This window comes from Urocitellus parryii, chromosome 5 (assembly GCF_045843805.1).
Source record: "Urocitellus parryii isolate mUroPar1 chromosome 5, mUroPar1.hap1, whole genome shotgun sequence".
NCBI classification, from domain to species: Eukaryota; Metazoa; Chordata; class Mammalia; order Rodentia; family Sciuridae; genus Urocitellus; species Urocitellus parryii.
Genome location: NC_135535.1, coordinates 33,994,288 through 34,066,376, shown reverse-complemented (window position 1 = coordinate 34,066,376; position 72,089 = coordinate 33,994,288). Strand labels below are relative to the sequence as shown.

The 72,089-nt window shown below is 33.8% G+C and overlaps 1 protein-coding gene and 1 pseudogene across 1 annotated transcript; one reads left to right on the top strand and one right to left on the bottom strand.

Moving 5' to 3' along the window:
- Window positions 1-19,619: 19,619 nt before the first annotated feature.
- On the bottom strand, window positions 19,620-48,306 carry Slc6a15 (solute carrier family 6 member 15). The gene is made up of 11 exons (XM_026391414.2): window positions 48,003-48,306; window positions 43,982-44,139; window positions 43,513-43,639; window positions 42,267-42,448; window positions 34,577-34,687; window positions 31,001-31,242; window positions 30,707-30,899; window positions 28,087-28,279; window positions 25,566-25,725; window positions 21,118-21,280; window positions 19,620-20,000 (listed from the first exon to the last, which is right to left on the bottom strand). The coding sequence occupies exons 1-11, from the start codon at window positions 48,289-48,291 to the stop codon at window positions 19,620-19,622; spliced, it is 2,199 nt and encodes a 732-aa protein (XP_026247199.1). The 5' UTR covers window positions 48,292-48,306.
- Window positions 48,307-60,074: 11,768 nt separating this feature from the next.
- Window positions 60,075-61,329, top strand: LOC113184633 (cytosolic 5'-nucleotidase 3A pseudogene; annotated as a pseudogene).
- The last annotated feature ends 10,760 nt before the right edge of the window (window positions 61,330-72,089 follow it).

Here is a 72,089-nt window from a genome sequence, read left to right as displayed (position 1 = left end):
GTTCACATTCTCCCATTTTGGGTCCATGAAAACCCCTTCAAAGTTGTTGCAATATCCTATTGGCATATCTGTATTGTTCTTTGAGCACTTTCTAATTCCCAACCCAACAAATCGTCCCAAGATCATCCTTGTATTTTCTCTGGCCAAGTCCTAGAATCAGTCCCTTCCTCAAGGAACCCTGGTGAAGAATGGTAACTATAAACCAAGATTTGATTGCTAGTGTGCACATTTCAAATGGAGTATCATTATTTATTCATTAGGCTATAGAGAAAGTTGGGGAAAACAAATTGTGTGTGTGTGTGTTTATACACAACACATACTTCTTTATATAGTTATCTGTAATTTACTTTATAAAATTATGATTTCACACTGAAAATTCCAATTTTAGTCTTCCCCCTTCCTTGTTTATAACTGCATTTTTTTTAATGATAAGAAATTCGGCTTCTTTCAACCTTCATTTATTTACTTATTTTCTCCGTTCCCCTGTATTGTATGTACCAGTCTTTTAGCAGTCTTGGCAAAAGCTCAAAGTTTATGGAGAGAAAAAAAATGATAAAGGAAAAGGAAAAAAAAAGTAGGAAATCTGACCATGTCTTTTAACTAATTCACTTTCATCCTAGAATGCTAACTCAAATGCAACCACCACATAAAATGGGCCCTTTTCACACACGAACACACAGATTCTAAGTAAAATATTAGAAAATCAATTACCTTGTTTTTAAAATGGACTTTTTGTTCCATGCCTGCATCAAAGTTTTGATGCTTTATTCCAGGAAACTTGTTAAGATCTCAGATTCTGTAAGACCTGATCTTGCCACCTACTAGCATTGTGAAGTTAGGCAATGGATTTTCATTCTCAAGTATAAAATAGAACTCATAGTACTGAACAGCAAACATAAGTCTTGGGGGAAAAAGATAAGATTGCAATTGTAAAGCTATAACCAAGAGCTTTACCTGACATGAGGTAAGCACTTAATCCAAAAATGTTAGTTGTTGCTGAAATATATTTTGAGTAACATTATTGCTACTGCTATCAATCTCAATTTTTGTAAATAATAGTACTGATACTCTACATATTTATTTTCTCCAAGAATTTATGTATTCTAAAAAATCATAATCATATATTATACTGGTGCCATTAAACTTGCTGACGGAGAAGATTTATAGCAAAGAGAAATGCTGCCACACTTTTGAGCATATTAGTCAAAATAGCATGAATAAGTTTATTTTGCTAGCTTATCTATTACAAGGAAGTTCTATTTATTTTCAAAGATGATTCATGACTTTTCACACATGCTAATACCCGCCTTCCCCCCACACACACACACACATACACACACCTGCATACACAGGTATACAATTACCTAAGCAATAATAGAAACATAGTTTGACTCATCTTTTAACTATTTTTATTTTAATAAGAGTATTTTCAAAGTTTTTTTACTAATGCCCAGAATTGCTTATTTTGGTTTTCTTATGCATGTTTCATTTAGAAAAACAACACTTTTGATGGTTGTTTATCTGTTTTTCTTTTAGAAATCAGCAGTGTTCATCTGTATCTATATTTATAAAAGTTTTATTTCTACATATATAATAAATTTTTTTAAATTACAGACTAGTAAAAGTGTAGAATACAAAGCTTTAAGTAAAAAAAATAAAGAAAGAAAGCATTTTACACACTCATACACCTTCCAAAGCTCTAATTATTATTGTCAATTTACTTAGACATAACAAATGAAGATACTTGAAAATCTTATTTTGATTTGAGAATGTGCTACTGCCATCTTGTGGAATATTCTTGAATGACAGTGATTTTATACTGGTTTTAAAGTGGTGGGGTAAAGGTTTGAAGGCTATGATTCAATATTCTTTATTCTATTTGTTTATTGTTTGCTTTTTAAATCATTTTTGTGAATATAAAATATTTTAACTTATTTGTAAATTTCTGTTTTCTGACTAATCTAAGTAGGTAGAATTTTAATAAATTTCCTTCTCACATAATGTCCTTTAAATATGTATCAAAAGTATAATTGTATATTTAATGGAAAACTGAAATATAATGTTTAAGTATTTAATCATGTATAAAAATATTCATTTTAATGTTTAAATTGTGGCTGATTAACACAGGTTGAAAAATTGGATAAAGAGTAAAATAAAATGTCAGAAGTCTATAAAATTAGTTTTATTTGACATGTATTATTTTAGGTACAAAGCATTCTACATTATTAACCCATTATGTTGTCATACCAACTTTATGAGTTAAATACTGTCTTGATCCCTGATTTGAGATTAGAATATGAGGGCATGGAGAAGCTATGTATATTACATGGTACCAGAGGTACTAAGGTACTATTTGGGCCCCTAGACAACCTAGTTTCAAAGCTACTGGTTCTCAATGATCAAGATGTTCATACAACAATCTTACATATTTATCCATGCTCCCTAGAAAAACCTAGAAATTGTCATATTATGCCCAGTAAGATTACTTTAGGGAGTTTTAACAAATTAAATAGGCAGACTAATTATAGCCTATAATGAGTATATTTGTCAGTTTTCTTTTGTTATAACAAAATACCTAAGGCTATGTACTTTATAAATTTTAAAAAAGATTTAATTTAACACACAGTTTTGGCATCTGAATATCCAATATCTCTTCAACCCCAGGTGAAAACCCTCTTGGCAATATCATATTACCTCTGATGGCCTCATGGTAGGAGCACAAATGAGGAAGAATGATCATATAGTGAGACAGGAAGCCAGAGATACAGGAAGGGTCCATATTTGCTTTGTAATAATAACTATTCTCACAGGAACTAATGGCTATTTCAAAAGAACAACATTAATCCCTTCTGAGAATAGCAGTCCCAATTATCTCCCCTCTAGATTGTACTTCGTAAAGCTGCCACCATCTCTCACATCACCACACCCTGGGACTAGACTTGCCATACATGAATCTTTAAGCAGCTAACCACATCTGTGTGAGTCAGCTTTCCGTTGGTATGACTGAATACCTGGTACAGACTACTTAAAGAGGAAAGGTTTATTTTGGATCAGTTTCAGAGGTTCCAATCCAGGGTCAGTTGGCTTCATTGTTTCTGGGCCTGTGGTGAGGTAATACAGCATGGCAGAATAGTCTGGGAGAGTAGATTTGCTCACCTTATGCCAGCCAGAAAGAAGAGAGAGCAAAGAAGGGGCTGGGGAGGACATACACCTTTCCAGGACACATCCTCAGTGACCTACTTCCTCCAAGGAGGCCCCATCTTTTACAGTTTTCACTATCTGCTAATCATCCATTAAACTATGAGCCCATTGATGGATTAATCCTTTTGTGAGATCAGAGCCCTCACGATCCAAGATCCAATGACTTCTCCAAAACTTCACCTCTGAACATTTTTGCCTTGGAGACCAAATTTGCAGAACATGAGCCTTTATAAGACACTTCATATCCAAACCATAACCACATCCAAAACACAGCAAAGAATGTGGGCATTTAGATAAAGCCATGTTTGTTCTCCTCTGATGTTTTCTTCCAACTTAATCACGTCTATTTTTTCTACTGCTTCCCCCCCCCTCTCTCTCTCTATATATATATATGTGTGTGTGTGTGTGTGTGTGTGTGTGTGTACATATATATATACACAAATATATGTTTCTTCCAAGACAAGTGCTGATTAAGTTCTGGAAATCCACTTCTGAACAAAACACACTTCTGAATTTTGGGAGCTTATAGGCTAATATACAAAAGAGAATATGAATATAATGTAATGAGTGCTGTTGCAAAGGTAGGCAGAGCACTAACCTGGACAACCAGCCCTACAGAAGGAAATACCACTTAAACTGAGAGTGGAAGGATGGTGTTTTGGTTTGGATGTGAGGGGTCCCCCAATAGTTCAGTCCCCAAATAATCTTTTTCTCCTTTACAATTGTTCTTGTTAGGTCTTTTGCCACATCAGTGAAAAAGTTGACTAAAACAGATGGGTTGATTCAAGCCAAAAAACAGGAAGAATGAGAAGTGGAGAAGAATGTGGAAACAGAAAATAGCATATGAAAGAAATTGATTAGAAGGATTTGAGAATAGTTAAAGGACTGTAACTACAGCAACTGCTATAGAATGTGCTAGAAGAGAGATTTGCTGAAGAGTAACATATCATGAAGAACAAAGGCTTTCATCTTTAGGAGTTTGAACTAAGGAAAAGCAGAACCTAGAAAATATGGTGGTGCTTCAGAAGGTGTAAGCTTACGTAAAATCTGGAGTTTTACTTTGCATGGCTTAAGGCTTTATTTAATACACCGTTACTACCAAGTTATTTTAAAATAAAATGTATTTTTTCTTGTATGGAGGAAAAAATATGAAAAATGTAAAAAAAGGTCAACATAATTGAATCTTAAAAGGAAAATATAAATAAATAATGATTTGAATGTTGTTTTCCTAAGTGAAAGTAAGCATCAAGAAAACTGATATAATGTACTGATATTACACTAACAATCTGGATATTAGAAAAATGTTTTGAGAAATTTCTTATTAAAATAAAAGTATTTAAAAGATGAGGGAGATCGAACATGGCGGCGGGCGCGGAGAGATCAAGTCTCTGACCTCTTCAGCTGTGCAGGCATAGGGAGTCGTAAACAGCCTAAATCTGTTTGCTCAGGATCACTAGGCAATGCTGAGCTGACGTGGATCTGGGGCGAACAGTCTGGGCCTCTCAGAACACACACCGAGCCCAGATCGGCTGAATTCAAGCTCCCGTTCTCCTGCTTCCAGCAGACAAACAGCTGCGACTCAGCACTGATCCATCCGGCTGAAACAACTGGTCGGCCCTTCTGATCCTATGGAGGTAAATGCCTACCGAGCCTTCATAGGTAGAGGCCACAGGTTTGAAACGGGGCTTGGGAGAGACAGTAAGGACCCACCCGTTGCATTGGTCACCCGGCAAAGGGAAACGAACTGTCGCCATTTGCAAGAGAAACCACCATGGCAGAGAACTGACATCATCAGACTGCGGCGGAGGAGATATCGTCATTGAATCCTGCGGCTACAGGTGTGTAATCCCCTAGCCTTCCCTCTCCACACATCGGGGAAACCTTAAGGGCCCCTCCCAGCTCTCCCGTGAAGCAGACCGAGGGAAATAGAGGTGGCGAGGGACCCGCGGCGCTGAACTATCGCTCCCACCAGTGCTGACAGCTGAGGTCTCTTGCACCAGCTACTGGGGGCGTGGCTACCGGAGGGGCAGTAAAATTCGCTGAGGATTCTCAGCCCCAAGCTCTACAAACTTAGGGTCTGAGGGAATGGCAAACAGGGAGAGTGTGCCCAGTCGTTCATGACAACAGGGCTCCCGGGAGCAGCAGACCTGGTGTGTACCCAATATTGTGGTGAGCGGCACCCGTGAGAGGGGCCTGGCTAGAGGAAAAGTGGGGAAGTGACTAGACACAAGAGGAGGCCCTAGGCACTCAGGATTGGAGACTCGCCCAGTCTGGGAGGAGGAGCTGCTGCACAGTGATTGGTTCCAGCGTATTGACAGTAGAAACTTGGCCTGGTGGGCACAGCGCCACCTACTGGAAGAGAAGTTAATCAAACTCTAAGACTGCATTTATTAGTTTTTTTTTCTTTTTTCTTTTCTCTTTTTTTTAATTTTTTAATTTTTTTATTTTGATTTGGGTTTTTCTTTCATTTTCATTTTTCTTTCTTGTTTTTTATTTTTTTTTAATTTTTTTTAATTTTTTTCTTCCAAGTTTAATTTTAATTTTTTTAAATTTTTTTTAAAATTTTTTTTCTTTTTTTATTTCCTATTTATTTTCTTCTTTTGTCTTTTCATTTCTTTTCAATTATCTTATCCCCCCTTCCTTGAATTCTACCTGCTTACTCTCATTCTCTTTAGTGACTTCTTCCCTTCCCTTCTAATACCTTTCCTCCCAAGCATTAAATAAATTTATAGGAGTAAACAGTAACTCAGCAGTCAAACAGAACAAGAAGTAACATGAGCAGCTTCAAAAAGCAAGGAAGAAAAGGAGTACAAACAATGCAGGACAACCTAAATATTCAGGAGGACCTAGAGTCATCAGAAAAATGGTCATATAAAGAACTCATGGAACACCTTAGACAGATGGAATGGAACCTTAAAGAGGATACGAGACAGCAAATTCAAGCAGCGAAAGAACACATTGAGAATGAGTTACATAAACAGATAAAAGAAGAAGTTAAGCATCTTTATCAGGAGATAGAGATTATAAAAAATAATCAAACAGTAATTCTAGAAATGAAGGAAACGATAAAACAAATTAAAAACTCAATTGAGAGTATCACTAACAGAGTGGATCAAGTAGAAGCCAGAACGTCAGATAATGAAGACAAAATATATCATCTTGAAAAGAGTCTAGCCAACTCAGAAAGGCTGGTAAAAAATCACGAGAAAAACATCCAAGAGTTATGGGATAACATAAAAAAACCAAACTTACGAGTCATCGGGATAGAAGAAGGTACAGAGATTCAAACCAAGGGAATGAGAAACCTGCTGAATGAAATAATTACTGAAAACTTTCCAGAAATAAAAAAGGAAACAGATATACAAATTGAAGATGCATACAGGACACTGAGCACACAAAATCACAGTAGACCAACGCCAAGACACATTGTTATGAAGATATACAATATACAGAACAAAGAGAAAATATTAAAAGCTACAAGAGAAAGGAGGCAGATTACATTCAGGGGTAAACCAATTAGGTTAACAACGGATTTTTCATCACAGACGCTGAAAGCAAGAAGGTCATGGAACAATGTTTTTCAAACACTGAAAGACAATGGATGCCAACCAAGAATTCTGTATCCAGCAAAATTAAGCTTCAGGTATGACAACGAAATAAAAATCTTTCATGATAAACAAAAGTTAAAAGAATTTGCAGCCAGAAAACCAGCATTGCAAAGCATTTTGAGCAAAACACTACACGAGGAAGAAATGAAAAACAATAACCAAAACCATCAGAGGGAAGTGCCTCGGTAAAGACAGAGGGCGAGGGGAAAGATAATCATGGAGAAACAAACTAAATTTTTTTTAAACAGGATAAATAATCAAACATGGTTGGAAGTACAAACCATATATCAATAGTAACTCTGAATGTTAATGGCTTAAACTCTCCAATAAAGCGACATAGGCTGGTATCATGGATTAAAAAAACAAATCCAACAATATGCTGCCTCCAGGAGACACATCTGATTGGAAAAGACATACACAGGCTGAAGGTGAAAGGATGGGAAAAAATATACCACGCACACGGTCCTCGTAAGCAAGCAGGGATGGCCATCCTCATATCGAATAAAATCGACTTCAAGACTAAGTTAATCAAAAGGGATAAAGAAGGACATTATATACTGTTAAAAGGAACCATTCACCAACAAGACATAACAATTATCAATATCTATGCACCAAATAATGGCACTGCAGCATTCATAAAACAAATACTCCTCAAGTTCAAGAATCAAATAGACCACAACACAACAATTATGGGTGACTTCAACACACCTCTCTCACCAATGGACAGATCCTCCAAACAAAAGTTGAATAAAGAAACTATAGAACTCAATACCACAATCAATAACCTAGACTTAACTGACATATATAGAATATATCAACCATCATCAAATGGATATACTTTTTTCTCGGCAGCACATGGATCCTTCTCAAAAATAGACCATATATTATGCCATGGGGCAACCCTCAGTAAATATAAAGGGGTGGAGATAATACCATGCATTTTATCTGATCATAATGTAATAAAACTGGAAATCAATGATAAAAGAAGGAAGGAAAAATCCTACGTCACATGGAAAATGAACAATATGTTACTGAATGATCAATGGGTTACAGAAGACATAAAGGAGGAAATCAAAAAATTCTTAGAGATAAATGAAACTACAGACACAACATATCGGAATCTATGGGACACAATGAAAGCAGTTTTAAGAGGAAAATTCATCGCCTGGTGGTCATTCCTCAAAAAAAGAAAAAACCAACAAATAAATGAGCTCACACTTCATCTAAAAGCCCTAGAAAAGGAAGAGCAAAACAACAGCAAATGTAACAGAAGGCAAGAAATAATTAAAATCAGAGCAGAAATCAATGAAATTGAAACAAAAGAAACTATTGAAAAAATTAACAAAACTAAAAGTTGGTTCTTCGAAAAAATAAATAAGATCGACAGACCTTTAGCCATGCTAACGAAGAGAAGAAGACAGAGAACTCAAATTACTAACATACGGGATGAAAAAGGCAATATCACAACAGATGCTACAGAAATACAGAAGACAATTAGAAATTATTTTGAAAACCTATATTCCAATAAAATAGAAGATAGTAAAGACATCGATAAATTTCTTAAGTCTTATGATTTGCCCAGACTGAGTCAGGAGGATACACACAATTTGAACAGACCAATATCAATGGATGAAATTGAAGAAGCCATCAAAAGACTACCAACCAAGAAAAGCCCAGGACCGGATGGGTATACAGCGGAATTTTACAAAACCTTTAAAGAAGAATTAATACCAATACTTTTCAAGTTATTTCAGGAAATAGAAAAAGAGGGAGCTCTTCCAAATTCATTCTATGAGGCCAACATCACCCTGATTCCGAAACCAGACAAAGACACCTCAAAGAAAGAAAACTACAGACCAATATCTCTAATGAACCTAGATGCAAAAATCCTCAATAAAATTCTGGCAAATCGAATACAAAAACACATCAAAAAAATTGTGCACCATGACCAAGTAGGATTCATCCCTGGGATGCAAGGATGGTTCAATATACGGAAATCAATAAATGTTATTCACCACATCAATAGACTTAAAGATAAGAACCATATGATCATCTCGATAGATGCAGAGAAAGCATTCGACAAAGTACAGCATCCCTTTATGTTCAAAACATTAGAAAAACTAGGGATAACAGGAACTTACCTTGACATTGTAAAAGCTATCTATGCTAAGCCTCAGGCTAGCATCATTCTGAATGGACAAAAGTTAAAGGCATTCCCTCTAAAATCTGGAACAAGACAGGGATGCCCTCTATCACCACTTCTATTCAATATAGTTCTCGAAATACTGGCCAGAGCAATTAGACAGACGAAAGAAATTAAAGGCATAAAAATAGGAAAAGAAGAACTTAAATTATCACTATTTGCAGATGACATGATTCTATACCTAGAAAACCCAAAAGGGTCTACAAACAAACTACTAGAACTAATAAATGAATTCAGCAAAGTGGCAGGATATAAAATCAACACGCATAAATCAAAGGCATTTCTCTATATCAGCGACAAAACTTCTGAAATGGAAATGAGGAAAAACACTCCATTCACAATATCCTCCAAAAAAATAAAATACTTGGGAATCAACCTAACAAAAGAGGTGAAAGATTTATACAATGAAAACTACAGAACCCTAAAGAGAGAAGTAGAAGAAGATCTTAGAAGATGGAAAAATATACCCTGTTCATGGATAGGCAGAACTAACATTATCAAAATGGCGATATTACCAAAAGTTCTCTATAGGTTTAATGCAATGCCAATCAAAATCCCAACGGCATTTTTCTTGTAGAAATAGATAAAGCAATCATGAAATTCATATGGAAAAATAAAAGATCCAGAATAGCAAAAGCAATTCTAAGCAGGAAGTGTGAATCAGGCGGTATAGCAATACCAGATTTCAAACTATATTACAGAGCAATAGTGACAAAAACAGCATGGTACTGGTACCAAAACAGGCGGGTGGACCAATGGTATAGAATAGAGGACACAGAGACTAATCCACAAAGTTACAACTATCTTATATTTGATAAAGGGGCTAAAAGCATGCAATGGAGGAACGATAGCATCTTCAACAAATGGTGTTGGGAAAACTGGAAATCCATATGCAACAAAATGAAACTGAATCCCTTTCTCTCGCCATGCACAAAAGTTAACTCAAAATGGATCAAGGAGCTTGATATCAAATCAGAGACTCTGCGTCTGATAGAAGAAAAAGTTGGCTCCGATCTACATATTGTGGGGTCAGGCTCCAAATTCCTTAATAGGACACCCATAGCACAAGAGTTAACAACAAGAATCAACAAATGGGACTTACTTAAACTAAAAAGTTTTTTCTCAGCAAGAGAAAAAATAAGAGAGGTAAATAGGGAGCCTACATCCTGTGAACAAATTTTTACTCCTCACACTTCAGATAGAGTCCTAATATCCAGAGTATACAAAGAACTCAAAAAATTAGACAATAAGATAACAAATAACCCAATCAACAAATGGGCCAAGGACCTGAACAGACACTTCTCAGAGGAGGATATACAATCAATCAACAAGTACATGAAAAAATGCTCACCATCTCTAGCAGTCAGGGAAATGCAAATCAAAACCACCCTAAGATACCATCTCACTCCAGTAAGATTGGCAGCCACTATGAAGTCAAACAACAACAAATGCTGGCGAGGATGTGGAGAAAAGGGTACTCTTGTACATTGCTGGTGGGACTGCAAATTGGTGCGGCCAATTTGGAAAGCAGTTTGGAGATTCCTGGGAAAGCTGGGAATGGAACCACCATTTGACCCTGCTATTGCCCTTCTCGGACTATTCCCTGAAGACCTTAAAAGAGCATGCTACAGGGATGCTGCTACATCGATGTTCATAGCAGCACAATTCACAATAGCTAGACTGTGGAACCAACCCAGATGCCCTTCAATAGATGAATGGATTAAAAAAAAATGTGGCATCTATACACAATGGAGTACTATGCAGCAATAAAAAATGACAAAATCATAGAATTTGCAGGGAAATGGATGGCACTAGAGCAGATTATGCTTAGTGAAGCTAGTCAATCCCTAAAAAACAAATACCAAATGTCTTCTTTGATATAATGAGAGCAACTATGAACAGAGAGGGAGGAAAAGCAGGAAGAAAAGATTAACATTAAACAGAGACATGAGATGGGAGGGAAAGGGAGAGAAAAGGGAAATTGCATGGAAATGAAAGGAGACCCTCATTGCTATACAAAATTACATATAAGAGGTTGAGAGGGGAATGGGAAAATAAACAAGGAGAGAAATGAATTACAGTAGATGGGGTAGAGAGAGAAGATGGGAGGGGAGGGGAGGGGGGATAGTAGGGGATAGGAAAGGTAGCAGAATACAACAATTACTAATTGGGCATTATGTAAAATTGTGGATGTGTAACCGACGTGATTCTGCAATCTGCATTTGGGGTAAAATGGGGAGTTCATAACCCACTTCAATCTAATGTATGAAATATGATATGTCAAGAGCTTTGTAATGTTGTGAACAACCAATAAAAATTAAAAAAAGAAAAAAAATAAAAGATGAGTGAGTTAATTTTTCCATTTTAGCTTAGACATTTATTGTGTGTATATTACCAATGTGTAGAATGTCATGAATCAACTTTGAAAATAAATAGAACCTCTCTGTAATAGAAATGCTCACAAAATAAATTTATTCATGTCATTTTGAATAATATGCTCAAAATTATGTAAAATATAAATTTATTACTGTTAAGAGCAATAACATAGTATAGATTTCATAATTTTACTTCACATTCCTAGAGGCAAATGCTGATAACAGGACTCCTGAAAAGGATTTGGTCTCAGCTCTTCAAAATCCAAGTCAACCTTGAGAATTCATGAAAAAAAGGCACACAAAGTAGCCATGTTTGACTAATCATTGAAGGACCTCACAACAAGGTAAAAGAAATCAAGAGCTCACAAGTCCATTTCTTTATCTGGTCTTATCTGTTAATGTTATTATACAGGCAACACTTCGTTTTCCCTATTAAAAACCAAAAACTCATCTACATATGAATTATTTCTTCCTCTCTGATGACTATGATGGTCAGACAGAAATGTAAAATTTTCTTTAGTCTATTGTCAAACCATTATCATTATCATTATTTTGTTCAGAAATATCATCATTTAATGCCAAAAATATTTTCCCCTCTAACCACAAATCTTTTATGGCCTTAACATTATCTGAAATTATATGATCATAATTATGCCTTAATTGTAGACAACTATTGAATTTCTATGAAACTATCTTCTTGTGAAATTTCAGGTGCTTTCAATTGAAAGAATCAAGGCAAATTTTCAAATTAGTGCTTATTGTCACTGAAGGCATTACAAAGTGTAATTTTCTGGTGAAAATACCAACAATGCTAAATGCTTCTATCTACAATACCCATCCTAGAGGTATTATCTCACTTTGCCTGAAAATGCACAACCAGTTCTAACAGTCTAATTTGAGCAAGCTGAAAAGTTGAAAAATTGAAAATTTTGAAAAATTGAAGTTTATCATGGAAACTACTCTGTTTTCTAAGAGAATCCAGAGTAAACAAACAAGTAAACAAGAAAGGTGGATCAAAATTTTGCTGTTTGTGCTATTGGGATGACTGCCACATTCACCCAGAAGATAGATGTTTCTGTTGGTTTGGTTTAAGATTTGTTTGAATATGTAAGTATTTTTTAAGATGTGGAGAAAGAGGTGAAATATTTTGGGATTGGAAAAAACTCTCCATGTTTTGTGGCATGAGTTATTATGACTCATAGTTGTAAGTAATACAAAATAGAAAATAAGTCCTATATCATGATATTAAGGTACATATTCCATAAATAAATCAGATTTTTTTCTATTGAAACTAAATTCTATAACTAGTTTGGTATTGCCTTTAGTTGGCAAAAGAAATGGAGAGTAGACATTAATATTTAGAATTACTGCTTGCTTGCTTGATTGGTTGTCTCTAGTAACTCAAAATTGATATGATTAAATCTGACAGGACTGATTTTAAAAGGTTGAATTCAAATTAGTCTACCCTCCAAAAGTGGATTAAGAAAGTATTCAGTGAATAATTAAACGTCTATTTGAGTTATTTAGCAGAGATTAGGCTACATAGGTCCCGACCTCTTATTTAGGGAGGCTATCTTCATTTTTTTCAATTTTGTCAGATATTGATTTAACTAACCTCAAATGTTCCCATAGGGATCCTTTTACTATTTCCTCAATTTAAAATGAATCTTTAAAATAAAGTGGAGAAAAGACATATTCCTGATAATAGCATGAGAGAGTTTCAAGGGGAATAGTCACAGGCCTGGCATCTGAATCTGTGAATTCTGTTGACCTTGTCAATGATTAGGGTAAATGCTAGTGATGAAAAGATCAAATGAATGTCACATTGTTACTGTACTTGAAACATGTAAAATTTACTCCATATTCTCAGACCAGGGTATAGCAAGGTAACATGTTTTACTTTTTTTTCTTTTTGCATGTTTTCTTTTAAAGGGTGCTGAAAAAAAATTATAACTAGTATAATGGCCTTTGCCTGAGAAAGTTCTATTCTCAGAAATATGTCAATCTCTTCTAAAGAACTTTTTATTTACTATCCCACACAGCTGAATGTACCAGGGTTTAAGAGTCATTGATAGAAGAATAGCAGCTGGGATATTACCATCAGTGTATGGAGCATGATTTCTCTTATTTACATAGTAGCGCTCTTACTTATGTATGATACTACCCAGGCATCACATGGCACATTTCTTGCTATTGATATAAATCTAGCATTTTTAGTTTTGGTGGTAATGATAAAAAGAACACTGGTGTTAAAACAATAGTGGAATCCCAAAGGAATTGAATTTAGAACAAGATAATGTCTCAGTCCCTTTTTTGCTTTTCTTATTACCTCCACATGACAAGCATTCTTTTTTTTTTATTTATTATTTATTGTTGGTCGTTCAAAACATTACATAGTTCTTAATACATCATATTTCACAGTTTGATTCAAGTGGGTTATGAACTCCCAATTTTACCCCGTATACAAATTGCTGTATCACATCAGTTACCCTTCCATTGATTGACATATTGCCTTTCTAGTGTCTGATGTATTCTGCTGTCTGTCCTATTCTCTACTATCCCCCCTCCCCTCCCCTCCCCTCCCCATTTCTCTCTCTACCCCTTCTACTGTAAATCATTTCTTCCATTTGTATTATCTTGTCTTACCCCTCCTTTCCTCTTATATGTCATTTTGTATAACCCTGAGGATCGCCTTCCATTTCCATGCAATTTCCCTTCTCACTCCCTTTCCCTCCCACCTCTCATCCCTGTTTAATGTAAATCTTCTTCTCAAGCTCTTCGTCCCTACCCTGTCCTTGTTTACTCCCCTTATATCAAAGGAGTCATTTGGTATTTGTTTTTTAAAGATTGACTAGCTTCACTTAGCATAATCTGCTCTAATGCCATCCGTTTCCCTCCAAATTATATGATTTTGTCATTTTTTAATGCAGAGTAATACTCCATTGTGTATAAATGCCACATTTTTTTTATCCACTCATCTATTGAAGGGCATCTAGGCTGATTCCACAATCTTGCTATTGTGAATTGTGCTGCTATGAACATCAATGTAGCAGTGTCCCTGTAGCATGCTCTTTTTAGGTCTTTTGGGAATAGACCTAGAAGGGGAATAGCTGGGTCAAGTGGTGGTTCCATTCCCAGCTTTCCAAGAAATCTCCATACTGCTTTCCAAATTGGCTGCACCAATTTGCAGTCCCACCAGCAATGAACAAGAGTGTCCTTTTCCCTGCATCCTCTCCAGCACTTATTGTTGTTTGACTTCCTAATGGCTGCCAATCTTACTGGAGTGAGATGGTATCTTAGGGTGGTTTTGATTTGCATTTCTCTGACTGCTAGCGATGGTGAGCATTTTTTCTATGGCCATACCACCCTGAACGTGCCCGATCTCGTCTGATCTCGGAAGCTAAGCAGGGTCGGGCCTGGTTAGTACTTGGATGGGAGACAAGCATTCTTAAGATGAAGTATTAGGTAGGAATGTAGGTCTTAATAACTAGATGAGCCAATTTCGGGGTCTGTCATTTGAGGGAAATAACATATAGAGTACATTAGTCCTTTCATGAAGTATATAGGTAAAAATATGCTGCACTCAGCTTATGGAATATTAAATATTTCTAACATATTTCTACAGTTTATGTCTTTTTCTTTTCATGAAACTTATGGCACAAGCATTTACAACTAAATTTATTGAAAAAAATCTATGTAATTGTTATCATTGATTCTGATTTAATTCAATAACTCTCAACCAACTCTCTCCTTTGAGGGTGTTCAGGAGATATAATAATTACAGAATAAACTCAAAAGGAAAAATATTTTGTTTTTCAAGTTTTATTATTACTATTAAATCCAACTTTTCTATACCAACATCATTATTCCCTAATTATCAGATTGTAGCATCTTTATTTTTATTCTGAGAAAAACAAATTAGGATTAATAATTCCTTTGTCATTTTTTTCTTTGTTCTCACAATTCCTAACCAAGAATGCACACAAAAATAACTCTAAATAAAAATTTTAAAAAAACACAACTCATGCCCTGCACCTAAATCCAAAAGGAATTGCATTCAGTAGTTTAAGACTATGAAAGGACACAGGTGACCTGAAAACATCATAGCTTAGAAGAATTATGTACTGATACATAAAACTTTTTGGAATCACATACATATTTGAAGATTTAATGAAAAAAAGTAATGCACCTAAAGTGTTCTCATTTACAGGTGGAAGCTAAAAAAGTTGATCTCATAGAAGACAACAATATAGTAATGGCTATAGACTAGGAAGGACAGGGGTAAGGGGGAAAGAGAAGGAAGTTTTGTATAAAAGCTACCAAATTGCAGTTGCATAGGAGAAATGGGTTCTAATATTATGTAGCCCAGTAGGTAATAATAGCTTCCGTCTTATTATAAATTTTACAAAGGACTTGAAGAGAGCAGTTCATAGGCTCCAAACACAAGAAATGACATCTTTTTGAGATCATACATTATATCAAGTTATTACAATATATTACATAAGTGTGTTTAATTGTTATGTACCAATTGAATATAACTTTTTAAAAACTGAAAAATTAAGTTTAAAAGTGCACATAAACACAAATACGTGGAAAAGCAAATATACTTTCATGAAATTATACCTATGACCCCGTTGCATCAAGCTATTGGTCTCCCCCATGACTCTCACATGTAAGGGTGGATGCATTTTCTTCCTCACCCTTTTAGTCCACTCTGAAAACTGCATTAGATTTCCTGCCACTCCAGAGCCTCCTTTCCTTTCGAAGGTCATAGACAATTTTGGGCTGCATACATTAAGGGTAAGACAGGGCCAGAGTGTATGGAAGGAGTGGAAAATAACACAAAGACAAAAGTCTCAAATTTTAGAGTACAGAGAAAGATACTTCAAACCACTATTTATTGATTAGACACTACAGTGCCTGAGAAAGGGCACAGAAGGGCTGCACTGGTAAGGCAAGTAAATGAAAAGATGGACAGCATTTCTATCATCATTAAAACCGTCCTCTTGGCTTGCTACTAAGAATAAAGTATATTTTTAGTTAATAGATTCTGAAAGAAAGGGTGAACAAACCGACTGAAAGAACACTTGAAGAGGTGATGCCAGAAAAAAAGCAAAAAGGAGAGGACTTTGTTCAAGTCTCTGAATTCTTTGTCCTCATTTCCTCCTCTGCCAAGTGAGAACAGTAGAAGGGAAGGGGTTTAGATTCTCTTCCATTTCAAAAATATTATTCCTAAATTCTTCACACTATTTTTCTGTAAACAGAAAGTTGGAGATCTATTTGCTAGTGCAAGGCAGGTACCCAGACTCTTGACCATACCACAAGGAAATGAAGTCCACACCTTGTAGAAATCTCTCTGTTCCCACATTCCCTGCAGCAGTGTACACTATAACCAACATATGGGAGCAACCTAACTGTCCATAAAGGGATAAATGGATAAAGAAACTGGAATGTATACACACAATGGAATATTGTTCAGCTAAGTGGAATAAAGCAGACACAGAAAGACAAATACCACAAGATCTCACTTATACGTGAATCAGAGAGTAGGACAAGGGGCTGCAATGGCGGGGAGGGGGGGATAGATGGGGAGAAGGAATGAAACCACTGATTATCAGTGATGAGCTCTGCTTTCTTTTAAATGTTCAAGTTTGAACATTAGAGAGGCAATGTTTATACACTACCAAACGTATAAAGCAGGTTTTATTTAAAAATAATAATAGTGGGCTGGGGATGTGGCTCAAGTGGTAGCGCTCTCGCCTAGCATGTGCAGGGCGCTGGGTTCGATCCTCAGCACCACATAAAAATAAAGTAAAGATGTTGTGTCCACCGAAAACTAAAAAATAAATATTAAAAAAATTCTCTCTCTCTTTAAAAAAATAATAATAATAACAGACTTTTGAGGGAGAAGAGGATTATAGCTGTTGTACTGATGAAAATGCCTAATACTAGTGTATTAGGCAGATAGGCAAGGGTTGAATCCAGAAAATGGAAGAATTGATATGGTAATTCCTTCAGAGCCCTTCCTCCACCCTTATCAAGATAACTTGCTCCTGTTCCAACCTGTTGCTAAGGTAACCTGTCCCAGGGATAGTCCCTCCAGACCAGGAGTGGTTAATCATAGCCCCTTCCTGCCCAGATCACTCCTACCCAACCCCTTCAGCCCACTTGTTTCCCACCTTTTGCCCATCCTACCAAGCAGGAGAACAAAGGAAGCCTAGGACATATAAAAAGGCAAAACACCCTCGCTTCTTGGGATACCAAGATACCCTCTCCCTCCTGGGAAAAGTCTGTTACCTCTTTTTTAAATAAACCCTGTTTTATATGGGTACCTCGCAGTGCTTCTCTAATGTTATACTTCAACATGTTTTTTTAGGAAGCAGAATTTGTCACGGGTAACCAGTGGTATCACTGATATCCTAAGAAGTGAGAGTATCCTGTCCCTTTTATACATTTTAGACTTTCTTTGTTCCCCAGCCGTCTTCCTCCTTATCTCTCTCCTTCCTGCTTACCTGACTAGGCCCAGGAGATGCTGGTCAAATGGCCAAAAATGAGAAGCAGGTGGGCAAGGGGAAGGGCCTAATAGAGTGATCCAGCCAGGTAGTAGCCCAGGAGGCATTAACAATTCCCTATCTGCAACCTTTTGGGAGGGGTCCTATAGGCTGGTAATCTTGGTAGTTAAAGGGCTCTGTAGACATTAACATTCCAGTCTCCCAGGGGTGGTCTCCAACTTCCCATTCTCAAACTGGCTTCTATTTTCTCAATCAGACCTGATTCCCTATCTTCATGGACTGCCTGTCTTTAATTCTTGCTTCAGTAGGACAAAAGAAATAAGCTTGCAGCTATGTAGGATGAATAAGTGCAGGCATGTAAAGGACCATAATTAATAATTTTGTATTATTTTCTGAAAATTTGCTACATGTTAGATTTATCTGCTTTAACTGTTATCAAAAAATGATAGCTTCATTTTTCAAAACTCACAACATTTTAACTTCAGAGACAGTTATTTAAGCAGGAAGCACTGACTCTGTGGTACACATGGCTTCCTGGGAGGCTATAAGTATTTTTCAAAACTCATGAGGTTATATTAAAACATCATCTTTCTATTTTTCCTGTGTCCCTAAGTGGTTGCAGCTCTATTAACTGATTTATTACTTCTGCTTGGAATGCAATGTCTAATTGTTATGAAATGCAAGATAATCCAGTTCAGGTGATTCAAGGAAAATCAATATGAAAAACAAACACCATTTTTAAACTTTGTTTATTTGTAGATTAAAGTGTAATGCCATACAATTTTAACAATCACTTAAAAAAGGATTTTTATTTGCATAAAACAGAAGCAAAACAGAAATATACGAAATAAAATGCCATCTTGCTTCAAGTTTTCAAATCAGTACTTAGAGTACCAATATACATCTATATACATCACAAGTATATTATATAAATATACTATGAGTAATCTTGAAACCACAATAAATATCAAGTAGGTTTTTAGGCACACGGCATAAGAAAAATGCAGAGTCTGCATGATTCTTGAGAGTGCTGAGTGACTCATTCTTGGATCAATTTCACACATATATTTTACACAAAATATACAGCCATCACTCACCTGACCCTCAGTCTCTCTAAATCTGACCTTTCATCCCAGCATTAGTGCCTTCTCACTCTTTGATACTATTGCTCTATACAGCTATTACATAAGAAAATATTTTGCAGTTTTCTTCAACTAAATGCCTAAGAAGGTATCAATGCTACCAAAATAAGTACAGCCTATCTACACAATATATTCATAGAAATGTGCAGAGAGGCATCAACTGATGTAAATGCTCATTGTGATATTGGGAGTTACCCTGAAGGCAAACCTACAAATTTGAAGGTATACCATTTTCAATTTGCCAATACTATTAAATCCAGAAATGATTTGAAACTGAGGTAACACCTGTTTTTTTTAGAGATAGAAATACTTGATATACACCAAAAGTATTTTAAAAAATCCTGACAAACATGGACCTCAGTCATTGTAAGCTTTGTCTGTAATCCTTTCTGCACAAATGTAAACCAAGGAATCCAAAGGAATGCTCTAGCTGAACTGACGCATACTGTTAGGATTAAAGATCACAGCCCTGGAACACCTGAGAGCGCCCTCTGATAAGTGAAGCCTAATGCTTCTCTTAGTAGAGCCAATTTGTTCATTGATAAATGAACCAAGGACAGCCTGCTGATTCCATCCAGCTACAAGTCAGATTCTGGCATATCTGGCATATCTGGCATATCTGCCATCAAATAACCTATTCCGTAACGTCCATTGGGAGCTGTATCCAGAGTTGGTGATCCACTCTGTTTTCGATAAATATTTTTACCAAAATTGGGAGATGACATTTCACTTGATATCTTTCCATGAATGAGGCTTGCATCATCTCCCTCTAAGTTTACAGGCTCTTTCAGGACCCTTCCTCTCTTATAGGTCACAGATGCTAAGTTACCAGAACTATCATCTATGAGGTTGCAGCGTCGAACAATGAAGACTACTGGGACGGGAAGTATTGCCAGGACCATTAGAGAGATACAGACAATCATACCCCAAGTTGGATAATTCAGAAATTCTTCAGATGCCTGTGAAAGTCAAAAGAAAAAAATTTCTTAATATTCTAATATGTGCATACATCAAAAAAATAAATTTGTCTCAAGTTTGTGAGCAAAGAAATCTAGGCTAGGTTTGTGACTTGCTTGTGTGCTAGAAAAGTGTGGGAGTGACATTCAAAAACTTCTAAGACTAGACCCTAAAAGGCTTGCAATTTTTGCTTCTATTTCTTAGAGTGCTATCCTGAGCTCATGATGCTTCGAGAAAGGCAAGAAAGAAAGACCACTAAGAGAGCTGGCTCTTCAACCTGAACACAACTGTGTGGGTTAGCCAAGGAAAGATAAAAAAAAAAAAAATTTCCAGCTCACCCACAGAAGTGTAAGCACCAATAAATTACCATAGTTTTCAGTCATTAAGTTTTAGATTAGTTAGTAATAGATAACCTGTTGCATGTACCAAGTTATCTTTCTAAAATCTGAAAATCTAAAATTTCAAGCACATCTGGTGCCAAAGGTCTTAGTAACAATAGCAGGCTTGATCATATCTCAGTTCTGACGTGGTTATTATTATATAATTATTGACCATACATAGTATAAGGATAGAGTTATCTTGGAAAAATAAGCACTCTGACTTTATAACAGTTAATATATATCTCATAATTATATCAATATGTAATTAATCACCTTGAAAACAAATACAGAGATAGTCAATACTGATAGAAATCAGTTACAACAATACTTCAAAATTTAGTTATTTAGATTATGTTTACCAAGCTAATGTGTATTTTCATTGTTGTATAATATCTGAGATACAATTTAATAAAACTATATAGAAAAAAATATTTCCAGATTAACATGTTTTCTGGAGTTAAAGCCTATCATTATTAGTTCATCAATGTTAAGATAAAAGCATTTGCTTCAACAAGGACAAGTCAGTGATTCCCATGTGCTAAAAAATAAATTCACAATGTCTTAAAAACAACCACAGATGTTCAGGGCACCTAACATAAATCTTGAGATCCCTGAACAAAAAAAAAGTAACACCATTAAACATCAAAAAATACAATGAAGAAAACAAAAGATGAAAATCTCTAAGGTGGCTTTTTATATACCTTTTCTTAAAACAAAACTTCTTTATTTTGTGTTTTACCTTATCTTCAATCCATGCATTATAGCCAGGAGGACTTAACCCCATGTTCACAATGCTAGCTATTAGTAATGACAATAACATTAGAGGAGAAATATATTTCCACATATAGTAGTAATATCTGCTGGGAGCAAAGCCCAGCATATCTTTTAGATCTTCTATAAACCTGAATAAAAAGAAAGTATTTAATTATTCCTCAAGTTAACATAGTTATACCAGAAAATGTGCACTATATCAATGTTTGACAGAGATTTAACTGTGAATGCCTTGTGACATTTACAATAAGTCAAAAATTCATATTAGAAGATGACTTGTAAATTAAGAATATTTATAAAGTAAAATGAAACCAGTTAAGTACTTCAATTCTCATTCAGTGAAAACCCTCTTAAGCAAGTTATTGAAAAGACTCCTCCTATAGATAACTTTCTATTTTATGAGCACAATATGTGCTCAATACATGAAAAAATCCTTATATTATTTTCACGAAGTAATAACTCCTTGCTATTATCAGATATCCCTCATTGGTGTTCACATTTTCCTTTTAAAAAAATAAAATAAAATCCTTTTCACAGTCTGCTTGAATTAAAAGAAGTTCTACATTGTATCTAGCTGATGTATCTCTCAAGTCCATGTTTAATTCTAAGTTTCTTCTCTCTTTTTGTTTCTTGCCATTTTCTGTTAAGTCAACTGTGTTCTTTGCAAAGTCTACCAGTCTCCCCACAGTGTGGTTCACAAGTATATCTGACTCTCCATTCCTTCTAAAATATAGTTAGACCTAGCGACATGATTAGACATGGTGTTTTTTTGTTGTTGTTGCTTGTTTGTTTGTTTGGAATTTTTTAAGTAAAGTTACTGAGGTATAGGTTACCTAAAATAAAATTTACCCACAGTGTGTGATGGCAAGCCTGTCATGGCACACAGCACAGAGCCACTATATAATACTCTGTTTCTCTTTATACAGCTAATAGTGAATTTTCTATAGACATTCTGGATGTCTAAAACTAGTTCTTGGTAAATTGTTTACAGGGATCATAATAACAATGAATGTTCATAATTATCTGTGGTCACTATACTAGAATATCAGTTTGGCTAATTAAAAATAGATTGCTCTTTCCTTTAATATCATAGATGATTCAAACAACATCATATTGTTCCAGAAAGTCAGATTTTTCCCTGAGAAATGATTTTGCTGTTTTATTTTTTTGTTTTGTTTTGTTTTGGCATGAATGGTCCTTTTTCTTTCTTTCTCTGGAATAATCTAGATTGGGGCCGCCTGGTCCTGGCCATTATGCCTATTTTTCTGTGTGCTGAAAAACACTCAACAACATTCAAATTGTCACTTACTTCAGATAATTTTCTTGAATTATAGTTTTATATTTGGTCTGGCAAATGATTTTTATGTGTATGTGTATATATTTTGAGTTAGCTTTCCTTTTAACTATGATTCTATTTGTTTTTTAAATTTTTCCTTCTTTTTTATGTTCCTTTCTTTCTCTCTCTTTTTTTTTTTTTTTTGTTTGTTTTTTGGTTTTTGGCAGTACTGGGGATTGAACCTAGAAAAGCTCAACCAGTGAACTACATTCTCATCCCTTTATCTTTTTATTTTAAGAAAGGATGTCTCTAAATAGCTCAGGCTGGTCTTAAACTTGGACTCCTCCTTCCTTAGCTTCCCAAGTAGCTGGGATTACAGCCATGTGCCACCACCTGACACTTCATTATTTCTTCTTTATTTAAAAATATATTCCTCTTGGATTGGGATTATAACTTGCCTGGCATGTGTGAGGCACTGGGTTTGATCCTCAGCACCATATAAAAATAAAATAAATAAAATAAAATCATTGTATCTTTCTACAACTAAAATATTAAAACATATATTCCTCTTTGCTATCACTTAATTCTCACAGAATTAACACTGTGCTTACAGTTTTATGTTACTTTTAATTTGGTGTACATTTCTAAAGTGTTTTTATTTTATTCATAATTATTTCCTAAGTTCCACCTCTCTGTTTCAAATCTTTCTTTTTGCTAGCATTTTTTAAAATTTTAAATAATTTTGATATTATGCTATCCTTTTTTAGTATCTAGCAACTTTGAAAAATTACTTTAGTTTGCTTTGAAATAGCACTAGTTTTTAATTAATTTTCCTGTGTGCCTTTTGTTATCTGCAGGGATAATCATATACTCCTTTCCCTTTTTTTTTTCCTTAAAATAATTGTTCTTAAGACTCAACCACTTTTGAATGAAATAAATTTTCTTGAATTTTTGGAAAGAGAGATGAGTATATTTCCTCCTTTTCTGCAAAGTCATCAAAGATTGCTTTACAATGCCTCAAATCTACTGCCTCTGCTCTCAACCTCATGTTTATCTTCTCTTTCTTTTTTACATCACTCTATTAAATGAGGATTTTTATTCCATCACATTCTCTGCAGTGCAGTGTTTGGTCTTGAAAGGGAACTTTAATTTGTTAGTTTCCAGAGGTTTTGCTCCAGCATTGATGATTTTATTGCATTTTATCCCTTTGCAATTCTTAAAATTAGAGCAAGGAGCCTATGACATTTCTCCCAGCTTATGCATGTCTTCAGTTTAGCAGGAAACACTCAGCAGAGAAGAGCTGCCAATGACTGGGGACTCTGTGTCTCTCCCACTGTGTAATACCTCCCAAGTCCTGTGGATGAATTTTTTAAATTAAAAAAAAAAAACTCTTGCCATAATTTTTGGCTCCAGATCATTCTCCTATTCATTTTCATTTTCTTCATATTTTTTCCTGATCATTAAATTGCAATGCTACAACATTTTCTTTTTCTGCATTTGAATTATTGGCTGTCTCAGACATTGAGGTTTTGATTGCCTACTTTCTCTCAATCCTGTCTGTAGAAATATAGGTAATAGTGGCAGAGGAAATTGAGCAGAACTGAGCTCATAGAATTGTTGAAGGTGAGCAGACAAAATATAAAGTTGCTCCAGAGTCATAAGGAAAGGGAAAGTAAGAATTTTATACTGCTCTTAAGACAAAATATGACCTTTGAAGATGGGGAGATCCTGACCATACAATAAGAGTACTTTCAGGTTTGTTACAAACTGCCAAAATGCCTTCTACATAACTGCATTATTTTGCATTCCCACCAGCAATGAGCAAGAGTTTCTGCTATTCCATATCCTCATCAGCATTTTGTTTTGTCAGTGGTATCTCAATATTGCTTTGATTTGCATTTCTCTGATGACATATAATATGGAACATCTTTTGATATGCTTATTTGTCATCCATACACTATTTTTATAAGGTGTAAAGGTCAATGAATGTCACACAGCTCTATCATTGCTATTGCTATATAAGTATGTAATCATTAAATGTAGGCTTCCTGCCCTTCCTGGCCTGGAGCTTTTGACAATTGAAAAAAAAAATGTCTTTTAAGCTTTGTCACAAATCATTTGATATCAGTTTGATGTTTTTAATGTCAGTTAAGAAGATTATAGTGTTCACTTAATATACATTCCTTCCTACTTTGATAATCTGAAGATTTTCCCCTTCAGTTCATATATGTTAATTAGAGGCAATGAGTTTAAAATATATTGGACAAAGGCATAAAATAATATGTGTCTGGGACCAGGGTTGTGGCTCAGTGGTAGAGCGCTTGCCTAGCATGTGTGAGGCACTGGGTTTGATCCCTGCACCACATAAAAATAAATAAAATAATGGTATTGCATCCATGTACAACTAAAAAAAAATTTAAAAAGAGAATGTGTCTTCTGAGATTAATCTGATGCTTCATTTCACATCAATTATATATATATATATATATATATATATATATATATATATATATTTTACATAGTTCAGAGGTTTAGATATAAAGTGAATTCAAGTAATGTCTCCATATGAATATGATGTTTGGGTACAACAAATTTTACATATATAACACAGAACAGGATATATCATTTACCAAAATCATCCTTCTAAATACAGCATTAGGACACAAACAGTCCTCCCATAATATAGTTTTGCACAATAATTGGGAGATAGGCTCTAGATTAAACAAAAATGGCTTTGCAACCCAGATTGGCCATTGTCCAGGAGTATGATGACCAAGTCACTAGGTCTGTAAACCTGGTTTTCTTCATCTATGAAATGTGGAAACAAAGTAACTCAAAAGAACTTTTTCTTGGAACAATGACAACATTCCCTAGCTCTTGGGGTTTAATCTGATAATCAGAATTAAACCAAAGCTCCAGACTTCTACATTATATTATATATACACAATTCTAAATACTCACCTAAGAGAGGAATAAATATTACTAAAATTGTTGAATGAACAAAAGCCTGTAAAAGGTTTGATTTTGTAAAGAATTTTCCCTCTATTCATTTCTCTACCCTTCTAAATGAATTATGTATTGGTAATTGGTGTTTTCAAACTAGAGATGAAAAATGAAACCATAAAAACAAACATACTTACTTATCAATGCCATAAACAAAGCTTACAGCAATATTCTCCAGTATGACTACAATTAGCAGAGGCAATGTGGCAGAATAATCATCAAACATTGTAACAAAGTAATTTCCAGAGCGTTGCACAAATATTAGGCCAATACTAAATGCCAGAAGACAACAGATAACTGGAGGAAATGAATAAGTGGGAAAAAGAAATGAGCTCCCAATCAAAGACAAATCTTTTAAGCTTCATTATTATTAGATTTAAAGAATAATTTTCAACCTCCACAATTTGTTATAGGTAATACCTTTCCTGATACTATGGAATATGACAGATTAGGAGTTAGGCTACTTGGGATTAACCTGAGCAGTAATATTAATTCACTATAAAAAATTACTCATCTCCCCATGTCTGAGGAAACTCATTACCAAACACAAACAATAAATAAGGCAAAATTGAGAGGAAAATTTTAAAAGAATAAATTTCTCTATTCTAATTCTATTACTAATATCACAGTGACCTTTAAGGTAGCATGCCCTCATAGGTCTTCTTATATTTACTAAAGTTCTATAGTTTTAAACTCATAAGGAGTCTAATGTGGCTTATCATAAGATTTAAAAACCCAGGTATTTTATACTGGATTGAAATATAGTTCCCTTTAAAACGTAACTGGAAAAATCTAACCAGAACTTGCATCACCACCAACTTACATTTATATCTTTATCTTGTCTGAACAGGTTAATTTGGAAACTAATGACGACAGGGTTAAGCCAAATAATAACTAAGAAAAAACATCTAAATGGAGCTTTCACAGTAATATTTAACAAACAGATACATAAACTTCTAAACAGTTACACTTAATGTAAAAACTTTGAGAGGCTTTTGGGAACCAAACAATATTCCAAAATTCTTGTTAGACTCTTTATTCTCTTTCTCCTTTTCTTTTCTTTTCTTTTTTTTTTTTTTTTTTTTGTTGTTGTTGTTGTTGTTGGTGGTGGTGGTGGTGGTCTTGGTGTTGGTGGAGATGTAAAGGAAAAGTTAATCACTGATTCCCTTATCTGAGTCATACTATACTAAAGAAGAAAAAACTTACCTAACAAAGATAATAAGGTAACAGTTCAGAGTAAATATAGCTTGAAGTATAAATATGACCCCAACAGATAGGAAATGGGAAAAAGAGTGCATTTCCCTTTGCTCTTTCCAAATGAGTCTTCCAGTGGGAATCCCCTAAATTCACAATGTCCCTTGTGTTTTCCCCCCTACATGTTACTTTCTCCTACATTTTACATGCTCCCAACTATAAAAAGGAATGGTTTGTGAGAAGGTGGCAAAGACGAAGCTGTAAAGAAACTTTTTTAACCGACATCAGGCATGAAATTGATATTCAGAAGTAGAAATGGCTTTCTGAGAGAAAATAAAGAAGTTTAAAAAAAAGAAGTTTATCATTTTTGTTCAGTTAAGTGCAGGACTTATAAATGTTTAACAAACTGCTGAAATTAAATTGCTTTGCTCACACATACACATACACATGTGCACACATTCTTAAAGCAGCAAGTGATAAAGGTATATATCAGAGTTATTTACACATACATTATTATTAAATTGTTCAAAGCAAAAAAAGGTGGCCTTGGGAAATTTGTGCACCACTGCCCAGCATTCAAAAATCACCTGTGTATCTTTTTACAATTTTATTTTACATCACTTGCCAGTACTGTCCCTATACGTTCATGGCTACGTTTCTTAATGGTCCCTTTATCTTCATTTATATGTTAACTTAAGCTCACCTCCAATGGCTAAGAAGGTGTATTCCCTTTCCAATTCAACTGCCATCTTTTTCTCTAACGTTCTAGCTTCTTCTGAACTATTATAGCATCTTCATTAATCTATCAGTACATTAAAATGATAAAAGAATTATTTAATCTCAATGATAGCACTATTGTGTTTGGAGAAAAGGATATTTTGTATATTTGTATCTGTCCTGTGATTTCTTTTATATTCTTTATGTTCCTCAAATACAAGAATAACAAAGTACAGAACTGGTACTTTAATAATAATGTTAATATTAAACATGGTCATATTTATAACCATATTGATAAATTGTTTTATTTTTATTTTCTACCTAGAGACATTAATTGCTAGTAAATTACAATTGTTACATATGAGTACTGGATTTGGGCTTATTTTCAAATGATAAGCATTTTTGATTGAGGATTATTCAATCTGAATTATCCTAGTTATAATTATTTAACTTATATTCAAAATAATCTATGGACCTTCCAGACTTTGTTCTAGTCTCAGTAACTCATGTAAATGGCATTACTATTAATAAATAAAAATATAAATATTTATCAATGAGGAATTAAATATAACCTATACTAAACATATTCCTTATATAGTATGTAAGTATATATTAAAATTTTAAAATGTCAGTGGATATTAATAAAATCCAAAGCCTAACACTTTCCTGTTCACATCTCTAAATCTCTCACCAGGAATAAAATGACCTCTATCAGTTTAATGAAAAGTCAAATGCATAAAAACTCACCAGTAAGAATTTCCTTCCTCACTTTGAAAGTATCCACAATGGGTGTGATGATCCCTTCAATGGTCCCAAACATGCTGCCAAGCCCTAAATTTATCAGCATGAGGAAAAACATCACTGACCAGAAGGGAGATGCAGGGAAATGTGTCATGGCTTCTGTGAAGGCGATAAAAGCTAAACCAGTACCCTGGACTGCCTGAAAAATACAGAAAAAAAAAATGCAATGTTAATACAGAGCAATATCACCTAGGAAAGGGAAGGGAAATCTCTAAATAATGGCCAGGGGCTACTAGGAATAAGCTGACATAATTTAACTTGTTAGATCATGCTCTCCTTTTCAGATTTAATTAGATCAAGTAACCCAAATAATGAAACTCTAATTTAGCAGAATTGCTAAACAGTGTATGCAATTACACTGTGATATAGTCTAAAGATTTCACAAGGATCCTGGAATGATATATTATATTAAATAATATATAGTAAAGAAAATCTTCGTCTCAAGCTCTTCGTCCCTACCCTGTCCTTGTTTCCTCCCCTTATATCAGAGGAGTCATTTGGTATTTGTTTTTTAAAGATTGACTAGCTTCACTTAGCATAATCTGCTCTAATGCCATCCATTTCCCTCCAAATTCTATGATTTTGTCATTTTTAAATGCAGAGTAATACTCCATTGTGTATAAATGCCACATTTTTTTAATCCATTCATCTATTGAAGGGCATCTAGGCTGATTCCACAATCTTGCTATCGTGAATTGTGCTGCTATGAACATCGATGTAGTAGTGTCCCTGAAGATTTTCATTAACAGGGTTGAGAGGTGGGAGGGAAAGGAAACGAGAAGGGGAATCGCATGGAAATGGAAGGTGATCCTCAGGGTTATACAAAATGACATATAAGAGGAAAGGAGGGGTAAGACAAGATAATACAAATGGAAGAAGTGATTTACAGTAGAAGGGGTAGAGAGAGAAAAGGGGAGGGGAGGGGAGGGGAGGGGAGGGGGGATAGTAGAGAATAGGACAGACAGCAGAATACATCAGACACTAGAAAGGCAATATGTCAATCAATGGAAGGGTAACTGATGTGATACAGCAATCTGTATACGGGATAAAATTGGGAGTTCATAACTCATTTGAATCAAACTGTGAAATATGATGTATGAGGAACTATGTAATGTTTTGAACGACCAACAATAAAAAAAAAAAATAAATAAATAATATATAGTAATTTTGGTTCTGTTAACCCATTACGTCCCATAGTCCCAGATATGGAATACCTATAAAAACTAAAAAAATATATATCCTATGTAATTATAAAATATAGAATTAGTATAGTATATAATATGTAATATTATATAATAAGGATATAGCTATAATACTAACATATTGATATAATATATATAAGCTCTATATTATTACTTTCAAAATTTTCAACACACCTATATCAATTTCACTGAAATACTTACAGAATTGAAAACTTAGTGTTTACTAGGTTAAAATGTATGAATATGAGTAGTGATTTATTATCATAGAAACATAAATACAAGTACATATGTACCTATTTCTGGACAAAAGCTTAGTATTGATCAATTAGTAGCTTTACCAACTGGTATAAAGAAAAAAATAGACTATGAATTCTAAACTGTTTTAAATTTTAAAAGTGTAAATGTGAAATAAAAGAATATGAACAGAATAACTGGAAAATAAAAAGCCAATTTTCAATCTTAAAAGATAAATCCACTACATTTACTCTTTCTACTTCTGATAGTCTCATCTCATTACCAAATATAAAAAAAAGTTGGTCCAGCAGAATGAAATGAAATTACTAGCAAATGTTAACATGAGTTTATTTCTGATAAACATCACAAATATTGAATTCTAAAATAACAACTTACTTTTAAGAAACTAAACCTCTAGCCAAACTTTGAGTTGATTGTGTTATTTTATGAATACAACAGATAGATCACGATTTTTTTTAGAAACTTGCAAAAGCAAATTAGGAATTATGTTTCCTTATGAAATCCAAGGTTATTATGTCAAAGGGGGCTTCATCTATAATCTCAAACATTATTCTTTATATCAGTCTCAAGTAGAGTTAGTTATCTAAAGCCAGATGATAGTGGCCAATTTTACCACCATGCCTTTATTTTGACAATACAAGGAAACACTGGAAACCAATACAAGGGTATTATTACTGTTTACTAATCTCTTGCTTATTAAAATATGTAATAATGTCTAAGAGGAAAGACTATCTTGACTTGTTGAATATGGAGGTCATGGAAGGCATTCAGACAATGATTCAATGTATAGCAAATGAGTCATAATTCAAACTCGATGTTAAAAACAAGAAAGCTATCAAACTACTCATCATCCTAGGATAAAAAAAGACATTTTATTTATATTCACATTTTAAATTGCTCTGGCTCAATCAATAAAATGGCTTTTTAAAATAAAGCAAATCTTCATGCTGTGAGAAAGTATGTTCTCTGCAATGAAGCATTTGGATTTTGAAACAGCATGATATTCTCTGGGCATTTTAAAGGCTATTTTTTCAGGAAAAATATCTGCTGGATAATGCACATTTTGACAGAATAATAATTATTTGATTGCTCAAACATGACCTACTAACTTTATTTAGCTCATCTTTGATTTGGCAGGAGTTGAGATGAAGAACCAAAAACTCCTCTTCTTTCACTTTCTGAATGATGTCATAAACCAAGTGATAATCTTCAGCAGTAATGCTAGAAAGGTTGATATGATGGGGAATAATATCCTGACTAATGTTTCCCATTTTCAAAAATTTTATGATCATCTCAGAATTTCTGAAAAATAGAACAACATGTGAATGAGCACGCAGGTTCTTTGCCACGTATTTTCTGTACAATTATGCCATCAAAAGCTAATCGAAATTAATTATCCATACTGTGCAATGCATTTCTCATTGACAACATTTGCTTTGAACCCCAGAACTGCAAACACCACCAATGTCGCCAGAACAGAAGTGAAAAAATTGATGAAAGACACCAGAACAGCATCAAAGTGGCAGTTGTTGTCTCTCTTGTTGTAGCTTGAAAAGGCAATGACGCCACCAAATCCCAGACCTAAGGCAAAGAACACCTGAGTAGCAGCTTCTCTCCACACCTTGGGCTCCAGCATTATTTCAAGCTGTTTGAAATTAAACAGAATAGAAATCAGCTACAAAATAATTAACTCATATGGCAGTAGTTCTATTTTTAAATAAATTACAATGACATTTATGCACCCAAAAGGTATTAAAATCTGGAGGATAATATGTTCTTAAGCAGAAATCTTTTCTTCTTTAGAGAAATAATCAAAGAATATGAATAGGAAAGATTATCAAGCCTTTACATGGAGGCTTTACTAACATCAAAATTCTTTACCTTATATAGGAATTTTAAGTATTTTACAGCAAATTATCACAGAAGCATATGAAAGAAAAATAAATTATCTTCAATTATTTCCCATTTGTCTTTTTTTCTTTCCAAAGCAAAATAAATCAATTACTAGTAAAGGTTAAATAATTATTTTACTAAATACTCTTCCATTCTGTGTCTTCTGGAAATCTAGTGGTTGAAGCAGAAAGCAATCATCAACTTGGTAGAGTTGAACTATGTCAACGTTGTTTCAGAGTTTTCATTCAAAACTTTCCTGAAAGATTTTTCTTTGAGAATAGAAGAAATTCAACTATGCAACCTATAAGATACCCTTTCAGATACAATGTTCTAATGTTCTGAATCTGTGAACACATATTTTAAGTAACTATGGCTTTACTTCTTAGGTAACTATCAGATTATTTCAAAGACACAAACAAAACTTTTTATACACCAACTATTATTAGCTATAGTTGACATAGACCTCAATAGACATTTAAGTTCTATTTTAATAGTAACTAATGTTTAAATTGTACTTTTTACCTCTTTAGTGAAATTAACCCTATGAGAGCAGGGTCAAATGTGGTTAAGAAATGAACTCCACAGAGTTTCAGATCCTGATTCTGCCATTTAATGATTGAATAATAGTGAGATCTGAGTTTCAACCTCCTCAACAGAAAGATGGAAGTAACAAGACATGCATTACTACCACAGTACCTACCCTACTTTAAGTTCTCAATAATTGAAAACATATATAAACTATAGTGGCTGACACACTGATAGGCATCATATATAGCTTATCTGTTTAAAATCCACAATAGCCCATTAAGTTGTGGTTACTATTATCTTATCTTTCAGAGGCCAGCAAAACTCCCTAAGATTTCACAGAAGTTTTGTGGTCGAAGTAAAATATGAAAATAGGTAAATTCCAAAAAGTCATGCCCTCTCAGGTGTTAGGATTTGTTGTTTCACTTAATTTTAGTCCTTATTATTTTTAAAAAATTATTAAATATTCTTGTCAAACATAATCATGATTATATTTATAATTTATGAGCGGTTAACTAAGATACATACAACATTCATTCACCATTTTGCATTACCAGTCTGAGAAATGCTGGTCAGACATGCAAGTGCTTATCTCAATTTGGCCCACTAGATGGCAGGAAATACCTATTTACTAAAGGCAGTGTTCAGATTTCTTCGATTTAGTTCTTTCAAAGTATTTTGCATACTTAGGTACGTTTTTTACCCTACATAAACATTATAAGTTAAAAGGTAATTTAAAATTACTATCATTTTTATATTAGCTATCATTTCCTACATGCTGACCTAATACAGCAACTCATTCAATAGTCAATGAAAAGTGAATTAAGAAAAAAAAATAACATTTTAATAGTAATTCCTACTCCAGGCTAAAAATGTTAATTTATGCTGCATTTTTCAATTGTGGGGCCATGTAAAGGTCCTATATCAAATTCTAAAATATCTATGAAATCAAATGTTTAGAATTGTCACAAGAAATTGACAATTTAGAAAGCAGATAGATTCCAGAAATTCATAAAGAATTTGGTTGTCTCTAGCTTAGAAAATATTTTTTTCCAATATTATAAATATAAATGTTTGGGGTCACTAAGTATGGCTCATTTCAAGCAGATTTTAATTATAAATGTGGCTGAAATTTATAATTCTAGTTTCTCCCTGAGTACAGGTTCCAACAACTCTAAATTACACAGGACTTTTGAACTAGGCAAGAAAACCAGACACCAATGTCAGCACTTTTGCGACTACAGAGTAATATCAACTCAAAACCAGACACAGAGAGAACACAGCTGTGTTTAGCTCCTATCAAGGCAGCTGCCAGAAGACACAGAGAATTCCACAGAAGTGAATCCCTCCTGCCCAGTCGCAGCCCGTACAAGCTGTACATTAGCCGTTCAGATAAATTCCAACTTCTGAATGACTTTGGAAGCTGTCTTTGTACTGTCATACCTTTATGTCTGCCTATGATAGCATCAGGAAATTCAAAGTGAAGAGCCTTTCATTTTAGTGAATAACAAAAATATGTGCTCCCCAAAATTTATTTTTGAAGGCCTGCCAAATCAAACTAACAAGTTATGATCAAATCCCCAAGTTCTGAATAACCAGTTTCCCTGTGCCTAGCACTGAGTTCAGCTCTACTAAGTTGAATGACAGCGTGAGTTCTAATAACTCTAGGAAGCCCAGTGAGAATTTTTCTGAAATATATAAGCATTTATAAAAATTTCCAAGATAAGCACTACACATATTTTTTTTTCCAGGAGATACAAAAAAACACAAAACAAAACAAAAACTAAAAAAAATTTAGATTTTCTATGAAACAATATTCTAGAATGTAGGGGGATGGGCATCTTTAAGGTAAGCCCATGGATTTCAGGTGATCTGCTAATCTCCTGAAACTCCAAGCAAATTAATATGCTCATTATGTTTGTATCTTCTGATAGCAATATACTATTGTTGGTTTTTCAAATGATTTCAGGACACAAAAAAGGCTAAGAACCACTGAAATAGAAAGGGAAGAATAAGTGAAGATTGAAAGGTTCTAGAATTTTACTGTGAAAATTGGAAGTTAATTTTAAGAGAAGGATTTTTGAAGTTTAAATTCTGATCATCTTAGTCTAAAAGTAAAATGGGACCTTTATCATTGGAGATAGATAAATTTAATTATAGATATCTAAACATTTTAGTTTTGCTAGGATGGTTAACATAATTATAATTTAAAAGTCTAATGTAGTCCGTAGCAGTGGCACACACCTGTAATACCAGCTGCTTGGGAAGTTGAGGCAGGAGGATCACAGGTTCAAAGCCAGCCTCACCAACATAGAGATGCTCTAAGCAACTCAGTGAGACCCTGTCTCTAAATAAAATATGAAAAAAAAAAGGAATGGGAATGCGGCTCAGTGTTTAAGCACCTCTGAGTTCAATCCCTGGTACCCAAAATACTAAGGGGGAAAAAGCCTAATGTACATATGTTGGAACAATTATCCCTGAAATGTAACTGTGGAAATATATTTAACAATATACATGAATCTTTCCTGATGATACACTTTAAATAGAAGTATGGCACATACCTTAGGGGTGAACATGTGGCGGATACCATCAGTTGAGCCATTTAAAAGGAGTGCTCTAGTTAGGAAGCATACAAGTACCACATATGGGAACAGAGAACTAAAATACATAATCTGCAAGAAAGAAAAATAAAATTATATGAGATTCACAAAAAAACTATTTTCACAGTTAAAACTGCTCTTCTTTTATATGTATTCAGAGTCACAGTTTCTATAACTAATCCTAATACTCATGACTTATAAAGCCATCTTTTAGGAATAGATTTTAGTCTTGATTCAGCCTTATCAAAGATCATATTTGAGACATAATGAAAAAATGCTAAAAGTTTATTTTTCATTTTTAAATGGTAGATAATATTTGCATGTATTTATGGGATACAGTACAATAATTTAATACATGTATACACGTGTATACATGTGTAAGCACCAAATAGGGACAATTAACTTGTTAGGAACCTTCAAATTCCTTTCTTCTAGTTAGTTTGAGATATATAATAAATTATTGTAAACTATAGTCACTGTATTGTGCTACAGAACACTAGGATTTATTCCTCCTAATTGTATTTTGGAACCTGTTATTCAACCTCTCTCTCTCCCTGTCCTCTTTCCCCATCTCAGGCTCTAGTGATCACCATCCTACTCTCAGTTTCTATGAGATGAACATCTTCAGTTTCCACATGAGTGAGAACGTGCAGTACTTATCTTTCTTGCCTGCTTATTTCAAATAAGATAGTATCCTCCAATTCCATCCACATTGTTGTAAATGATAGGATTTCATTCTGTTGGCTAAATGGCCAAATAGTATGTGTATGTATGTGTGTGTGTGTGTGTGTGTGTGTGTGTGTGTGTGAGAGAGAGAGAGAGAGAGAGAGAGAGAGAGAGAGAGAGAGAGCGCTTAAGGAAACTTTTACTTAATCTCTTTTGAATTAATAGTCCATAGATACAATACATCTGGAATAGTATTGATTCCTTATAATAGTTCACAAAACAAGCAACATTGACAACAAAAAACTAGGAAACTAATTCCTAAAAATTTCCTACTTCTATTTAAGTTGTTCCTTTCTTTTAATCAAAGTTCCATTATAATTCTGATAAATTCTACAAAGCAGAGAATGGTCTCTACACTGTCTCCTATACAAACTGAACAACCAACCATGTAAAATTTCTACCTTCTGCTTCAGCAACTTTTCCCACTAAATTAAACAGTTCAGCAAATAGTTAATCACTTCAAAGGAAAGGTTCTCCCCAAACATTCTGCTACCTTGAAATCTCCGTAGGTCTAATAGGTCTCTAAAATGTTTCAGGTCTGGAAGCAAATTTCTCAATTTCCCAAAAGCTCTTCTCAACTATCTTCTTTCAGAAAATAGTCAGCCATCCATTCAGTTGCTGAAGCAAAACATCTAGAAGCACTCCTGGACTATTTGTAATAGTCTTTCAACTGTTTTTTCCATGCTACCCTCGGGCTATATCATTCACTGCTTTTCATGGAGTTTCTAATACCACTGGAATTAAAGGCTCATTGCTCCCTCTGGCTAGCAAAGCTGTGCACTAGAGAGCCTGCTGTCCATCTCTCTCCCCTGCTGAGCTTTGGTCCTTCAGACCTTTGTTGTCTTGTGGGTGTACTAAGTTTGCACATTTCCCTCTTTTGCACCTAACTTGATCCTCTTTATTACTTAAATCTCATCTTTATCCTCTCCCATAAGTCTTCCCTGACCACCCAAAATAAGGCCATGTATTTTTCTATTCTGTATCTCCCATGTGCCTTTCCCCTCTGCCCCAGGAAAGGTAATGATATAACCTTGTTTGGTTTGGTTTGGTTATTTTATGACAACACTTAGCACTGCTGAAATTGTTTACGTGTTCAATTATTTTCTGTACCCTCTCCTGGAATATAAGCTCTGTGAGGGCCAGGGTCTTTTCTATTCACTGCCATATCTCAAAGAGCTGACATGCCATAGTTATATGCTATATATCTGTGGAAGGAAGGACTGTGGTTTGGGAGGCAGAAAGAATGGAAAAAAACTTCCATCACATAGCATGGCTCAGGTCAGGAAAGAGACTGAATTCAATATTTACTAAAAATGACATACAAGAAAAAGCATGACAGTAATTTGCATTTCCTGTATAGTTTTACCCACTTAATCATCACAATTAAACACGTGAAAGACCCAAAGAAAAATGTTATGTATAAGATCTCAGCATATTAAAAATCAAAATAATAAATAAAATATCTATATTTTACTTTAATTAGTTGTAAAAATACAGTTGTCCAATTATTATAGGTTGTTTTAATACTTTGATTATATTTCTTCACTTACATTTGTGGCTTTATTTTTCTCCCTGCTCACTTTTAATATCTTTTAAATTTATCATTTGTCTTGATTTCACTTGATTTAAAGCTATGCCCTTTATTATTCTTCTTCACAGTGTTTAAACATAGTCAAAAGCATGAATTCTCTTTTGTATAATTAAACTTTTTTTTTTGGACAAAACTCCAATCTGCTACCTCATTAGTGACTTAAATGAATTCCATTAATCCCACTTATTTTGAAAGTAGAAATGAAGGTTACATAATAAAATAGTCTGAATAGGTAAATTATTTTTCCAAAAAATAAACTTTTTAAATTTTATATTTCTATTTTATTTTTTACTCTTAATTATTTTACATTTATATTTTACTTTTATATTTTTAGTAACATTTCAAAGTAGGCACTAAGGGAAGAAAAGTTTCCTCTTATATTTTTTCCAAGCTAATCAATTCCAACAAATCCTCAATATGTCCTTCTTCCCAATGGTTATAACCAATTGATCACCAAGTCCAATTGATTCTGCCACAGATATTGCACAGCTCTCTTTCCATCCTCAGTGACATGCCACTTTCATTCTGACAGTAGTTCCAGATTATCTTTCCTCCACATTCTGGCAGCTCCCCTCTGAATCTGAGAAATCCAATATTCATACTACTTCCAGCGTGAGCTTTCTAAAGATCTCATCGTGTCACTGACCTGCTGAAAATCCTCAAACATTCCACAGTTTTTGTTAAGTCAAAGCCCATTATTTTACCAATATCCACAAATACCTCAATATCTGTAATCAACTTACATCTCATGCTTTGTTTCCCACAAACTGCACAAATTGTAGGTAAAAGTCACACAGGAGTACTCAGTAATCCTTGGGCTTTGAGCATGCTGTTTTCTCTGTCTACAGTGTTCTCTCTGAATTTTCTGAAAATCTTCTCTTCAACCATCAAATCTTAGCCCTAAAGTTACCTCCTCTTTGAAATCTTACCCCCAGTTCAGGTTAATTTCAAAAGTTACCTTGATTCTATCAAGAGCTTTTTCTATTACTGCACTTATGATACATATCTATACCATTAAATTGTGAGTTTCATGAGGGAACGATTATGGTCTATTAATATTTACATATCCTTCAGTGCCTGATATATAGTATATAATCAAAAATATTGCACTTTGAAAAGAACTTACATGAAATTAAATTTTCCTTTTTGTACATATTCCCTTAAAATTATTTTCATCCTATAGTATTTCTTAATTTCATATTAATTGTATAATCAGACTTATTTCAATTTTCATTTCTTGATTCAACACATATGTGAATTCTTAAAGACACTGATCTGGATACAGTGATAAGATAACTAATATAACTTCCTAACAAGGAACAGAAATATTTCAATCATAAAATACAGAAAAATAACAATCAATATTTTAAACAAAAGTTGTACTTAGTAGCTCACATTTCAATCTTATTTTTCTGTGAGCAGATATAAGGATAAAATATTGAATTATTAAATTCCAAGATGCAAAAGATATATCTTAACACAATGCAGAAGCATCCCTGTTGTTTTTAAATAAAAAAAAATTTTGCGTTTAATCATATGGTTCTAATCTTATTACATCAAAATAGACAGCTGTACAATATATTTAAAAATAGGATAAATTCAACCTTACTGGCTATATATAGCACAGACACATCTAAACATTTTATACATTGCTACCCAAAATTATTTTTTTAAATATTTTTTAGTTGTCAATGGACACAATGCCCTTATTTTATTTATTTGTTATGTGATGCTGAGAATGGAACCCAGTGCCCCACACATATAAGGCAAGTGCTTAACCACTGAGCCACAACCACAAGTCCCCCAAATTATTTTTATTATATGCATTATTGCCTAAAGTTCCTTTATCATACATACTACACACATTGTTACCTAAAATTGTATACATTGTTATTTTCACATTGTTAACTAAAATTATTTTGTAAATTTGTGGTTTATTGCCCCTGTCACTGGAATAGAAATTCCATGAAAACAGAAACCTGCTTTATAAGTTTTTTATAAGTGTTTTTTATTAAGTGTTCAATAAATATTTGTTACACAAATCAGTGAAAGCCTGAATCATGCCCCAGATGTCCAAAAGTGTGTACTTTTAGAACAGAGAGATGAAGCAATGTAATATATTCCATTGGCTAATTTTTTAGATTCCCCTCAACCTTTTAGTTAAAACACTTCACAGCAAGTCTTTTAAGAAAATGGCAGGAAGATTTTGAGTTCAAAGCCAATCTCAGAAGATTAGCAAGTCACTTAGCAACTCATCAAAACCCTATCTCTAAATAAAACATTTTTTAAAAAGGGGGGCTCTGAGGATATGGTTCAGTGGTTAAGCACCCTTGGGTTTCAATCCCTGGTACCAAAAATAAATAAATAAATAAAGAGTTTAGCAATCAAAATATTGTAAAAAATAATTTTGTTTTGCTGAACTCTCAAAAAAACTAGAAAACAAAATAAACTAGTTTTTCTTTACATCTTATCTTCCTTTTCCTTTATTATAAAAACACCCTCAGAAAGAATCATTATTTATGAGGATTTTGTCACCAGTTTTCCTTCCATGAGCCATTTATTGGCTATTTAATTCTGGACAATTATTTATTCCTTCCAAGTTTGTCAACTTTGTGATAAAATGAGGATAAAAAAATTCAACTCATGATGGATAGATACAATGAGCTAATATATGCAAAATATTTAACACAGTTCTGGCAGTAACTGCAAAGCAGTACTGGTAGAAAACATTATTTTGGAAGTAACCTTAGAGGTTCTCATTTTTGTACTTTCTCTTTGAGTAGGAGACCCCTTAATAGATGCTGCCATGAGGAGACAGTGTAGCCTCTGATCAATGATGCTGAGCTCTACCATTGAGGAACAGATTTGTTAGGAGGCCTCACTCCTGAAAAGCACTCCCCCACCCTCCATGATCCCCATATTGGATAATAGTTCTGTTCTCTGTATCCACACAGAACAACCTTATTCTTCTTTCGGTTTGACTATAAAGAAGATTTTGATCCCAGAGCAACTATTTCCCCACTCTATAATGAAGGGAAAAATAAGATTTCAATTAAACCCAGTAGATGTGGCCCAGCTGTGGTGTGTCTACCTGACCCAAAGGATAATGACACTATCACACCCCTTTTAAATCATGCAGCTTCCAATTAGCATGTGAGCATATGTGTTGCACGTGAGTTCTGATGAAGCATATCACAAGCTAACTCATGTTTTTCTTTTAGTTGCTAAATTCTCTGTGAAAGTTTTGCACATACAACATTTACACCATATTTCTTTGTACTGGTGTAACTCTTTATTTGGAGGTTTTTTTCAGGGGGTGTAGGGCAAATACAAAACTTTATATATATACATACATACATAAATGTAAATGTATGTATATATATATATATATATATATATATATATATATATATGTATATATGTTTATATTCCTCATAATTTTCATTTTATTATATTATCACCTTGTTCCAGATTGAGAAATTATAATAATTTTTCATATTACTGATCATATTACTTATGGTTAGCTTTCTTCCCATCTGAACTATTAAATTCTTTCTTTAGATTTTACCCCAATGTCACTGTCTTCCCAAGCCTTCTCATCAAAACAATAAATTGTATGTACTATATACATTGTTATATTTCATTTAATATATTACATGACATTAGGAAAAAAAACAACAATATTGCTGAAGAAATTTCAAATGATCTCCTTACAAAAAATGTTAAAAATTTTAGGTGACAGATATGTTAATTAGTTTGATTAAATCTTTCCACATTATGCTCAAAAATCATAATACTAACTTTGTACCCCATAAATATATACAACTTTGTCAATATGTAATAAAAAATTAAAGAAGAACTATTTTTTAAAAAATGAGCAGCTCTTTGGTGATAAGATAAACACTAAGAAAAAAAGGAACAAACTTTTTGTAAAAGAACTTGAAAACAATGATTTTTTAACATCTGGTTCATCCAATTGGTTCTCTTTTTATACATGCTTATCTTAGGAATCATTTAAATGTGGTCAGATCTGGATTCAATTCTATTCCTTTATTTATAATATAACTGTAACGTGACTCTGACATAGAACACACTTTTTGTACTTACTTAAACATTAAATACAATAACAGTTTTGAAAGATCTAAAGATATTCAGATGTGTTATGCATTGTATTTACTGCTTCAATGGCAAAATAGCATAAAGTTTCCAGTGAGAAGATAAATGCAAAATGAACTATGATTTATAAGTTAAAAACTCATAATTATTTTAATTGAAAATAACAATAAGCAAAGATGAATTAGATAGACTTCTGACCCTGAAAAGTTCACTAACTAGTAATTTCAAACATCAGAACGATGGGCATTTTAGCATTATTATCACTGAACACAGGTTCTGGATTTAGACAGATTTGTGCCATGAAACTTTGGGCAAGTTACCTAATTTCTGTAAAATGGGCCTGAAAAATAGCAATTACTTCTGAGAATTACTTATATAATTATAAAATATAACAAGTAGTTATCCCAGTGCCCAGAGCAAAATAAACATGTACTAAATAGTGACTTCTATTACTGTTTTTGCACAAATTGTTTTCTTTACCAACATATTATTATTGTTGGTATTATTATTGTTATTATTAACTACTAATGTTACTATTACTATTTCCACTCCTACTAATAAATGATGGTGAGTTACCCTGAAAAAAGATACATGCATCCTGTAGAACAGCAACAACAAGCCAAGACATCTAGAATTCACTTAAGGTATTTTCAACTACAGCTTCTTCAAATTTTCAATTTGTCCTGGTAGACAAGCTCTTAAGTCTTTTATATGACTCTGAATTCCCTGTTATTATCAAAACTACATAATTGATGTTTAGAACTTTAAGAAACATTCCATATTACATAATTTTAAAATTCTTTATGCAACGATTCATTAGAATCCCTACAGAAGAGAAATGCATGATATAAAACAGAATAAATGCATTATTCATTACACTACTTTCCCCAGTTTCCAAGATTGGAACTAAATGGTAATGAGAAAACTGAAACATAATGGCCAACTGCATAAATAACAACAATGACAAAAATAAAGGTCTTTTACGTATGGACAAAAATTTTGAAGATTTTGCTGAAATAAGGAAAGGTAACACATGACATTAAATTTCACTATAAAATACTTATATCTTTATTTATGTCCTTTCCTAAACACATTTTCAAAAGCGTTTTTCCACCAGTCTTTACCTAGAATAAAATGCTATACAAATTTGTGACAACTCGGGGTGGGAGGTAAGGGAATGGTGCTTAGTAGAATCAGGAGTGGCTCTAACATACTAACTTTTCCAGAAGACTGGATGCCTTTGATCATTGCCAAGCAAACCATGACCCAGGCAGCCAGCAAGCAGACAGTCATCTTCCAGTTCAAGCCCCCACTTTCAGAAATGGAACTGGAAATATTCAGGGCTTCTCTGTACCAGTAGTAGGTGGTAGCAGAACTTTTTTCACATTCTGGCTCTATCACTATAGAAAGAAAGGTAACACAAGAAATCATTTCAGATTATATAGAGAAATTAGTCCATTTTTTTTCAGTAAGCCTGCAAATCCGTTCTTAACATTCTCTAGAAAATTACTGCTATTGTACACCAGCATTTAAATTCATAGGAAGGATAAAAAACAATGCAAAAAAATGGAAAACAAAATGACATCTGTCCTCCTTGATATTTCCTATTATGAAGTTCTGAAGTGAGAATATGTGAGATTCTTATCAAAATAATTAAAACAAATTAAGTATGTTGCACCTATCACTCCCATAATGATCTGATTGATATCCTTGGGTAGAACTGTCACCACAACTCTAGCTATTAGCCACACACTTTTGAAATGAAGCTAGCCTAAAGCAATATGTGCTTTAAATTCAAACTGTATTTCAGACTTCATATGTGAAAATTTTAAATTATTATGTTAATAATACTTATATTAATTATATGTTAAAAGCATAATATTTAGAATAATTGGAATAAATAAAATATTACTTTTCATATTTCTTATATGTGGCTACTAGAAAATTTTAAGCTACATACATGAGTTCTATTATACAGGATATTGTTCTTTATATTCTTGGGTTTTTGTTTCTGTTTGTTTTTTTTTTTTTTTTATGATGAGAAACCTACCAAGAAATAGAACCAAAGATGTAAAGGCATTACTATAGTTCACATTCATATTTCTGCCACTTTTTTGTAGGTTTTAATAAATATGTAAGGTATCAATTAGGGTACGCAATAAAAAAGGCTCAACATTTATAAGTGAATATTTAACCTTAAATGTTTAAATATTTAACCTTAAAATATTTAACCTTAATGACACAGGACAAGTAAAATAAGTTGGAAAGAGACAGTAAAATCAGATGATAACTAAGACTCTCTCTCTGAGTATGCCAATCCAGAAAAAGAAGGAAGTCTGTCATGATGATAATTTTGAAAGATTTTTCCACATAATTTTCAAAAGGCAAAAAATAATTTTGAAAATGTGTGCTTTAAAAAATCTTAGAATCTTTAAATACAGACACTACATTGCACATGTCTTACAAGTATGTGAAGCATTTTTCACCAAAGGACACTGATCCCAAGGTAGAGGTTGCTGAAAAGATTGAGAAAAGTAAAACAGAGTCCAGCCAATGATGACGTTGTAGTAAAGAGCCACAAAATAGCATACCTGCAAAATGAAATAATATGATTGCATTAAATCTCTCCCATGCCTCATCCTTTAAAAAGAGATGTAATACATAAAACTCCATTTAACATTTTAAAAATTCTCCTCATTTTATTTTCTATTTGAAACACATTATATTTTCTTAAAAGTCAATGAAACTTGAAGGTCTTAAAGCATGCATTATTGAGATTGAGCTACATTAATATTTACAGTCCATCTTGTCTATTAGTCTATACTCCAGTAATGTTCTTAAAACCTAATTAAACGCACTCTGAGGTTTCATTTAGATATGAATTATATCATTCCAAACCCTGAAAATATTACATACACCACCAGAACACTTACTACACAACTTGCAAATCCAATTCCACCCAGTTTGGGGCTTATGTAGTTCCACACACCAATGCTGCCTCGCCGAATTCTTTGACCCACAGAAAGTTCCAGGAAAAAAAGGGGAATACCTATTACCAGAAGTAGTATTAAATATGGTAAAAGATATGCACCTACAGAGACAAGAACAAATAAAACAGATTATATTTTTAATAGTCACAGTAGAGAACAAATTAATTCTATTACATGAAAGACAATATTTGAGCTTCTTTAAGTTATAATTATAGATGACATTAAAGAAAATTTAATTTTATTACTTCAAACTTTCAAAATTTTTAAACCTGGATTTGACTTCTATAAAACTTTTTGATAAAATAATTATGATAAAAGCTATTAATAGTTTATTTTTTGGCTAAGGTAAAATGGCTTCTTCATTTTCCAATTAAATAATTGATTCGTTAAAATCAACTCAATTTAAAATCACCTAAAAATGTGGGAGAAATCTCATGTAAAGAGAAGAGAGACATATAGAACAGAGGAAGGGGACTAGAAGGAGAAAAGAGGGGAAGAAAAGGGGAGGTACTGGGGAAAGAAACTGATGATATTGTATTGCTATACTTTGTTCATGTACAAATCTGTAACAAGGAATTCCACTATTGTGTATAATTACAATGCACTATGTTTTTAAATGGAGGTAAATCAAAAAGTAATTGTTTTCTGGAGTAGATTTTACAAATTCCTAGAAAGCTTCATATAATGTTTATAAAGTCATTTATTAATAGCTATATAAACTGATTTAAATCATATATTCCCAATCTGAAAAACTGGAGTGAATGAGATTTTATGTGTATTAAAAGTGACTTTTTGTTTTCCAAACACAGTAATATCACAGAATAAAAAACGACTGCCTAATCTGAAATTTTTAAAAAATGACAAAATGACTTCTACCAGGGTCAAATGTCATTTTTCTCATGTACATTACATAAAAAAGCACATGTCAGGAAAAAATTTTTCCTCAAATCTGTAAGAAGGGCACAAGTAATTGAAGAACTGAAATAGTTGATGTCTATTATAAAAATGCATGTGCCAGGAAGAGAGAACTATTTTCCATTTAAGTTCCAAGTGAAGACATATGACGAGTGATTTTAAAATATAATGAATGATTTGTCAATATTAATATTAGATCCAATTAATTAGATAAACAATTTAATCATGAAACCTGTACTCATTTCCACATGAGAAAAACATGCAAATTATTAATAAATACCTTTAAGTTGGACTTTTTACATTCATATTTCTTATCTTAAGTGTGGTCCAACTATAGTCTGTTAAGTGTAGCAGGAAGGCCTTTAATTGATGGTACTAATTCTCATTTTTATGAGGTCATTTATTATATATCCCATATTTTAAAAAATGTGTTTAATGTTATTTAATAGATTTTGGAAGAATTCAGATTGTTCTGGCAATCTGAATATCTTCCAAAGAAGAAGTAAATAGTAATAGATTATTTTCAAATTAATTATCTCAGTATCTATACATCTCTTCAGTGATAACTTTATATAGTAATTCCCCCTAATACAGTGGTTGATATATAATTTCTACCTCCCTATTAATCTCAATCTTTCAGATTTTAGTTGACTCTACAAAGGGTAATATAAGTTAAAGCATGATGCCTGAACTTACAAAACAAAATTACCTAAATTCTAATTCTAAAATGATGAGTAACATTCAGGGGCTCCTGACTGGAACATGTTTCCCAAAGGACTGAAAATGAATTTCAACACCAGGATCAAACTTTAAGATAGTGAATGAATTTATGAACATGTGAACAGCTAAGGAAAATAAAAGAAAGAGAGAGAGACTTAAGACTGGACTCATTGGGAATCTTTCCTGTTATGTGTACAGGATATGCTACTATATACACAACCCTTTCCTTTAACTCAAAAGATTCTAACTTTAGTCTCATATTTAAAAGTCCTAACTAAAATATAATATTTACTATTAAAGAACTCACTATTTTCCAGGCACATTTCTAAGACCATTACATATAGTTATTTCTTCCTTACAAGAATCCAGTGAGCAAGTACAAGTATTAACCCCATTTAACTCATGTGGTGACTCGTGAAAGGTCACATGGTGCCAAATATGGAAAACAACCAAAGTGACTTCAAAATAAGATCGAGTTATTTTCTATATAGCACTTACTAAGCTTAATCACTGTGGTTGAAGTATGATATCTTCAGATAAATCAACTTATTTGGGGATTTATTATTTTTTCCTGTGGTTCATAAGGTGCCTCAAATTATTAATGAATAAGATTTTTGTAGCCTCAGGCTCTTGGGCTAAATGACTGTGAAACCTCAGTACTATACTACATGCTGAGTGTAACCTTTAGTCCTCTAATGCCATCTTAAATTATAAAACCTCTTGTTTTATTATACATGCAATGCAGCTCTCAAGTCTTTGTGTTCAGAAGGTAGAAAGCAACACTACAAAATACAGAAATATTTTCACATTTTTACATATGGAAATAAAATGGAAGATCCATGTTTGCTAATAACAAATTACTAAATATGAAATCTCTTAAAGTGCCCAATCAAGATAGATTGGAATGCACAATCTGACTTTTCAGTCAAGACAGCTTTCTTCCTTAGTATGGCTAGTAGTTCTCCAAAGAAAAAGATCTCAAAATCAGAATTTGTCTTCTGCCAGTCCTGGAAAATTGAATATATTTTGAGAAACAAAAATTTAAGTTTTGTCTGGTTGCTTATAGTTGATTTGATAATTTAAGTCTTATGTGATGCTAGTGACCAGCTGAGGAGACCACAGCTCTCAGTGATTGATGGGTGATGCATCAGGACTTTAATATTAATTCTTACCTATCAGAAGATTTGTCAGATAAGCTACTTTTCCCAAGCCTCTTGTTTTGTACCTGGATGAATTAACCAGCTTAAATATATTTTGTTACTATAAAACCTTAGCTTTTTATCTGTTACTAAGGGGAAAAAAATTCACATACAAAGGTTTATTTTATTTAATTTGATGCAGCAATTGTAGATTAAGATTTCAACTACATTTTTTGTCCAATCAAAACAATTATCATAGGCTTGAATCAAATAGTGTCTATTCTTTGTGTGATGATATGTATAACTTATGGGATATTCGGGATTTAGTCATACTTATTTTAACAGCTTTCATGTATATAGATAATAAAATTTCAATCCACATTCTGTTTGATATTGATGTGCTACAAAATTAATTTCATACATCAACAATTTCTTCCTCTGTTTAGATTTTTTTCCCTAGATTTTGAAGACAATATCTACTAAGGAAGTTTGGATGATTATATGCACAAAAACAAATAGCAGGAATATCAATGATGGTTCAGTAATTTTTGCTTAAAATTAAAAATACTCATGTATTTAAACTGACTATTGTTTCAAAAACTATAGAACTATAAACCAAAGATTTAAGATCTTTAAGGATGAAGAAGACTGGCATTATATTAATTATCTGGTGCCATTCCTTCTACTGGCTCTAAAAGTCCTGGTCAGCATTTAAAGACCATATTCATTCCACACTGCATGTCAGTTTTGCTTTATAAAGAGTGAGGCAAATTAAAATTCAGAGTTAATGAGTCCATAGGGAGAAAATTCTCTCTGCCTTCCTTCACCAATGTTGGCTTATGTCAGAAACTTTAGGTTGTTCTCAAAGGGAATAAATGACAGGCACAATGGATGTAACATTTGTTAGAAAAGTTCCAGTCAGAAATCCAGAGATGTTTATAACATTCACAGAAAGAATTTGAGAATGTGTTACCCTTAAGCATTCCCTGAGTATTTGCAGCAAGCCAATCTGTTCCTATGGAAACCTAATCTGAAAACAGAGCTGGGCTCACTTCCCACAAATGGGTCTCCCTAGCTTTGCAATGGAATTCATAGTTTCAAAAATACTGAGACTAACAATGGGAGCTATTTGAAATAATCAAATGCAATTTACTACTCCAGTACTTTATCACTTAAAACAAAGAACTTACCACCTCCATTCTTCTGACAGAGGTATGGGAATCTCCACACATTCCCCAAACCTACAGAAAATCCAACTTGAGCCAGGATGTATTGGAGCTTACTGTTCCAAGCTGGTCTTTCATCTTCAGCTTCAGATCCTTCTTCAACTTCTAAATCTTTCTCCTCTTGGACATCAACAATTAGTTCACTCTTCTTAAAAGCATCATCCACAGAGTCTTCATTGGAAAGAAGGTCTTTGACAGACTCAATAACCTCATCGTCTAATTCTCTTTTTACCACCTTGCTATTTTTAGGCATTGGAAAATACGAGAAGTATTATTTTTAAAAACTCCCTTATGGCAAATGTGTTCTTTTTAAAAAAATGTTACTTGATATGAAGTAAAGACTTAGGAGAATATCAAATAAATCCTTGATTCAAGGTGATAAAGTCTTATGAATCCTGGATCTGTTATGTCCAATATTCTGTAGATACCTGTAAAATTGTAAGTTGAAAATTGATCATATTCAATGGTGAAAAAATTACAAATACTGAATCACTACCCTTTCTTGTTCATATTTACAATGGAAACTCTTTCTATAGAGTATAAAAATATGAGTATCCCTGCCTTTCAGAGCTTAATATTTCTAAAAGTGTAAAACATATAAAAGCTTATGAGTTTCATACACATTTTCTTTTACCTAACTTCCTCCTTGCAAAAATCTTGGATCTCGGATATACCCAATAAATAATGTATATTCTATTCACTATAAATTAAAAGGTTGAATTCTTCCTTTTCCCTCCCTAACTAAAGTAGATTTTTTTCTTACAAGTCTTATTTTGTTCCTGATACAATTACATACACAACTGCAAGCCAACCCCATAAATTTGTCTTCTACATTATTTCTTCTGTTCAAGTATTCTTTATTCCTCATACACTCGCTTATTTGATATTGTCATAGGAACTTATGCAATTTGCTTTAAAAGCATATATCTAACCGAGATTAAATGACTATTCTGTAGCTATACTATATGGCACAATTTAAATGACCTGAAATCATCACAACAGAAGAGATCAGGGCTGATGGTTAAAAGGTACATTACAGTTGGTAACAAATGGAGAACACACCAAACATAAAAAGTAGGATGAATAGAGCAGGAAGCAGGGAAATCTTGATACATGTTTGAGCATCTTCTAAACTCAAGGAAAACACTTATCACTTTGGGATTTTTACCTTTTTTATTTCTATGTTACATTTCACATCCTTTAACAAACTCAGACATAGGCTAAGTGTAGAGAGCACATTTATAGACCAACAGAATTGTCTGCTTGAAAAACTGACTAAATAGCCAGTCTCAGAGGCGCACGCCTGTAATCTCAGTGGCTTGGGAGGCTGAAAAAGGAGAATCATGAGTTCAAAGCTAGCCTCAGCAAAGGTGAGGCACTAAGCAACTGAGGGAGAACCTGTCTCTAAATAAAATAAAAATAGGGCTGAGGATGTGGCTCAGTGGTTCAGTGCCCCTGAGTTCAATCCCCTGTACCAAAAAAAAAAAAAAAAAAAGTGACTAAATATTTGAGTGCTTTTCTTCAAAATCGAATGGGAAAGCTTTAGAAAGAATGACCCTAAAATTCTGGCATTCACTGCTGGGAAAACAACTTCTCACAGCACCTATTTTAAAGATGCCAATGAGGATTGATATGTAAACAACAGTTCATGAAAATCTTGAAAGGATTACTATTAGATAAATACTAATAGAGCCAGGTACAGTGATGCACTTCTGTAATCCAGTAACTCAGGAGGCAGGAGGATCACAAGTCCAAGGCCAGCCTCAGCAACTTAATGACACCTTATCTCAAAACAAACAATTAAAAAGGTCTTGGGATATAACTCAGTAATAAAGTACCCCCAAGTTCAATCCCTAGCACAGAAAGAGAGAGAGATTGATTTACATTGAAAGTCAAATACACAACTATCACACCCTCTCTGTAATATTAATGAGCAAAACAGAGTGCTGGGTAATCCAATGGGGGGAAAAAATAACTTTACCATGTTAACTAATTTGTTGTCTTTAAATTTGCATAATGTTTATTCATGTCCATAATTGAAATATATACCATAAAAGCAAACACTCACACAGGATTAGAGGAAGCTATAGGAAATTCTGAAAGAGAAGCACCTGTAGAAATGAACAACTTCTCACAGCACCTATTTTAAAGATGCCAATGAGGTTTGATATGTAAACAGTTCATGTAGTTTGGGATTTATCTGCTTGATTTGCATTATTTACCCTAGGGCTCAGTAATATCAGTGACATAAATGAATAAATACAACCACTGAAAAAATGAAGTAAGCTAATTTTCCAAATATTTTTTGCTGAAGAGCCTAACCTAATATATAAAAAAGTGTTATTAGTAAAATATGAAATATCCACATTAAACTTTAGCATTTACTGTATTGTCTAAAGATAAAAGTTGTTAGCATACTAACAAAGGACACTTGAATTGGAGTATTGATTTCAGTCTTAACCTTCTTGAACTTGAATCCTATTTTTATTGGTATTAAATTTGTAACTTCCAGTTGTTCTTTCTTAACCTCAGTTTCTTTAGTAAATAGTGATCTATTTTTCTCCCATGCCAGTAGAACGGTAAAAAAAAAATGTATAAAGATTTGAAGATATTAGTATAGTAAAAGCACCCACCATTTTATGGGGAAAAACTTCACAAGATATTGTTCAACATGGGCTTCCCCATAATCAATTATCACAGAAATTATTCTACATTTTCCCATGCATTCCTGCTCTTGCAGTTAAAAAAACATAAAAAATCAAGATGAAATGCAATATCTTTTGATTCTACTACATATATTTTAGAAACCAAATTCATAATCATCATCAATTTACTTGAGATATCATGTGGGGAATTTTACATTTAAAAATTCTGACCAGAATACATAAAGGTAATATTTTCAATTTAAAAAATGGTATCTACATAAATAAAATCTGAATACAACCTTATAAACATTTCAAATGCACATTAAATATATACATTCAAATTTTAAATGCAAGAACCTTAAGCAAACTCAAGTACTGTGCAAACTCTGCCAAGGTGACATCATCTATTCTGATAAAATCAACTGAAGGAGTCATCACCTACTGACTTCAACTGCACCTAGGAGCTGCATTAGCTGTCCTCATCATTACCTGGTAAAGGCCTCCTGTCTACAACTGCACAAAAGAACATGAGCCAACAAAATATCACCTATGAGCCAAATACAGCCCATTGTCTGTTTTGTAAATAAAATTTTATTGGAACATATCCATGCCCATACAAATTGCCTATGATTAATTTTATTATTATAAAATTAATGTCAGCAGAGTGATTCCTATGGACTACAAAAGTGAAAATGTGTACCAATTATCTTATCAAAACTGTTTGCCAGCCTCTATTTCAGAAGATAAATCTGAACTGAAGATGTGGAGTTTGCCAGTTCATTCCATCTAATTTCAATTTGTAGGGTAAAATTTTATCAAAAACTCTGCCAATATAGAATGTTTCTGGTTCAAAGATGAATAGTTATGAAGAATGAAAAAGGTTTTCATATAAGCAGGAGTAAAAGAGTGGCAATTGAGATAAAGAAACACAAGCATTAAACAAATGTAAAATATGAATGTATATCAGGAAATGAGGGTTCTAGGGTTACAAAGAGATCACTTATTTAAAACAATTAACTGAAAGAGAAAAGTTAGGTAGGTGTGAAATGGGAGAACTCATAATAGGAGTTAAAGTGGCATTAGAAACAATATAAACTAAAATAAACACTATTAAAACTGTTTCTGGAGACATAGAAACCTGTCTTAGAGTAACTACACACACAAAAAAAAATCATTTAAGAGAAACAAATAGTTTAAGTAATGCACACAAAATGATAATGGAAAGTCACATAAAGGTGACCCAACACATTTATAATTGGACTCTCCAAACAAGAGGCTAGAACTAGTAAAATATAAAATACTACAAGAAAGAATTATTCAAATTTTGATTAGATATGTGCATTCAAATCATAGTAACAATACAGAAGGGTAAAAAGAGAAAATTTGAAAATAAAAAATTCAAGCAGAAGTGGAAAGTGAAAATAAAACAACTTCTCAGAACACCTATAAAAATCAAAGGGAAATAAGTAATTCCTAGTTTTTATTTTTACCCGATTAGTTTGTATTCTAATTATAAAAATCCCAGGCAAATATTCCATCTCTAAAAGAAAGGATGAGTCCTACAAACGTGGAATGGGGTGTGGAAGGGAGGGGCTTCATGATCATGAATTTCAGTCAAACAAAAGAGCAAACAAAGACCTCAGTTACAAAATACCCACGTTAAAGAATAAATGTGAACATTAAACAAGAAAATAGGGTTTATTGTCTGTAGAAATTATAAAAAGGAAAAAAATTTAATTTGAAATTTTAAAGTAACAACAAAATCAGGAACTAAAATGGGAGGAATAGAAATAAATGACAATGTTCTTGTACTCCAGGAAGAAAGTAATACTAAGAGTGAAATCCAGTCTAAAAGAGGATACAAACTCCACCTCTTCACATTTTCAAAAAATCTTTTTATCTAAGTACAGTGTAGAAGGAATTAATGTGTCTTGATATTAAGAGACATATTAGTGCCAAATATTGAAATTTGGGTTGCAAAGACAGATTGTCTAAGTTCGTTCTTAGCTCTATCACTTATGGTTTTGTGTAACCTTGGCTAGGTAACTTAACTATCCCTTAGTTTCTATATTTATAAAGTAAGGATAATAATATGTTTTCCTAATACAATGCTTGAATAATGCTAACACAATATATGTATTCTTCTATTACTATTATTATCATCACTTTTACTGGTTGTATTATACTAGAACTGGTTTGTTGTATATTAATCCATTAAATTAAGTCCCAAACCAGTGCTACATATTTCAGGGTTGTTTTGTTTGGGTTTGGTTTGGTATCAACTATCTATTGCTGTATACCTAGTCATCTCAAAATCTAGTGGCTTTATTTATTTTTTTTTACTTGCTTAGGATTTGTTGTTTCAGCAATGAGTGTCGATTAGATGATCTGTTGCTCTACTCATCTTGACTTGAGTCATCTGTCAAATCTGTTGAGGGTAGATGGTGTGAGATAGTCCAGCTCTCATTCTCCGCCCTAGTTAGGCTATCAGTCAGAGCACTTTGGTCTTGGTGGATAGAGCCTCTCCCAAATGGTAGCTCCGCCTTATTTATACTGTAAACTCAGATTCTCAGCTGCTGCCAAAAGAAGGTAAGCCCAATGGGAAAGTGCTATTAAAGTCTCTGTGTCCTTTTGCTACTGTTTCACTACCAAAGCATATCTCACAGCTAAATCCAAATTGATTCAAGAGTATTAAGAGTAGAGAAATAAATCCTTATTTATTTTTTGGTAACTGGGACTGAACCCAAGGAGGTTTAACCACTGAGCCACATCCCCAGCCCTTTTTAAAAATATTTTATTTAGAGACAGGACTTCACTGAGTTGCTAAGTGCCTCACTAAATTACTGAAGCTGGCTTTGAACTCAGGATCCTCCTGCCTCTGCCTCTGGAGCCACTGAGATTGCGGATGGATATTCATTCAACACCGCATCTGGCTAAATCTAACTTCTTGGTGGAAGGAGAAACTAAGTCATATTGCAAAGAGTAGGAGTATAGGGAGGAGAAAAATCTTGCTACCAACTTTGAAAATCATCTCCCACATTTATCCAATTAGACGCCCCTCCCTAAACTTCAAATATCAAGGTAACAAAGAGATCAAAAAGTTGGCATCTCAACCAGTTCCAACAAAGGCTTGATGCCCAGGCTGTAACTACCACTGTAGTCATGGAACCTGGTGCCACTCTTTAGAACTACTTTCATTCTTGCCCTTTCCCATCATATTGCCAAGCACCCTATTTTGTCTTTGAGCCCCTGAAACTGCCAAAATTCTTTTGCTTTACTCTTTTGGCCAGCATCAGTTTCTACAGCTTGAAAAGGATCCTTAAAAAAAAAAAAAAAAAAAAAAAAAAAAAAAAAAAAAAACGATAAAGATGAAACTCTTGTTTATTTTTGTTTTATTTTTTTTCTATTCATCTGTGTGTATGAGCATAAACAGGTAAAAAATCAGAACTTTAAATTTGGATTTATATTTACATTTTTCTTTTTCCCATTTTGTATTGCTTTATCTTCGTGTTTAATTTTTGAAGCACTTACAAGCACACCCAAAGCTTTTTAAATCATAAATTTCTAACTCAGAAGTTCTCAAACTCAAGGATTTCATGTTATGTCTTCTCCTTTTGCAGATTATTTAACATATTTTAGGTTCTTGCCTTTCCACGCAAATATCAAAATCAGTTTTATAATTTCTTCCAAAATAAACAAACAAACTCCACCTGATAGGAAATTTAAATGGGAGTCCATCAATTGTATGGATCCATTTGGGGAGCATTGACATATAAAGAGTTGAGTTTTCCAATCTATGAACTTGGTATATGTTTTTATATATGTCTTTTTAAATTTCTCTTGAGAACGTTTTAAGCATTTCATTGTTAGCACTCCTGAACATTGTTAAGCTTATCCCTAATTAATTTATATTTTTAGATATAATTATAATTGCTTTCTTGATTCAGGTTGCTAAGATGTGTAATCAGATTTTTAAAACAACAGGATTTCTGTCTTAAAATGACAACCAAGTTTTGTCTTTTGTGTTTTCATTGTTCACAAAGAATATTCAATTACACAATCATACCTTCAGTGAGTGAAGACAATTTAACTTGACTTTTTCTTTTTTTTAATTTGCGCTTTCTATATAAACATGACAGTAGAGTGTTCTTTGACATATCATACGTACTTTATCTTATACTTTTTAATTAGTTACGTATGGCTTCTTTCTCTGTCTTATTTAGTGGCTAGAAGATCTACTACAATGTTACACAGAATTGCTAACAGCTGACCTCCTCATTTCTGCCCCAATGTCCCTAGGAAAGTACTCAATATTGCACCCAAGTACAACTTCAGGTAGTGATTTTGTTTAAATATATAAATGCACTTTATCATTTTAGTGAGATTACTTTTCATTCCTAGTTTAGTGACTTTTTTTAATGTGTTGAATTTTGAACCATAATTTTGTCTTTAATAATTCTGAACCTTCTTGATCTGTTAATACAGACTCATTGATTAGTTTCATGTCTTAAAACAGTCTCTCATTTCTATGATAACTTTCTTGGTCAGGATTTATTATCCTTTTAATACATCATTGGAATAAATCTGTGATGTTTTGTTGTGCATTGACTTCAACTACACTCATGGGTATGTGGGTCTGTGTTTTATTCTTGGATTTTGCTTCTCTGGTTTTGGTTTGGTGGCCCCATGAAAAGAGTTTCTTGTATATTCTCTGAGACAATATATGGAGGGTTACTTTTTTTTTATTTCATCCTTAAATGTTTGGCAGCATTCACCAATAAAGCCATCTGGGCCTGAAGTTTTCATTATGGAATATGTTTAATTAAAAATTCAATTTCTTTCATTGATATAAAGCCATTTAGATTATTTTCTTGTTGTTAGTTTTAGTAAGTCATCTTTTCTGAGGAACTTGTTCATTTAATTAAAATTATCAATTTATTGGCATAAAGACACCTGATATTCCATGACTCCTTTTTTTATTTTTTTTTGTTTTCTTTCTTTTTTTTTTTATTGGTCGTTCATAACATTACATAGTTCTTAATACATCATATTACACGGTTGATTCACGTGGATTATGAACTCCAGCTTTTACCCCGTATACAAATTGCTGTATCACATCCGTTTCCCTTCCATTGATTGACATATTGCCCTTCTAGTGTCTGATGTATTCTGCTGTCTGTCCTATTCTCTACTATCCCCCCTCCCCTCCCCTCCCCTCCCCTCCCCTTTTCTCTCTCTACCCCTTCTACTGTAAATCATTTCTTCCATTTGTATTATCTTGTCTTGCCCCTCCTTTCCTCTTATATGACATTTTGTATAACCCTGAGGATCGCCTTCCATTTCCATGCAATTTCCCTTCTCACTCCCTTTCCCTCCCACCTCTCATCCCTGTTTAATGTAAATCTTCTTCTCAAGCTCTTCGTCCCTACCCTGTCCTTGTTTACTCCCCTTATATCAAAGGAGTCATTTGGTATTTGTTTTTTAAAGATTGACTAGCTTCACTTAGCATAATCTGCTCTAATGCCATCCATTTCCCTCCAAATTCTATGATTTTGTCATTTTTTAATGCAGAGTAATACTCCATAGTATATAAATGCCACATTTTTTTTATCCATTCATCTATTGAAGGGCATCTAGGCTGGTTCCACAGTCTTGCTATCGTGAATTGAGCTGCCACTGCTACATTGATGTTCATAGCAGCTCAATTCATGACTCCTTTTTTTAAACACCTGTACTCTTATCCCACTCTTTATTCCAAACATTTGTAATAGGTCTTTTCTCTGCTTTTGTCTCAACCAGTCATGCCAGTATTTTTACCAGAAAATTATATAAATATTTGGACAATTCTTGTCCCATGATTCTAGGCATTGTTTAACTCCCAAACTATTGTTATTACCTCTTTAAAGTTATGCTATACTAAATTTTAATTAACATTGTAAATGAAAATATGTAAAGACCTGAAATAGCAGGCAAGCAATTGAATTTTAAACATAAGAAAGACTCCTAGAGACTTGTATGCACTGATTATGGTTTGGCATTTGCCACAAGTTTAATATTCTATAAGAAAGAACTAGAGAACCAGCAAATTATCTTCTTGACTTTAATAAGTTCAAATTTTACTGGGGAAATTTTTTATAAATACAAATCTAACTGAGCACCAAATCTAAAATTCACTATGGACACAATGCAATAAATTTTCTCAATTTTAATAAATAAGATAGACTGCCTGAATAAAATAAAAATGTTGATCATATTACAGGAAAAACTGGAACAACATGCTAATTATTTTCTGACTAAGGAATAATTGAATAATGAAAATGAAAAGAGATATAATGAAATGGATGTGAGGTGTCCCCCAAAACTCATGAGTGAGACAGTGCAAGAAGGTTCAGAGGAGAATATTAGATTGTGAGCATCTTAATTCAATCAGTGAATTCATCCCCTGATAGGGATTAACTGAGTGGTAATTGAAGTGGTAGAGTGTGACTAGATGAGGCGAGCACTGGGGGTATGACTTTGGGGTATATATTTGTATCTGGCCAGTGCAGTCTCTCTCTCTGCTTTCTGATCACCATGTGAGCAAGTTCCCTCTGCTATACTCTTCCACCATAATGGTCTACCTCACCTCAAGCCCTGAAGAATGGAGCCTGCTGCCTATGGTTTGAGACCTCTGAAACCATGAGCCCCTAAATAAACTTTTCCTCCTCTATAATTGTGCTGGTCAAGTCTTTTAATCACAGCAGTGAAAAGGCTGACTAAAACAATGATCTCGACAAATGAGGCAAAATATTTTCTAAATATAGAATTCCGACTAAAAGTTTATTTTGTAAATTATATATTCCTGCACATAAGCAGAAAGATAACACTAAGCAAAATGAAACAAAAATCACATGTCAAATCAAAAGGGAGGGAACACTTTTTACAAATGACAATACAAAAAGGCACAATAAAAAGGCACAATTTATACTTCATTAAATATGTGTTTGCCAAAAAGATGGACTTCAAGACACCTATCAAAATGAATAAAATTTTTTAAACATTAGTAACACCAGGTGTTGGTGAGGATACAAAGAATCTAGATGAATCATACACCATCGATGGCAATGTCAAATTGCATAGCCATTCTAAAAAACAGTTGGAACTTGCTTTCAACCGCAGTACTAGACTTCTTAAAGTGACCCTCAACTTTACTCTTAAGAATTTACTCCAGAGAATAGAAACTTAAGAAGTATGTACACAAATGTTCATAGCAGCTTTGTTTATAATAGTCCAAACTGGAAACTACCTATATGTGCTTCAGTGGGTGAAGACTTAAAACCACCTGTGCTACATCCACACCATAAAGCACCAGTCAGCATTAAAAAGGAGCGAAATCTCATTACCTGCAAGAATTTAGATGAACTTCAAGGAAAATTTAACAAGCTTTTTAAAAATGTAGAAGCCAATTTCAAAATAATACATATTTCATAATTCTATATATACAACATTTGTGAAATAACAATTACAAGGATGAACAATGATTAGTGGTTGCAAAGAGAACAGGTGGTGTGCTATAAATTGGAAGTGGGAGGGAATATTTCAAGATGGTACAACTTAATGGTAAGGGTGACATGAAGTTTTATGTTTGAAATATGATACAGAGTATACATATACAAACACAAATACACACAAATAAAATCCCTATTTCATTAGGAAAAGCTCTATACAAATGTCAATATGCTGGTTATGATACTACACCTTGTTTGACACAGACATTAATGTGGGGGTAGTTTGGTAAAAGGTGCAAAAGATTTCCTTTTGCACCTTCTTGTGAACTTGATCAAAATTAATTATAATCATAGAGTAATTTCCATAAAGTTTATATTTTTGTTGTCTCCTAAAAACCAGAGACAGATTTTAAATCTTAAATACATTTTAAGTAGACAAAACATCTTATAAACACTTAATAGTTTTATTAACTTTGAAAACACCTCAGACATAGGCACTGCATTCATTTCCTAAAGTCTTTTAAATGTAGATGCTAAAGACAACAGACATATCTACTTTTAGAGCTCTGGAGATCTCAGAGCCAAAATAGGTTTCAATATACTAAATTTATCGGATTTGTATTTCCTCTGAAATTCTAGGGGACAGTCTGAACCTTGTCTCTTACTACCTTCTTCAAGCCTTGATCTATGACCACATCACCTTGGTAACCTGGCCTATACTTGTCTATGCATATCTAATGCTAATCTCTCTCTGCTCTTTCTCATCAACATTTATGAGGGTATGTTGAACCCATTAAGTATCCCAGGATAATCTGTTAATCTCAAGATTATATCTGCAAAGCACATGTATTCAAATCAGGTAACAGAGTTGTCAAGGATTAGGAAGCAGACATGTCTTTAGGGGTCATTTATCAGCCTACCATAAGCTATTATTTGTATTCATTTACATATTCATATTAGCATGTCCTATAAATGATGAGTTTGAAAGCACTTAACATATTTTGTCATCCTCACTAAATATGAAATATGAGCTTTCACAATTATTTTCTGTAGTATGTTATTTGCAAAAATGAACACTAACAGTTCCTCCCAACTTTGTATATGTCTACTACTCCTCCAAACAAGGTGTGGAGTCTATTTATCATTCTTTTAAGTAGACATATCTACTTTTAGAGCTCTGGAGACCTCGGAGCCAAAATAGATTTTGAAGCTAGCTCTGAATTTGACCAGCAGAATGCAGGAGAAATGGTACTATAAAAGTTCCAAGGCTATGCTGAATAAGCCTGCTAATTTCTGCTTTCTGTCTTTTGGAAGCCAGACACCATGCAGGGGGAAGTACATCATCCTTGCTAGAAACCCCACATGGAAAAGGAGAGAGAAAGAAAGAGAGAGAGAAAGAGAGATAAATGGTTTCAACCATGCACCAATTATTCTAGCATCTAAGTGAAGACCCAGGCATGATAACAAGACTTTGACATTCTAGCCCTGGCCAAACTGCCAGTTAATGCCAACTTCAACAAATGAACCATACAACTGAGCCCAGCCAAGCCATAGAATAAAGAGAAATAACATCATTCTTCTTGTTTTAAGATACTATGTTTTAGAATGGTTTATTGTGCGTGAATAGATAACTGAGACATCTGCCTATAAAAAGAAAAATATTTACTGGACACAACAAAAAGTATAAATGTTTTACTAAAATGTAAAATGCTGTCCAAAAAATTATTTTCACAATGAAGCTAGACCTGTGTAGAAAGGTGTGATATAGATTTGTAAATTCACACAGTTACTTTCTTTTAAGGACAAAATTCATAATAACTTCCAAAGCCATATTTAGTCTTATGTATGTAAAGCTCCATATGGTGGATCTCATTCATGCTCAAAGTAGAAATGAGAAAGGGATTATGACTGAAAACAATCTGCAGATATCAAAACGATCAAAAGAAAATAGTTTCTGCAGAAAGGAGAGAGGGCTTGACATCGCAGCATGTGAAGCTCCAGCACTTCCAGGGCTCACAGCCCTGGCAAGTGGCCTCCTGTTTTCCAGCCTGGAGGCACACAAGGCCCTGTCCCTGGACCCAGCGACTGTGGCAAGTGTGGGTGAAGTAGCCAGTGCCAGTGTGTACACCCTGATGGACCAAGTGGTGCTGGCTCAGTGCACATTCACCTTGAATTTAGAAAGATGAGCAGCAAGATCAAGAATGTAGAGATGAGAATTTGTACAAACCCATGGATGTCCAGTGAATGTTGCTATTTACTCACAACTAATGGAACCAAAGTAGATCAGATACCCAGGAAATAACTAATCAAGAGTCTGCTATACCTGTCAAAATGATACCAGAATTCCAGAAAAGTTGTGTAAGTCAAGAACTCTATAAAAATAAACAAACTTATCTGTAGTCTTATCAAAGCAAGAACTGCCAGACTTCAGAGAATTACAGACATTTATATGACTAAGTAGATTTTCCTATAAAGGGGAAACATAATCTAACATATCATATGTCACTAAAATAATAATGAATGTCCAAAAAATGTAGTGAAACTAAATGAACAGTATTATGCCATGGAAGTTGATCCTGTTTGGAAGAGAAGTACTCTTGTATGGCAGCATGATATACTAAATCACATTGTGTGAACAAGCTATACCAATCTAAACTTAAAGACATTGTGGAAAAATCAGATGGATATAAGAATACCCTCAAGGAAGGATATGAGAATTTCTTAGCTAAGTTCCAACTGCACAGTATCCTTAAATTCATATTTTTGGCTGGTATCAGTGATATATTAGAGGAACTTACCTGCAAAGCTGTGATTGATCATGCAAATATCAAAGTGGTATTCAGCTTCATGGGTTTTGATGAAAATGGCATAGTGAAAGGATTCAAAGAAGAAATAATTCATGTATTTAAAAAAAGACAAGATAGAACCATGAAGAATACAGAACATTTTAGCCAACAAATAGCAACATAATTCTACTAGGAGACTCTAAATGATATTTAAGAATGGAAGCTGGGGAGCCAATGTGGAAAACATTCTGAAAATTGGACATCTAAATGGTAGAGTAGATGCACTTTTAGACAAAAACACAAACTCTAATGATATTGTTTTAGTAAAATACAAATTGAAGGTACCAACTCTATTTTACAGAAGATTCTATAAATAAGCATTTTTTGAGAACAACTCTCTCATGGGAACAGGTGACATAATAACTCCTCATTTGTCCATCTTGCTGAAAGACTATTATTTATAATAGAGTCTTGCTCTTGAAAATTACATAATTAAAATACTTTCTGATATGTTGAATCTACAATTGGAAGCTCCTTTTCCCTACCTTTTTCAATACACTCCTCATTCTACTTTTAACATTTTAAAAAATCTTAAAGCCAAATTGAGAAAAATAGCTTCTTTATTTTCCAAAGTGAAATTTGTAGCTTAATGTTATCATGCAGTTTTTGAAGGACTTTTTTTTTTTGCACCAGGAATGTTTGTGGAAATTTTTAAAAGAAGTTTTATAAAGTTGTGAAATAATGTGCATAATTTTAAGTATTGCCATTTTTAAACTTTGCTAATAGCATCCCCATCTCCTGAAATTGTATAATATTCAGTTATTTTTGTGTGGGGAAAACCAATATTTACCAAAAATGATTGACAGTTAGTATTTGAAAAGACCTATGGTGTTCTTGTCACTAATCATTACTAGATGTTCTATATGAAATGAAGTTTCTTTTAAAAGAAGAATGCTAGCAAAAAAATTCTACATATATATAGATAATTGATAATTTAGATACAGTGAATCAGATCCTTAAAAAATGCAAGCCACTACAACTTACCCAATATAAAACAGATCATTTAATATCTCTATAACTATTTTTAAAACTTAAGTATGCTGTTTTAATTCTTTCATCAACCAAATGTCCAGTCCCAGATGGTTTCACTGGAGAATACTATCACATGTGTAAATAAATATTATCATGAACTCTAGTCTCTTCAAACAATAGAAAACAATAGAACACTTCCTAATTAATTTCATTAAGCTAGTATTACTCAGATACCAAAACCAGATACAGACAGTACCAGAAAAGAAAACTATATATCAATATTTCTATAGAGTATAAACACAAATTCATTCACATGATAGTAGAAAATATATTTGATAAAAATAATTACATACCATGATCAAGTGGAGTTATTTCAAGTTCTTTAGACTGGTTCAGTATTCAAAATTCCATGTAATACCCCATAAAAACACAGTTTAAAGAAAAAAGTCACATGAACATATCCACTGATCCAGAAAAAGGTTTCTATAAAATTCAACATCCATTCATGACTAAAATCTGTCAAAAATTAAAAATAAAAGGGAACATTCTAACTTCATAATGCTACAAAAAAAATAGAGATAACGTAATATTACTACTGAAAGTCTAAATACTTATCCCTTAGGGTCAGAAACAAGATAAGAATGTACATTCTCACACATATATTTAAACACACTATTGGAAGTAGCAGACAATATAATATTGCAAGAAAAACTAAATATAATGAATATAGATCCAAAAGGAAGAGGGAAAACTTTCCATATTTAAAGGCATTCTGGTGTAAAGTGATAGACATCATTATCCAAACTACATGTAAGAAGACATGAATTGGTGTAAACATACTTTGTATACAAACAGAGGTATGAAAAATTGTTCTATATGTGTAACAAAAATTTTGTTGCATTCTGCTGTCATGTATTTAAAAAATAAAACTAAATAAATAAATAAATAAATAGCGGTTAATTATATGGCATTTGGAATGTAATGAAAAAATGGAGGATAAGAAAGTACTTTTTTGGTCTTTTCATTGATACGCTAATGATTTTCTAATAAAACAGGAGGTAGCAACTTTCTGAAAATGACCTTTTGAAAGATATTATTGTGATATATCTATATTATCTATATATATCACATATATCTCTCAGCCCAATGCATGTATACACTCCTGAAATACAATATCACAAAACACAACATGTAACCTTAGTACATGTGCTATACTCTGATATTCTGTTTTATTGTATTTCTATATAATCCAATATAATAAACTGATTTTATAATCCACTACTAGATTAGAACTTATAGTTTGAAAACTAATATAATAAAATGTGGTCATCAGAAATAATTAATTAATTAATTAATTAAAGGCATTCTGATTGTCCATGTTGAAAATTGTAAGGAAAGCTCCCTGGTGGTCTAGTGCTTAGGATTCGGTGCTCTGAAAATCATAAGGAATCTAAAAAAACAAAGAAGAACTCCTAGAATAAGTGACTTCAATAAAGACACAGGATACAAGATAAACATACAGACATATTTACATTTCTACATGTTAACAATGAACAAGTGGACACAGAAATTTAAAATACAATAGCAAGCCAGGCCAAGGGCACCTGTGTGTAATACCAGTAACTCTGGAGGCTGGGACAGTAGAATTGCATATTTCAGGTCAGCCTCAGCAATTTAGTGAGGCCCTAAGTAACTGAGCAAAACCTTATCTAAAAAAAATAAAATAAAAAGGGGGGATGTAGCTCAGTAAGAAAACACCCCTGAGTTCAAGCCCAGCGCCCCTAACCCCCCCAAAAACACCCAGTATTTATAACCCTTTAAAAAGTAAAATAATTACATGACAATGTAACAAAACAGGCACAGTAAATTTTTTTTCTGAAAAATACCAACTGTATTAAAAGAAATGAAAGATCTAAATATATGAAGAGACATACTATGCTCATAGATTACAGGACTCAACATCGTAAATATACCAATTCTTTCTTAATGGATGTATGGATATTAATGGAATTCCTATCAAAATCCCAGAAAAAATCATTATAAGCAAGATTATTCTAAAATTTATATGAAAAGGTTAAAGGCTACTACAATATGGAAACAAAAGAATAAAGCAAGATAAGTTATTTTGCCCATTCCAAGATTTACATAGCTATAATAATGAGGATTGGATGGGGTCAATAGAAATATAGTTACAAATCAATGAAATGGAAGAGATGACACAAAAAGGGATGCACTCAAATATAACTAGTATATTTTTGTTAAAGGTACAAAAGCAATTTCAATGGGTTAAAAAGATAATATTTTTAACAAATGGTTTAGAAACCAACTAGACATAAAGTATGATCTTGATATAAACATAACATCTTATACAAAAAATAACTCAAAATGGTCCTATATTTAAACATAAAATACAAAACTAAAATTTGTAGAAAAAAATCATTGGAGAAAAATCTTTGAATTCTATGGTTAAGAAAAGAGATTCTACACATAATATCAAAAGCTGGATCAAAAGCAACAATTGATAAACTAGGTCTCAAAATTTATTACTTTTGTTCTGTGAAAGGACCTGTAAAGAGGATGAAAAATAAGTTAAAGCCTAGGAGAAAATACTTGAAGACCACATATTGGATAAAAAAGTAGTATTTGGATGTATAAACAACTCTTAAAACTCAACCATTAAAAATATAATTAGAAGACAGGCAAAGAACATAAAGGAACATTTCACTGAATATTATGTATAGATTTTAAATAAGAATATGCAATGAGATTTAATATTATCATCTATTAAAAATGCAAATTACAGCCACAGAGAAATGTAACTCACTCTCTTATATATATATATATATTATGTATAATTATATATAATCATATTTCACACATATTATATTATATAATTATGCATATAATATATATAGTTACATGTCTATCTATCTATCTATATATACATATAGACATATCAGAATATCTAAATATAGTGAGAGTCATATTCTGACAAAGTTACTGAGAAAATGGTTCATTAATTTATTGTTGCTGAGAACATAAAATGGTACCGCTACCATGGAAAACAATTTGGCAGTTTCTTTAAGCACTAAATATGCAACTACTAAATAACACAGAAATCACACTCCTAAGTATTTATCCCAGATAAATTAAAATGTATGTTCCAAAAAGACTGTATCAACGTCTCCATGTCAACCTTATTCACAATAACTCTTAACTGTAAATAACCCATACGTTTTTCTTTAGGTGAATGGTTATACAAATCTGGTATATCCATTTCATGGAGCAATAAAAACTAACTACTAGTACATCTAATAAATTGAATGAATCTATAGAGAATTGTGCTGAAAGTGAAACAAGCCAATATCAATGATTGTATACTATATGATTCCATTTATATGACATTCTTGAAATGACTTAACAATAAACATGGAGAAAAGATTAGAGGTTTCCAGGAGTTAAGGAGAGGCTGGGGACAGGAGTGAAGTACTATGGTGTGAAAGGACACCACAGGGGATCCTGTGATAGAACTGTTTTGTAACTTGACTGTATCAATATCAATATTTTGATTATGGTGTTGTAATCAAGTTTTTGCAAGATGCTACATTTGCAAAAAAAAAAAAAAACTGTAAAAAGCTGTTAAAACTCTGCTACTCCTAATCAGTTATGTGTGATTCTGAAATCATAACAAAACTAAATTTAAAAACAAAGTTATTTCTTTCACTAAAAAGAGAAAATGTATTTTTATGCCAATATAATGACTAAATTTGTTGAATCCACTAAATGTGATGCTAGTATATAATTTAAGTATTCAAAATATTGGAAGAAAACATTCCTATAAATTCAGAAACAACAAGAAAAATTATGAAGTAAATATGCCTATATTTCTACCTTATTAATTTGAGGACATCTGATCTCTGAATACTTTTCCATTAAAGAAATTTGTTTGCTATTTTCACTTCATATTTTTTAATTTATAGTTTGAATAATAATACAATAATGTGGTACTAAAAGTTTCCAAGGTGAAACATACATTCCAAACCTTTCTCCCCACCATATCTAGTACTACCTCTAACTCCCTTTAATCAAAGTAACACAAAATATCCTAGCTGTATGTGTGTATGTGTATATGTGTGTATTCAAGAGTATATGTGTGCATGCATATACATTCTGATTGTGATTATGTTGTATGGTTTTTACAAGATGTTACTTTTGCAGAAAATTTTATAAAATGCTCACGAGAAGTCTGTTATTCCTTAAAATACTTGTGATTCTGTAACTATCTTAAAACTAAAATTAAAAAAAAAGTCAGTCCATTCACTTAAAAAGAAAGATCCAATATGTATTTTCTCCCCAACCTCCCAACCTATTTCTTTTCACACAATTATTTCTATTCCTCATCTTGGTTTTCCATTTTTTTTAATTTTCAAAATTTTTACTATGAATAGACTAACTTAATTTCTAAGATAACTATGATATTCCTTGATTTTAATATAAATATATTTGTCATTTCTTATAATTTCCTATTATATGTTCCAAAGAAACCCAATTTGTATACTTTGCTTTTCATGTCTGTGAATTCCTAGAAGTGAAAAGGTATGAGCTTTTACAATTATGATAAATACTGCTAAGGGTTATTTATCCAAAAAAAATCTCAAAATTTTCACTACCACAAGCAATAGATGAGAGTGACTACTTCTCTCTGATCACTTCAATATGAGCAATGTTTTTAATCTTTGCCGGTCTGATAGTGAGAAAGCTCTCACAGTAAGCATTCTATTCAAAGACAATAATCAGTCATGTGAAAGGATACTTTAATACATGAATTGCAAGGAAATAAAGTGACCTTCAAGACTAAAAACAACTTTATCCTATATCAAGTTATATTATGCATTTATTCCAGTCTACCCTTGGGACCTGTTATTCACAGAGAAAGAGAACATAATTATTTTTCAAAATTAATATTTTGACTTGTGATTCATTCCACAATTTAAAATCAATATGCAAATACATAAATTAATCAAAAATTATTTAGTGAATACTACCAGAAGAGGAATGTCCTAAGTAAATTGCTACTGTATCTAAAGAGATTCCTGCCATCTAACCTTGAACGTTTTTCATGCATCAGAGTATGCCTGTTGATTTTTGTTAATAATGCCATCTGCTCAGAAATCATTTTAAAATCTACTCAGCATAGGAATACATTAACTATCCAATCATGCATATGTATGCAGCAATAAAGAATTAACATAGTCTTTTAAAAAAAAGAGTTGAGAGGCAAATTGAGAAGTAAAAGAAAGACCAGGGAGCTTTTGATAAGTACTCAGATCTCTTTCAGATCTGCCATACTAATTGCCAGGATGCAAACCCCAGAATATAAAATAATGCAATTTATTATCTATTCACACAAAAGTTTTATTTTAATGATAAGAGAAGCCTATTTTCTAACATGTACATAGTCAAATTTGAACTCTGATCACTGGGTAAATTAATGGTTACAAATATAGAGGTTAAGTTTTAGTAACTACTCTGCCTAAAGGTTTCAATAATTGACAAGGCAACTCATCAGTAATTGACATTTCAAATACCGGCTATCCAATATAAAATTTTATAGTAATTCTTGTTAATTGGATGACAAAGTGCATACCTTCTAGAAACACATATAAATATCTTTCTTAATTCCACTGAAATACTACATTTTGAGTTATACTAGAACTGTAGTCATTCTTAAATTCAGTTTATAGCATGTAATCAGAAAAATTGGAGTGAAAATGGTCACTGAATTCAATTTTGAATTTGGCGGAATAATGTAAAATCGTCTGATTCTTATGGTCGAATATTACGAATTTAACTTGAGAGAAATACACATTCTCTTCAAAGAAATTCAGTCCAAAATCATGTATTTATTAGGTATTTACAATCTGTCAAGTCCAGTAGTAGGTTTGGAAGAGACAGGTTGATCTGTAATCTCAACTCCTTTCTTACAGAAATGGGGATGGGTGGGGTCAGGAGTCTCAGGGGACTGTGTGGGCTGAGAATGATAAGTCCCCAAAGCAAACACTTCGTTCCTGATAGTCCAAAAAGGCAACCAGGCATTGACAAGGATAAAAAAAAAAAAAAAAAAAAATCTTTTACAGAATGAGCAATGAAGAGCCCAACTGCAGCACATAAAGCAGCCCTTCATTCCTCCCATATTTCTTGGTAGTGAACCACAGGCACGAAGGGTGCAAACCAGGATTGGGTCTACCTTTAAGACCTAGAGGGGAAAACCGCCTGACCAAAAGAAATGGTTGCAGTCTCATTTGCATAAGCACCCAAACACTGCCAACGTCACCACGCCCCAGTCCAGACCCCGCCCGGTCTTACTCTAACCATTCCCTGTAAGGGTGGAGGATGGAAAGGGAAAGGAGACGCTAGAGAGCGCACGCCTGGGGGCTTCACTCAGTTCCAACAGACCCAATGCTGCTTCCTTACTAAACAGAAAACAATCCCGTTCTGGCATCCTCTGCGACTAGGTGGGTCTCGTCTGTCGCGGGGACGCCTAGGGTATTTAGATTCACTCCTATTTATAAAGCTGGAGCGCCTGTTAAGAATGAAAGGCTTTCTCCCTGCTGCACTGTATTCAAAACTGTCTTTTGACCCGAGTACGCAAAGACCAGTCAAGTGAATGAAAGGTAAAAACAACTGGGTTTCCCTTCTTTCCCGTCCGTTCCTTAAAATCCCAACGCCACCACCCTCGCCGCCAAGCTGTCAAATTCCAGGATGCTCAGAAACACTCAAAGTGTGCTTTCTTCATCAACCACGTGCCTTTTGCGCGGCGAAAGGCCCACTTTTGGATCATTTATTGCAGGATGCCTTAAGCAAAAGGGAATTGAGGTCACGTGAAAACACTCTGCCTTCCATAGTCGCCTTCTGCAGTTGCCAAAGAACCTCAAGCGAATGAGAAATGAAGCCCGCTGCTCTCCCCGCCCCACCGCCCACCCGCACAAGGATCAGCTTCCAATTCACCTCGGAAGTGCCTCTCCACCCCGACCCTCCCAACTTTCCTCTCGGACTTTCTGATGTTTGACCCCCATCGTTCAACCCCGACTTGACTTGGAAACCAGTGGGTCTCCGGGAATGTTGTGGGCAATTTCCACAAGGGAAGGAAGGAAGGATGGCGACACGTTTCGACCCATGTGCTTCTCCCTACAAGTGCCTTCTCTTGTGCACCCCCCTCCACCACCATCTCAGACTTGCACAGGTGCAGGACGCAGAGCCTAGGGGGTTGCCAACTGAGCCTGGCAGAGCTCTCTGGGGACTTTTGATCCATTCTCCCTCCTTCACCCCAGGACCCAGCCTGAGTCTTTCTCGGGATCCATCCATCAATTTTCCTGTGGTTCCTGGTCCCCGGACTCTAGGAAGACTAATGGCCAGCCCCACCCTATCCGCAGCGGTGCCTTTAGCATAAGAGTGTGTCTTTACCGTTACTGTGTCTTGACCCAGCACCTCTTGTTGTTTCCACGTCCCAGAAGCAGTCCAGAAAGGGTCTTGTCCAGGTAGCTGTGACAGAGGCCACACAGGAGCTGTCCGGAGAGAAGCAGTTGCTTGCCAAGGGCGGGCTCTGGGACTGGGTTTAGAGGGTCGCTGCCCTGCGGACTGGCAAGGAAAGACTCGTGAGCGCCTGTGTGTCTGCCAGGGAAACAGCACGGGATACAGGCGCGCGGATCCGTATGCGCGCGCGCCCGTGTGGTGTGTGTGTGTGTGTGTGTGTGTGTGTGTGTGTGTGTGTGTATGTGTGTGTGTGTGTGTGTGTGTGTGTGTGACGGAGGTACCCACGTGCCCGGCCCTCTAGTGCTGCGGCCGCGGAAAGGCTGCGGGCGAGAGGAGGAGGCAGCGGGCGGCGACAGGGCTCTGAAGAGCCAGCCAGGTCTCCTGGCTGGGTGCCGCACCTCCCCGCCCCACCACCCCTTGACGCAGAGGCCACTGCGGCTGCCTGCTGCGTCCTCTCTGCGCCCGGGGGGTTGGGCGAACTGGATGCAGGATAGACCTGGGGAGCCCCACGCAAAGCAAAACAAAACACACCCTGCCGGCTCCACCCAGTCTTTCCCCAGCCCACTCAACTGAAAGGATGGGCACCAGTTGCCCGCCCCCTGCCTTTGTCTCAGTGAGGATAACAATCCTGTTCGAATGGCCCTACCTCGAACCTTGAGGCTATTCTCCTAAAGTCCTGGCCAGCTGTTTACATCTCCAGCAGAAGAAAAGCACTCTGGGCATTTGCTTGTCCATCAGGGGTGGCCTGATAGTACTCAATGATTCTTATAAAGATTCTGAAAGGTTGTTTTAGGGAGACGGTTCCTGTCCTACGTTGGTGCCTCAGTATGCGACTCTTTTCCAAGGGGTCTTATTACCAGATGAAGTCTGACTTTCCTCCTCTGATAATCAAGGCATGCTCATGATTAAGCCACGTAATCTTAAAATAATACCTTTCTGAACACAAAGCTTAGCCTCCTTTTGAAAATGGCTGAACCGTCCTCTAAAGAGGGAATGTGGTCTAGGGATTAAATTTATGATCTTTGAAATTCAAATTTTGAAAGAACAGCAAAATGACCATAGAACTATTATAGAAGAAAGGTACTTGGCAAAGTATCTTTTTCACTTCTAGATGATTAATATTATCATTTTAAAAATACCTTCTGCACTTTTAGGCCTTACAACAATCCCTTAGAGTTTAATGGATTGTATCTAATTAAGATTGAATTAAATAATAAGACCATTAGCAGACAGGTTTTTTATGCAATGAAAAAAAAATCTGGAAAGAAATCACAAGACCAAAATTTCAGGTCAGAACATTGTTACTAATCCTTTTAAAGCAGCCAAGAGAGCTTTTCTTCAGACTCTCTTCAAATCCCACCTTTTAAAAAAAATTAAATTAGAGTTGACTCCCTGAATTTCCCTCCCCTGCCAGTGGCAAATATGCGCTCTTTGATAGAAGTACCACAGGAAAAAAGAGAAAGTAAACTTCTTAGAGCACATGTTACATAATTTGATTTTTATTTCACATAATGATGACAGGCAAATATTTATGTTGATATACATCATTGTTTTTACATACTCAAACTGAAAGACAGGTACAAATATTACCAATAACAACTAAAAAGAATTTAAGAATATAGGTAATGTTTTGTCCACCATCATCAAGATTCCGTTCATTGTGAGAAGCAAAGTCATCGATATACTTGCAGAAGTGGTTTTCAGTAGTACCAAGGAGTACTAAAAGTATTTCTCCTTTATGCTTTTTTACTGGTGTTTGACACCTATCTTAGAAGCATACACAAAGTTACATGTCACAAAATACTTCTAACCATGTCTTCAGTGATAACTGTTACCTGACGCTGGTGAAGAGAAATAGGAGAGCTTCCTACTGAGTATCTGGAGCTTATAATGTTTAATCTTCTCAACTAATTAATAAGGTGACTTACTAATTTAGAGATTAGAGAAAGGTGATACACAGGAAAAAAAATGTAGCTGTAGCCACACAGCTAGTTCAATGATGGAATGGAGAATTAAACCCAAATCTACTTTCTTCAAACTTTATATTTTTAAAAAATATCCTGCAAGTTTTTAATGAATTTAGAGATTTTTAATGGGAGGAATGGGTAGAATCAATACAAGGATTAGGCATCTTTGAAATGGAGTGTGGGTGGAAAGACTGTCCAACAAAAAGAGGCTGGGAACACCAATCATGGGTTAAAACATATCCATTTTAAAATTTTAACAACAAGGACTCTTTAAAAAATTAAAGTTCAGTTTGCTAATATCTTTTTGGCTAACAATTATTTAGTGTTTTCTCTATCACACTGTGTAAAATTGACCACATGGTGTTGCAGCAGAAGGAGGCAAGACAGAAGGAGAATAGCAGTACTTGGAAGAATACTTCAACCCACAAATGACAGGAAACCAGTATTTCTGACCACTCTGTGTTTCAATAGTATTAGCAGGTATTGATTCAATTATAATTGTGTGCCTTTGTGATGTGTGAAACAATGTCTATATCTTATTTCTTTTAATTATTACAATAGCTCTTTGATATAAGAATGGTAATTAGCTAAGCACTGTAGA

Excerpts from the sequence above, each read along its gene's own strand:
- Slc6a15 (XM_026391414.2), bottom strand. The coding sequence starts at position 48,291 with ATGCCTAAAAATAGCAAGGTGGTAAAAAGAGAATTAGACGATGAGGTT. Across the intron at positions 34,688-42,266 it reads GCATCCAGTCTTCTGGAAAA|ATTATGTATTTTAGTTCTCT; the intron begins GTTAGTATGTTA and ends TCTTTCTTGCAG. Across the intron at positions 30,900-31,000 it reads AATGAGAAATGCATTGCACA|AAATTCTGAGATGATCATAA; the intron begins GTATGGATAATT and ends TCTATTTTTCAG.